Here is a 72,089-nt window from a genome sequence, read left to right as displayed (position 1 = left end):
TTTAATGCGATTATGCATCGAATGCGCTTATCGGAAAGGGAGAGGATTTGCCCGAGAAACCGTCCCTCGGTCCAAAGGGAAGGCGCAACCGAATTTTACATTCCGTTTTGTTTAAGTTAATGGAACGCCTGCGGGATAATCTTCCTTTAGAAATCGCGTTCCGAAGTGGTTCTCGAGAGTGAAGCTAGCCCGGCGCGGGAGAAAGGAAGCATGGAATCAAATTTGAACGCAAGATTTACAACCGCAGTTTGCAGTGGTCCTTTGAACAGTTCCTAAAAATTTGTGGTTGAAACACGACGAAATCACAAACAAACACAAAGCATTTTCAATAAAAAAGTAGGAAAATACACTACAGGTCTCTTTGGACACGAGCCAGAGCTTGCTCCGTGATTCGCGCGAAAACGAAGTACAAACACAATTTCAAGGCATGCTGAAATGGGCCAAACATGGGAAAAAATCCTTCAAGTAACACATAAAGAGAACAACGTTTTTTGTTTTGAAAATGCACTGTCGTAACCTTGCCGTTCCAGATCTCATTTCAATTACTTTATGTCCTAAACATGACATTTTTTAAATGCTGCAACAAAGACTTCAGTGAGAAAAAGTTTTTATTAATCAGGAGTTTGTTAGGAACCTAAAACCGGTTTACAAATTGATCATTTATGTATGAAATTTCATAAATTTTAAATCAGGTTGTTACTTAACCTCATAGCTTGGACTTTAAAACTGTATAGTGTAATTGGACAAATAAGTTAATGATATGAATCTTTCATTCCTGAACTCCTAGCTACATTTAGCTGCCTAGTTGCGAATGTTAAAACTAAGTGACACATTTTAGCATAAATTTTACATTTTTGAGGAGGAAAGACATGTTGCGCCTTCCTTTGGTCCACTTTCGCCACGCTGTCTGAAAGCTTTCTCATTATCGCCTCGAGGGCATAAACTTGCGACAGTTTCACAAAGTGCTGACAACACACGACACGAAGCTTCTGCCGTTCCCATTATCCAGACTGGGATCGTTCCAGTCGTTCGGTCACTGGCGCAAATCAATTAAGCTCGAATCGACATCTCGCCGGTGGCGATTTTCCTTCCCTGCCGTCCGAAGAGGGTGTGAGCGGGAAGCGGGTGCAACGGAAGGAAACTGGCCGAACGCCGGAAGCGTCAGTCAGGCCAAATGCTGTGCCCTTGAAAATTTAAATCCATTAACATCCATTCATCTTGCAGCATCGGGGATGGGAATGGAAGCATCTTGGAAAAGCATCGTCGTCTTCGGTATTTATCATTCCCTGCTCGAAGTCTCGCCTTCCTTCCTTCCAGCCCAGCGCTGACAGGCGATATTTAATGCAAGCTTTCCGTGGAACACACCGTGGGAGTAAAATCGGTCCCTTCTTCCACCGGTTGGCAAGGACGCGTGATACATCACCGTGGGTTTTCCCGGAAAATCACATCAACGATGAATCGCGCGCTTCGGTGGCGACGCTTTTAAACCGGTGTCAATCGCAGCGCGCTCGTCAATATCGTCCTCGTCGGGGCAGAATTTATGAGCCTCGCGTAGCGGTGGAATCATTTATCTTGTTTATGCGATGATTCGCCGATCGATTATATTGGATCTTCCTCTTAATTGCGATAAATCTTCCGCTTCCAGCGGAAGGCACGTTTCGCACGTCGCCTGTTGCTGTTTGTGGCATTCCTGAAGGTGCCGCCAACGCCGGGACCAAGGTTCGGCATCTGTGTGTGTGTGTGTGTGTTGTTGGAAAATGTGAAATTAATTTCTCTCCATAGAAGATGCCTTGGAAGAAAGAAGTTGATCGTTGTAATGTAGGTTATTTATTTAATCTTATTCAACAAGCGCTCGTATTGATCGAGGTTCATTTTATTTTGCTAAAAGTTTCAGTGACTTGCTTGAAACCGCGTTTAAAACGATACTGTTTATAACACTCATTCTGGAAAGAAGGATGATTTAACTGTTCCGCTAAAAGTTTTTGGCAATACTAATTGTTTGAGTTTCTTCCGTTTTTTAAAGACATTTTTTCTTTTACCAACCGATTTATTCATAAACGCCATTGAAAGGCACCGTAATGTTTGCGGAAATATGCTGGTGTCAAGTAGTTGTACACTTCCGGTCAATGGTTTTTCACCTGCTTTCCCTTTTTCGTGGCAACACCTTCACGTGGGAAACTGCTAACTGATGTAAAGTTTTTCCCCTTTGAACTACAAGGGGCAGCGAGAAACCGAGGCGCGGGCCGGAGTGGAATAAAAAAGTGGAAATGAGCCGGGTAAAGTTCGAAAACTTCACAAGCAGCCCGGAAGGGCGCTTAACTGATGACTTGTCATATTTCGGAAACAAGCAACAACTCTGTGGTCGGTTTTTGATCGCAAAATGCACCCCACTTTTCTCTCAACTCTTCGCGTGAAATTTGGACGGAGATGGAAATCTGGTTGAGAAAGTGGAACAAATTTGCTACCCGGGAACTTTTCCCCATGCGAACCGGATGAGGTACTACCGAGTGCAGCGAAGAAAGCAAAACCGAAAACGTTAGCATTTATATAATTCTACGGCAACACTTCATGCAAGTGTGTGTGTGTGCACGTGTGTGTATGTATGTGTGCAGATTTTGCAACGAGTCACGATTTCCACCGGTTGAAAAGTAATAACGTTGGGAAAGTTTTAATTAAACTTTTCTCCAAAATTTCCCTAACTAACGGTTGCGTTCGGTTATTGATCACGTTCTCGTTTGAGAACGTTCTGCACGTTGTTAAAATGCTCGAACCTTGAGATTGGCTTGAAGAAAAACATAATACAAGTTTTCGAACTCTTGTGTACTTTAGCAAGTTGCTAACACATGTCTGAATAGTGGATGTTGATTTTCACAAACGAAAATGTGCCATTTGCAGATAGTTAAAGCAATAATAATAGGCTTAACTGTCGGTGCTTCCACTAACAAACGCTTCAACGTTTGTGCGCTATTAAAAATTTATCCATTTTCGTTCGTTTGTTCGTCTACTAATCCACCGTGCGGTTGGAAGTGAAGAATTTATTATTTATTTGATGAGCCATTTAACGCACGAGAAACGTAACGCTAATAAACGGTGCGTGCCTGTCACTCAGCGGCGAATGTCTTGTCGTGTGCGTGTCCGACCGTTGGCATTCCGCGGGTGACATCACAGTCGAAAAACCGAACGCAACCTCCACCGTCGGTGCTATTGTGTTCCAGTTTGCCGCTTTTATTTCCATCTGTTTGTTTGCCTGCCTCGCGACTAGTTTTTCTTCTCGCCAGTCGTCGTCGGTGGGAAAGCGTTTCCGGGTGGCGCACATTCCGTAAACAGTAGTAAAAGGCTGCCATTAAGCGAATCAACTTGCGCGCGCCCTCACACACACACACGCATACACACACAGACACAGAGTTTCGGGCGCACGCATACCGTGAGAGCGTCCGCGAACAGATGCACACACCGCGGAAAACCTCCGACGCTCGGGCAGTGGATTCAAAGGTGTATGAAATTATAATTTATGACTTCATCTATAATTCAGCCCCGCCGCACTTTACTGCAACTGCTGCGAGGAGGGCAGCGAATGGATGGAAAATGGGGAAATTCCTACCACGACTCACACACCCCCCCCCCCCCCCACATCCGCCTGCCAGACGCTCGACGCACGAACGGCGCACCAGGCGCCTCCATGGGCAAGGTGAACAAAATGGCGAACAAAGTGAAGGTTACGAGCGGGTCCTTGCGTGGGGGAGGGTGGGGGGGTTAGTTGGTGATCGTGGAGAGCGATAATATCAGTAGCCACTGTGTGTGTGTTCGTCGGCGAGCGGGGGGCTCGTCGTGTCGATATGCAAATGATACAGAAACATAAATAAAGTTACCCCTTGACGTAGTGCCTCGTGCTTGTGGGGAGCCCTGGAAAGGACGTGACGCAGGGGGGGTAGTGTAGTTTGCAATAAAGTATCGTTTGCCGGGGCGATGGTGCAGTTTCTCAGGAAGTCCAGCACCCTGCCCGGGACGTCGGTCGACAACACCGTCGTCGTTGTCGTCGTCGAATGTTGTGAACGGGAACGGAGCTTGGTTGGCACGCAGCCCGTCGCCGCTTCTGACATGCAAACATACATTCATAACAACATACCTCCCACTCCACGAAGAATGCAATGCCCCACGTGCCTTTTCCCCTCCCCCTCGCCACCCTTCGGAAGGCAACATTTGTCGTGGTTTAGTGCCTTTATTGACATAAGTTTTGCGACATATAAGCTTCGCCCGTGCGTTTGCCGCTCGTTCTCGGAGTCGGACGCGGGGCTGCATTTTCTTTGGCTGGATGTGCCATTTGTATCCCGGTGCACGATGATCCCGGGCACCGTGGACGCATCCTTGCACACCGAAGGTACCGATTCGGAGCCCGAAATGGTAAATTGATAAATGTTCAACAGCGGCCGGAACAGAGAGCGGGAGCCGGAACAGCGCGAACATCACTCCGACATCCGGCGACGTTGAGGAGGGAGGTGGGCGAGGACGATCTTACTTCCATTAGACGATTGCCGCTGGAATCGAGTCGGTTTCCGTGCCCGGTTTTCCGAAACGGTGCACTCACCGAAATGGCGCACACAAGTGGCTCGGCTCGGCTCGCGCTGAATGATGCAGTGCCGTGCAAATTTGTCTTTCGTAGCATAATAGCGGACCATGGAGAGAGGAATGGGATCATCGCCGATATGCGCAAAAACCGATTACCGCTACATGGCCGTTTACTTAGCGGTCATGCATGAAAACGTGTGGAGGGAAAGACGGGCGGGGTTTACGAGCACGGAACTTTTCACACCCCGCGGATATCGTGTCCGAACGCTCTTATCTTATCATCTGCGGGGCTTGGGGTGGCTTGTTTCTGTTAAATCAATCTTGTACTCGGACTTCACTTGTTCCCATTCTCCTCTCGACAAACTTAGGCCGGAGAAACTCATTAAGAAGTCTGTACATAAGGCAATGGATGTTTATTCGGGCATGGCATTCAATGCCTTACACGTTTGGAACATTTCCTCTGGGCTAACGCTTTTAATTTACTTCATCATCATCAAGTCAATTGAAATTATCAACAGACTATCGTATGCTACTTAGTAGCTCCAGTTTTTAAGCGGAATTTTCACATCTTCATTTTTAAGACAACTTATTAGAGACATTTTTCAAGTTTTGGTTATGATTTCTCTGCTGTTTGTGATCGTGTCTTCGGTTTCACAAAATTAAACAAACTTGAAAAAATTATGATAGTTTTCGGTAGTTTCTTTCTTAGCATCTTCGAGCTAGAAAAGTCACAGAAACATCTCTGTTTTAAAAGTTAAACAAACAAAGTGATCTATACTCCAAGTTGAACTGTCTTTCGGTCGATCATGTTAGTTTATTTTTTGCTTGGTTTCGTGATATAGTTTTAACATTTTAACGGAATTTTTATTGTGTTTCGTTTAAGCCAAAGTACTTTCCCATGCTGATTCGATTGTCGTGGCTAGGTTGATCTGTGACGATTAAATGTTTATTTTAATTAAGTTCTGCTTTCTAGAATGAGTACTACTGCAACGTTTGGTTAGAACACCTGTCCCTGCATGTTTCTTAAATACTATATTTTGACTCTTTGAGATATGACATTTATAACATTGTTTCTTGCCTCACATTCTGTGACAAATTTTGTATTCCAACATGGTTATATTACTATTACTATTAGCAGATTGTTACACTCTACTACAATAATTAGTTTGACTATTCTCAAACAGGCAAGTTTTCCTAAATTCTAGTGTTTTTTTTGTATTTTATCAAAAAAACCATTAACATTAGGTTCATTTATTTTCAGAAGCATGGAAGCCCACATTTAATATTTTATAACCAAATCGATTTCATTGTTGTCTCCATTTTGCGTGCAACGATGGAGGATGTCTGTCGCTCTACGGCAAGGATTAAATAATTTTGTTTGATCAATGTGTTCCACCCGAAAATAAAGTGAGCAAAAAAGGTTTTCCATTGCATTGCAACATTTTCGGGACATGCTTTCCTTTGTTCGACGCGCGCGCTGCGAAAACATCTTCACGGCATCGATGCAGATAACGACGATTCGTTCCACCGATTGAACTCCCGTATGCAGTGGGAAGATTATTTGCCCCGAGACTTAACGGCCCCACGGCACGCCACGGGAGTTCAGTTGCTTGAAGAAACCTGGCATGCCCGTGCGACAAAGAAACGAGCTTGTTCTCGAAAAAAAAACACCGTCACCGCGCCATGCAGTCATGCAGGCCTTCAGTGAGCACTTGTCGCAAATGTGACACCACGAACAAGTGGAGTCGAGTTGCAGCACCGTCTCACCGACCACACTGATACACATCGTGAGGGGTCGTTATTATACTTTAATGAGACTTATAAAAACCAAGCGGCCTTTTTTGCTACGACCGTTGCGCATGATACATGCATGATTTAATGAGATTAGAGTTGGTTGGAGTACGGTATAAGGAGAGGTTTCTAGGCTTCCAGGGTTATTCCGTGGAGAGCCTTCCCCAGCTGTGGCGAAAGCGTCACCTGGTTGGTTTTTCCGACCAAGTGTATGAAACAACCCTAGTCGGTGGAAAGCTTTCGTTACCTTCATTTTCCAGAGACATTTTTCTGTTTTTGCTCGCCCGCTTGCTAGCCCTGGGCGAGCGTTGTCCCATTCATTTCTTTTATTTAATTTCTTCCATGAAATATGCTGCTCAACCGGAACCCTGTCATATGCACACACAGCCACACACACACACACACACGCGCAAAGTGCAACGGGGGCAATAGGGGGAAACCCTCGGCATGGTGGGAAAATAATAGAGCACCAGTTTCGAATTAACGACCAACTCACCGAGCAACAACACCTGGCGTCCCACTCGAAATGGAGGCGCCCGGTAGCTTGTTGCACTCGCTGGTCCGGCGGATACTTTCGTTTCCTGCAGCTGTCGAGCTGAGCATCCCCTTTTGCCAACACTGTGCACGCAACTGGGACCCTGTTTTGTACCGAAGGGAGACGCTTTCCTTTTTTGTAATTTAAAAGTTTTCGTCACACTGTCACCCTGGAAAAGAGGAGTGGGGTGGAGGACTGGCCTACTGCGTTCCGAAAGTGTCCTTCACGGTGCTCCTAACGATGCGTTTCGTACAGGCAGGTTGCCTACATTCGTATGCAATGGACAAACTTTCACTTGGCCAGAGATTTTCCGGTGATCACAACCTTATTTTGGGAGAGGGCTTGTTTCCGCTTAATGAGGTTACGTTTAATGGAGCACAAATGTCGAGTTTTTGGGCTACTGCACAAAGTTTTCCATAGGACTTACTGAAGCCATATGGGAGAGTAAAAAGCTACTAACTTTACCTTTGTTGCATGCTGTTTTGAGTAATGTTTCGATTCCATAGTTCAAATATGTGTTTCTTTTTGTTTTTTTTATGAAAAACAACATTTCTTGTTACAAATAAAGCCGTGATAAATAAAGTCGTTGAAACAGCTATTTTCTTCCAACTTCTCTTACTCATCATCTTTTATTTGATGTTCACTTGGTTTTGTTTTAGGATTTAAATTTTATTGCTTTCTAAGAACATGATTATTTAGCATAAATGTAAGGATGAAGATTATTGTTTGTACTAAGAATTTAGTAATTAGAAGGCCAATGTAAAATTAGGCAAAATAACTAATGACTTACGCGTTTGGTGTTCACTAAAATTAAAATAAATTTGGGCAACGAGAGCAAAACAACCCGTAGAGACAACACCACCTACCTGTTTTTGAGACAAAGTTCACTAGAAAACGACTCTAAGTCAATTTGCTATATTGCTTGTGACTTTGGAAACATGGCTGTGAAAATTCCGCCATCGAAAGCCACACAAACTTACTCCAATTACAGCCAATGAAAAACTCCAAACAGCCCCCTTTTCATTGCCTTGTTTCGCCAACGATTTGGTGTGCAAGAAAATCTTTTTTTATCGCACTCCCCCAACATCTTCCTCTGCCCCGGCAAAACAACCCTTAACCCCGAACTAACTGGAGCGCGTTTTACTGTTATCGTCGACACTTGTTTCCACACTATTGAACTAACATAAGCTGAAGCATAAACCCCGCCGCGGAAAGGAAGGGGCTGGTGGAGGGAAGGGCAACAAGGTTGCATCAACGACCTGGTCCTGGTTGGTGCCAATGTGCTCTCATCGCGGCGCGCTAAAGTCACACCAAAGTGCGGTTCGTGGATAACCTTTTAATCCACAATTATGCGGTTTAATTTGACCGTTACTGAAATGTTCTGCAATTACCGTTAGCCCTTTGCTCGTTTCGAACACCGACATTGGGGGTCGTGTGAAAATCCCGCTGGGAGTGGAAGGAAACAAAACCACCGCGAAATACCTCGAGCCCACTTGGTGCACGGGGAGATACTCGAACCGGCTATCCTTCCGCCGTTAATTCGAGCCACTATAGGCAAATAGGCAAATAGTACAATGGGAGAGAGGAAGGAAACAGCGTACGAAACAAAAATAAAGAATACATCCAATTGAGCAGCAAGCCGCTTAAGAGAATAGCCCCACCCGTTCCGGGTGCGATGTACATTTGTATTCTTTCGAATTACTGATTAGAAGCATTTCGGTGTTCATTTCTAATGGCTTCTGATTAGCCACTTCATTACGATCCTCAAATAATCAGCCACGGCGTAGCAAACCCCGGAAGCGGCCCACATTTTTCCGGTTTTGCCTCTCGCGCCACCCGCCACGCTTCATCTCCACCCACCCGGAGCACCGGGCGGGAAGCTGTCGAGAGCTGCCGGTTGCCAAATCTCGACCGTTACGCGGTCGTTTTGTCGGTTTTCCTTCCCCCCACACTCCCGCAGCAACGTCCTTTCTGTGCGTTGACGTTATTCCGCGTGACTTCCTTCGCACAATTGGTTCCTTTCGTTCTGTTTCTTTGACTTCTTAATTAGAAAAAGGCGAGCTTTTGTGCGGCCCCTTCGTTCGGTCGTTCATCGTTAGGTTTTCCCATGGCTGTTCCGGGATACTTCTCTTCTTGACGCTTCTTTTCCGCGATGGCAAATAATTTTTTCCTTTGCCAACCGCTCCACACCGCCCGATGCCGGAACCCTCCCCTGGGACGGGAAACCGATAACGTCTCGGACGGAAGCAAGACTCCGCACGGATCGAAAACGAAAGTAAGCGCACGCCCGAGAGCGCGGAGTTTTGATTGCAGCCCGGGCGAGGATCTGATTACCATTCTCCGCTTTCCCGGCACATGATTTCCCGGGGCCCGTTCCACCACTGGGTTTTCCTTGATCGCGCCGGTGCCTTATGGGGAAGTGCGGCCGTCTGTGGCAGCTGGCGTCGTTCGTTAGAGTGCGACTTCAGATGAATGCTCGTGGAGAATAATTCAATATTTTGCTTTCGCAGCGCTGTCTCCTGTTGGAAAGCTTTTAATTAACCTGGAAATATGCGCACGGTTCCTTCGTCCATTTATGACAATGAGTGAAATATTGTTGCGAAATTCTTCATCTCCCGCAAACCGAAAAAGTGTTAGCTTTTTACCACAGCCACAGCCGAAGCTGAGTTGATGCCGGCTTTGCCTTTGTTTGGCCAACATTTTGGATAACTTTTCGTTTTTCTTTCCAGAAACAATTCGGTTGCGACGGGGACAAGAAAAACAATCATCTCTTTGTTTATGTGTGTGTGCGCCTACCAAAAGAAGGTGTGTCATACTTTCTTCAAAATTCAATTTCTTACGACCAATCACGATAACGTTTGGGGGGATGGTTTTTGACGAAAGCAATTCATCTGCCTTAAATTTTCCCACCCTCCACCTCGGTTGGAAAAACGAGAGCAAAATCGCTCTGGAAACCGACACCACCTGTCGAAGGGGCTCTGCACGGTAAAGTACGTTAGATAAATTGAACGATATGAAATGGGCGAACGCCGGGAGTGCACCAGTTTACAAACTGGCTGTAAACGTGCATTCGCTTTTACAAGCGCCACACTTTTACCTTCCCCCCACTCCAAACGCCAACGCCACCCGATCCGATTATTTGGTGTGGAAAGTTCCAGATCCTCAAATGAATCTTCTGCTAACGTAAACACATAACGCAAATAGTCTTTCGTCGTGCAATTCCAGCCGAGGGCCTTCGAAACGGTTTGACCGATAAGGCGAATTAAAGAGCGCAAAACCGTTTCCTCCTTTTACGTTCTAAATCGGGTGCAATTATTCACGAATAGCTCAAAGGGACCCCCTCGTAGGTGAAGGTGGTTGGGGGCAGGGGCTGAGCAGGGTGGCTCAATTTTCAGCTACTTAGCATTCCTGGGCATCGTTCGGGTTTTCCAGTGTTTTATTCTTTTGCTTTTCACACTCACTGGAAAAAAAACACGCAACATCGAAAGCACGCGGAAGGATATTCTATTAGGGGGCACTAAATTTACCCTCTAGTTATCGCAGATGAAGCACCGACAATTTATGGCCGACAATAAGCGACCGAGGTGCGCGCGAACATTCGTACATTTGCACCTTGCAGCCACGAATTCTAACCTCCTGTTTGAACCTTGGCTCGTTTCGCTACCGTTCGTACGATCGCCCGCAATTCGTACGGATCTTCTCTGCCTTTCGGGCGAACGAACGTGGCAGAGTGAAGCTGCTGTCTATTTGGGAGGGTAGCACGTGACTTCCGGTTCCACGGTGCGGGTCTATTACGGATGACGCGTACTAACCACTTGTTCTAAATGTTTCATCGTTGCCCAACGACTACCGATTGTTGGGTGAGAACACAAATGAACTATTTGGACTATGTCTTGGCACGAGGCGTAGGAATATATGAAAGAACTTTTCCAAAACCATACGATATCATACACTTTAAATTTAGATGTAAAAGCAAACTTATGAATAAATAAAATACAAGAGCCCTGGTAGGAGATCAACTCTATTCACAAATAATCGAGCTTTTCTGTAAATATTCCTCACAAAACGGACAGGCACGGCAGAAACTTTCTCCTCGCCTTAAGCCAAAAGTTCTCTCGCCATCAACATCCTCGGGTAACCTGTCCCTCAGCCTCGCCCCCGAATTCTTTGTGATCAGCCTTTTGCGCACCGGTTCTGCCGAAACCGAAAACTGTAAACAAACCACCGCCAAGATTATCAACACCTTCACATTTTCTGACAAATTTCGCCGGCGTTAGGAATTATGCAAATCGAGCTCAACGCCAAAACTTTTACCGTTACACTAGCGGGTTGTCGCCGCGATTTCCTTCCTTCCTTGTCTCGGAAAACTCCTCCCCCGTGCCGTATCGTTGACGAGACATGGGTGAAAGTTTTCGCCGGCAGAAGAAAACTAATCCGGCACACCCCGTGCCCGGTTTTGGGGGACGTGTTTGAGTGAACGAATTTGAGCAAGGGTTGTATAATGGGTGGAAGAGAGGATGGGGAGGAGGGGGGGGGGGGGGAGTGTAACTGGAAAGTGAAATAAAGATCTTAATACCTGCTTCGGAAAGATTTATTCATGACATGACAGGAGAAATTCTTTCGAGGAAATGGCGCTCCAAAACGGTCTCGGGTTGGGAAAAATAAAAGAAACAGTGTCGATTAAAGAGTTCGCTATCGTGGTGCGCGTTACGAAGTACACTAGATTATTTTATGAACTTTATTCCAACACAATGCGCCGGGCTTTGGGGGTGTCTACCGAAAAACCCGCACTTTTAATGCACTCGCGAAAACGCAACACCACTTGAACTCGGAGCGAACGTCAATCAAACTGTCACGTCGAGTCGCCGAGCATCGTGCCAGAATTTCGGCTGGAGGTCAAAGCTAATCCGAACGTTGCAGGGTCGAGCCCGCGGAACACCCCGGTTCCCTCATCCATCACGCGAGTTAATGCATCAAAGCCCGAAGCGCTAGCGAGAAGGCTGAAGTTCGCGAACAGGTCGAACTTTTCGATGGCGCAATGGCGCGATGAAACAACGATATAAAGTTGTTGATCTCCGACTCCGGAGCAGTCAATGGCAGCGTTCGAGCCCAGCGGTTTGTGATTTCCATTTCCAGCATGCCGGCTACTACAGCGCTTTTCCCACACCGATCCGCACAGTCATCTGTCAACGACAGTTGTACCCGGCACTGATTTGCCGATAACAGATAACAACGCCAATAACATGCCTAATAATGCATCCGGGGAGACCGCTGAGTGCTTGTTTCGAGAGCTGCGGGTACGGTGGCTCCCCCCCTGTTGGGACCTCCCAAACCCCCGGCCAAGGTTTTCACCCTCGAGACCAGACAGAAATCTCATGTGACGCTTGTCAGTCAAATCTCGTTGCGATGTACTAACTCGACGTTGATTAATGGGGTGTCACCTTGTAACGCCGCTCGTCGTCCGCCATGCTTCTTGGGGCGGTATTTTCTCCCTAGCGACACACGCTGCAAACGCCGTTCCGGATTCGTTCGATCGGCGCGTTACAAATGCGAGAACGTTGTCGGTTTTGACGCCATCAATCGTCACGTTTGGTGATGCTGAAGTGGGTTCGGGTTTTTGTTTTTTCTTCGTAGCTGTAGTTAGTTAGTCAAAATTAAGATACATTTCTTCGTAGGGCTCGAACTCAACCTCCAGAGCGTCCTGGAGAAAACGGTACAAACGAGAAAAAATCCCCTGTTTCCCACTCCAGTTCAACCGGAAGGCTAATGGACGAACTCCAGGCGGTTTATGGTCGTGTCTACAAGACAAGGCAACCACCACATCCTATCACACAAGGATACATGAGGAACGGCATCAAGATGCCGTAGGAAAACACAAATGCTGTGGATTCGTCCACACATCCCACATCTTCCACGCAGAGGCGTATCATCGGATGGATAATTGTTAAGCAAGCTTTCCGGTGGCGAAGGTGAGCATGAAATGGCGACAGTAATTAATGAAAATGTCTGTTTTCCGGTGGACACTGCACGATCCTACGCTTTCCCTTAGTCGCCTGCCCGGTAATGGAAGGACGGTGTGGGGGGAAACTGTTTGTCAATGATTAATGAAATTGCTGTAGGCCAGGCTTGCCTTGGAGGTGCCTTTTTGTTTAGGGAAATAATTACAAGTAATGCCATCTTTACGCGATGCTATGGGCGGAAGGAAGCCAAATTAATTAAACGCTACATAAAGGGAACATATAAAAAAGGTCTGTAAATACGTTTTTCTAGTTTGAAGACCGTCGAGCAGTCGTCGAGTCTCAGGTGCATAAGCGTAGTTTGGTGGGCTGAAAAGTTGTTCCAATTATTTATTGATCATTTCAAAATAAAAAGAACGATAGTAAAGAACCTTCCCTCAGGGCCTTTTACTCTTTAAAAATGCATGTTTGGAAAAGCGTCTCATATTAATGTATTATTTGGGAAAATGGAATTTTTCTTTTCGAAGATCATGCAAAGACATAATTTCGAAGAAAAACGACCGGCATAAGAAACCTTCCAACACCTTCAATTTCAAAGACACACCTTAAGGGTTGTAGAACTGGTGCTTTCTCCCTCATCATCCCATTCTGAACCATTGCTCTCCGGTGGGGGTTATAGTTTTCCAATATGCCGCACGTGTTCGCTACGTAAATGAAGGTAAATTTAACGGTACCTTTAACAAATCGAACGGAAAGCGGCATGTACGGAGGCATGAATACTGTTCGAGCAACAAGCGAGCAGCACCAAAAGGGCCCCAGTAAGCAAGCTATTAAAAATAAATACTCGCCAGAGACAGGCGTTGCTAGCGTTTGCCTTTTCGGTTACCTGTTTGTTTCCACTGCCCAGTTATCCTTTTCCGTTGGAGTCACGGCTGACAAAAACCTGGTACCGAGAAGGAAAAAATACCCTTCTAGTGCTCGCGTATACTTGAGCTCCGTTCCACGTGGTCTTTGCATTACTTTATTTTATTACACTACAAACAGTGAGCTCCGGGAGGGGGACTTTGGAAGGCGAACGAAGTAAAAAAAAAAAAATCAGCCTGAGAAAAGCGAAAAGTGAGCAAAGGGACATTTTATGTCACCAGAATTGGTAACGGGGAGGCAGGCTTTTCTCCCTGCATTGTGTAATAACCGATTCACAACCCTCCACCGAAAAAGGCACTCGAAGGCGGCTGAAACGTTGGTGGTGAAGTTGTAGGAAACCCATATTTATATACGAGCATCAGTCCATGCCTTATCCTCTCTCTCCCTTCACACTCCCCCTGCACGCTTCCTGGGCTCGGACTTTCAATATGTACGCCTTTTCCCCCCAGCCAGGCAAACCCATCGTTTCATGGCTTTTTATTGTCATTTTCCGTTTGCGTCTTTTCATTTATTTATATTGGCAGACTGCCAGCGAATTTCACTTCTTGTGGCGTGCTGAAAGGAATCGGCAGCTTTTCACCTTGGCCGAGGCCTGAAGAGGGGCCGGTTTCTATGGAGACTTCTACGGGCTTGGGAGAGTAGCAAAAGAAGGATGTGTGTGTTTTTCCAACTACTCCTTGGATGGAAAAGGATGAAAGTACGGACAGGAGGAAAGAAAAAGTGACCAACGTTACCACAAAACTACAGACAGGAACTGCCTCGTTCGGGAAAAAAACTCCCATTCCCACTGCTCGTCTTCGCAGGAATGTCCCTTTTTATTCGTTCTAGTGTTCCCAACAGGATTCCCTCCGGTGCCGGGCAGGCGTCGATTGTTGCATGGGTAAGCAACAAAACTGTCCACCTCATTTCGGTGTGTCACGTTGCCATATTGCTTCCGTGCTCATCGCAAGAAGGGAACCTTCGTTCCCAAAACCCCTTGCGCCTAGACGTGTTCAAAGTACTTACGTTAACGCACCGGCAAAACGGTGTTATGTTGGCGAAGCAACATAATAAATAAGTCGCTACTGACCGTAAATAACATTGATGGAAATCCGGCACTGACGCAGCGGGAAAGATAAAACATGGCGGAAGCTTTGCTCTGGAAAGCCCCCGATGATGTATGAAAAGGGATACGGTACACTACTTTCACGTACGTTCGGGCACTAACGCATTTCGAATTGATGTTAACTCGGTTCGAAAACCTGCCTACAAAACTACAAAATGCCTGGATGTTTTATTCTCTTTGGCGTGGCGATTGTACATGAGTCGTTACAAAAGAAAGGTAAAGCATGGAGTGAAGCAAAAAAGGAGGATGTTCGGGCTCGTGTTCTGCTTCGAGCTGGAAATTATTTCTCATTTTCCACTGCAACCATGCATCGATGGATCATCGAGCAGGGAGCAGAATGTGCAAATACCTTGCAAAAGAATTAAGTTCCCTAGACATTTCCAGTTTTACTGCTGCAGGCGTGTTGCAGTTTTCAATTTCACTCCGCTCGTCCGATGCATGAACCTGTGTGCAATAGATTATCCTTGGGAGGAAACCAATGAACTTCGGATGAAGTGTTGAAGTAGGAATGCCCCATGGGTCAACTTATTACTTTGTTATGCGAACATGAAATTTATTATCGGTGCAAATATAATCGATGTCAAAGCTCATATGTTCGTGTGGGAAAAATAATGTTTATTCAAGAAACAAACTGTGCACCTTCAAGGGTTCATCGAGAGAGATAGTGAGTGGGAACATGCAGAAGAAAGAGCTCGATCGGTGGATCGTGGGCGGAAGAAAAACTTTCAGCACACACAAACACACAGCCATAGGCACACGTTAGGCTCCGGTCCGTGGAGCCAAGAGTCCCGGCCCGCCGGGACGTGCCATTAATATTTTTCCGCCTTTGATACTCTCTTTCCCGTTGAGCTGGGAATACTTTTCATTGTTAGCGAGAAAGGCATTCCGCCTTCGCATCCGACGACTCGTGCCGGAGGGGACGCGGGCTGGAATCGCCCCGGATTTCACCCATCCTTTCCGTGCCGTGTTCGTTTTGGCCACGCTTCAGCGATTCGCACACATCCCCACGGCTCGTGATTTCGTTTTTACTGTGTGTTTTTTGTTCATCCGTTCACTCTTCCGCCCCTTGGGAGGCGGACCCAACGAGTCGGATTCTTTTATGGCATATGATGATCAACAATGGCAGGCAGGAGGTGAAAGTATAGGGAAAAAAAGCACCCAAATCCACCCGTTTACATCCCAGCTAAGGGATATCTTTGAGATTTGTTTTTCCTTTCTTTCTGCCACTCCCGCCATCAAGCGCGGGAGTGAACGCGAGTGATCCTTTTTGTTTTTTTTTTGTTGGCGTGCAACAATTTCCTTTTATTTAGCCATCACTCTTGGCAGCATGCCCGTCCCATCGGTGCGGCGTATCGTATGGCGTGGCGGCATCAAGATGGATGAATGATATGGTTTAAGTTTGATGTGCGTTGCTATCAGCCATTGGTCTCCAAGCTCGCGGCTCAATTTGTCGGCATCGGGTTATAGGTAGCCCTTTAAGCCGTAACGTGCGGAGCGTAGTCGAAAAATGTTGTCGCACAATGGAGCAAATTCGTGCAGATTGCTTTAACCCTTTTACAGATTGATTGTTTCGTGTTGTCCTTTCCATTTGCAGCTTGATGATGACGGCTACGTGAAGTAATGTTGTGAAATGGGATCCAGATAGGTTTCCGAGGCTCAAAATCTAGTCCGGTTGAGTCTGATTTGATCCTAAATCAGGGATCCTGAGGAACCAGATCGAGGATTGGGATTAACATTCAAGACTCACATTCAAATTCCTTGGGATTCTAAGGATCTCGGTCCAGGTTCGGAAATCCCGGAGAACTTTAGGATCCAGCCCCAAGATCGTTATTCAAATAAAAAATCCAACATTCTAGATTCAAATATTGCACATCAGGATCCCTAAAGGTCCTTACGATATAGATCTAGGATCGGGATATAAAATCAAACTCCTGTTCTATATACCTTGGGATCCGCCCCCAGAGACCGAATTCAGATCCATTGAGATCAAGATCCAGAATTGGGAATCAGATCTATTGGAATGTTGATTTCTTATGTTTGGAATCTTTTAGTGGGATTCTTTTTGGAATCTTTTAATGAGATTCATTCAGATAGGCCGGATTAAGTTCAAAAGGGATTAGGTTTGACGATCACTAATTTAAATACGATCAGTGATTGTAGTTTCCTTAACGATTGATTTAACTTTTTCAACTCCACCTGCAAGTGGATATTTGCAAAATATTTACACTACGGGACGATGTGGAAAAATCACTTAGACATGCACATGATAACGACTGAAAGAGCACCATACACCGCGGAAGTATGTGGTCAGAATTAATTATTTCAAGTTATTCGCACTTAATCTCTGCATTGCAGCGTGAAGTATGCAGCGTGCATTTGTGGCCATCGCGTGCATCACAATCCCTCCGGCGAATCCGGCAGAAAGCATCTTTCTCTCTCTTTCCCTCGGATGAAAATCTACGTCCGGCATCATCGCCGGGAAAGCTGGAAAACCCCAAAAAGCGTTACCCCCAAAAGTATACTCTTCACCATTGCCAGACGGCGCACCGATCCGAGGATCTTCTGGAAAAAAACATTTCCCCCCCCCCCTCCCCCCACCCGTTTTTCTCTTTTCCACTTTTCCAGTCCCTTTCCAAGAGTTGGTCGTGGCGGACGTGGCAGGAAGTTTTGCGTGCGGCCGCCTTGAGCCGAGTGCAATAATCATGAAACAATCATAAAATATTCGGATTCCTGCCGGTGGCATCGCTTTGCCACTTTTGGCCTCGGGAATTCTCACCCTCCGGATTCCCCGGGTCCCAAGTGCGATTGTTTGTGGCCCGCTAGCAGAAAGATCTCGTTCGTTCGTTCGTTCGTGCGTTCCGGTCGGTTGAAATGTTTGTACGGCGAGCGTTTCACCATTTCATCGGTATTTTATGCTACACCACACAAAAACCACCCACTCTCGCCCAAGCCCGGCATCAAGCGGGTTCCCCTCCAGTGGGTAACCATGTGTGCCTGTTTGTGGGTGTATGTGTGCCTGCGTGTACTTGTAAGCACTTTGTGATGTGATGTGATGTAATTTATGTTCATCAAAACCCGGACACTGTCTGCAGCGAGCTTTCGGTGCTGCTGATATAAAATAGCTCAAATAAAACGCTACGAAAGGAGGGTGTTAGAAATCTTCATGCTACTCTAAGCTCCACTCCCGTTGCTGGCCAACGATTTGCTCTCCCGCTTTTTATTCCAACGACGATCCTTTTCTACCTTTGCGTTGCCATGTCCACTCCACCCATGGCGGGCGAATGAAGAACCATCCGTCAATTATTCATCTCCCACACCGCAGCGGTTCGGGGCTGGATTTATGTGCACGGGCACGATTATCCATCCACTCAACCACCAACCGCCTGTCCGTCCGCTGGCGGGGCTACGTTTGCTTAAAGTATGACCAAAGCCGATTACAAACAATCCGGTTTATAATCACCGGTTCCTGTCGTCTCGCTTTTTCAACTACAGCATCGCTCGTGAGCGTACCGAGGCGGATACGGATGCCCGCTGGCCAGTCCAGGTGGTCGTTTACTTACCGTTTTCTTGCATCCACAGCATACCGTCCGGGGGGGGAAACAGCGGATGTGCTCGCGGTGAACCAAAAATCGGCAAGTAGGAATTTTGGCAAAAAAGTGCTTTACGCCTCAGCGAACGACAGGTTCTCTGCTCGTCAACCGGTCGTTGACGATGGAGGCAAGCCCTTGAGCACGGGTTTCTTTCTTTCTGTTCCTATTCCGTTATCCTACACCGCTACATCAAATATGCATACGGTTTCGAATGAGTCATAAACGGACGGACCACTGACCACTGGACCAAGTTAATCTGTTGAGAAAATTCCCCATCTTTTGCAACTCATTCTTTAATCATGTAAACGTTTAGCTTTTAGTGTCTGCGTTTTAGAGTTTATTCATTAAAAATAATATAACTGTCATTTCGTTCGAGAAATATTTCGCAGAACTATTGAAGAACGATTGTATTTCAATTGGCTGAATTCGAATTTCAAAAACTGTCCACAGCGTCTAACCGATTGCCTACCTTCAGGCGCAAATGGAAAAACCTTTGCGCTCCATAAATCAGCCGGGACCATTTAGGGAAATTAAGCGCGGTGTCAGCTTTTCGCGGAAACATTTTCCATTACCCCACGGTGGAGGGTGGGGCATTTCCACGGCATTTCCTCCGCTCCATGTGCTGCATTTGTTGGAACCGTTCTCTCCCGAACAGAGCAAAGGCTGGCGGGCTGATGGCGGTAGATAACGGGGCGACAAATTACTTTTCGGCCAGCCAAACTTTTCCCAGCAGCCAGTTGCCAGCGCCAGTTTGGAGGTTTAAATTAACCAGCGTTTTGTTTGAATGGTGGCGCACACAAAGTCCTTGTTTGTGAAATAGAACCGGCGATTGCTAGCTGGACCGAACCCGGAAGAAGCAATCAAGAGAAATTATCGTTTTTAATGTTTGAACGGAAATGTTAATTATAAAGCGTAGGATGTTCCGAATGAAGTACTATTTGGGCTTCTATTTTTGACTTTTCTCAATAACTAATGCTTACGGTGGGCGGTAACACTCATAAAACTCATTTGCGATTTATAGAACACTATAAAATTTGATATTTTCCTTAATTACTACATCTGTTTATTCTTCTATTTTGCCGTGTTTATTTACTTTCCTGTTCGATTCATAGAAGGGTTTGCCTTCTCATGAACGAGTTGATTATGCAATATGCAACCGATACCTTTAGCTTATTTAACTACGCTGTCAAGCCCTTTGACATGATTTATCATCCTTTAAGCCATTTTAACACCAATCGACTTAAAGGTCAAATCCAATAATTACTACCTGATGCCTCCGCTGCGGATGAATAACAACGGGCCGCATTACATTCCGCGGCTGCACTAAATATGCACTCCGTCAAAGGCCCACCCCCGGTTTGCGGTGATAATGATCGCTTATCGTACGTAAATCATCGAGGTTCCAATAATCGACTGCTTAATCGGATTGTGAGCGGATTTCAGCCGGTACCGAGCATCCTCGAGGTCGGCTTCGGCCATCGTGCTCATCCTAGTTTTCCTCGCAAATTTCACCACCTTCTGATGGAAGCTGTGTGCGATGCGATGCGGAGCGAGGAGAAAGATCGTTGGAAAAGTTTATGGTTTTCAGTCCCGCCAGCCCCAGGTCAACCCTTGGTCCCGGCATGCCTGTCCAGTCGACGACACCGAAGACGGTGGATGCAATGCAGCCATTTAAAGTGCTTCTCATCGCTTCCACACCGCGCCGGGCGGCTTCCGGAGCCATCGGGGCGGAAAACATGAGTAATGAGCAGGCAACCAGGGCCAGACGCTGCAAGGGAAAAACATTCTTACGCCCAAGGCAAGCACCACCGTCGGATCTGGGGTGGGATGAAGTCAGGAGGTCGCACCGGAGCGAGCCATCGGGTGGAAAACCGGCCTCAGTAAGCTGGAAAATCGACCCGTCCGCCGAGGCGTTGAACCGGGCGGCCGGGAGGAAATTAATGATCTTGGATGTTTTACTTGACGTCTCAAGTATGCTGCATATCGTCGTCTGTGGTAAGGCGTTCCCCGGCCCCACCACGTCCAAGCCTTCCCACCGTTTCGGGTCGTGCGGGAACAAAAAGTGACCCCAGAGTGTAGAGGTGCAGATTGGAATGGATAGATGGCGAGCGAACGAATGAAATCGTGCCATCTGTTCCACGAAGCCCGAGGAGGCTGGAAAACGACGGGCGTCCAGTATCCTTTCGAATTGTCACTTTCCTCCGGACGAACCGGACAGCTCGAGGAAACTACCCGAGGTGAAGCCCTGACAGCAAAGGGTGGTAGTTAAGTCAAATGCTTTAATTACGGTATGTCAAGGATGTTTCACATTCTATCTACCTTCCGCCAGCTGCAAACCCCGTTTGGTCCGGTGACATTCATTGCATGATTGGAAAACCCAACCACGAGAGGCCGGGCGGAAAAGCATTAGCTGACGGATCCGTTGTGCAAGAGGCTGATGATTAATGCTTCTTGCGATGGCGATTGTGTGGGTATCGAACTGGGGTTGGGTGGCCCTTTTTCGGCCCATGGCGGTGCTTTTCCCCGTAACCTATCATCCTCGGAGAGTGAAATGGGAAAAGAGAGAACTTACCTTTCTATTTCATGCTGATGGCAGGTTCGAGGACTTTATAACAATGTAATCCATTGACGGAAATTCGTTAATTAGAACCAAATCCTACCGAATCCCCAGAAAATCTCGTCCATTGTTTTCGTCAATGATACACGAGCAACAATAGCTTTGGCATTAAAATGTTCAGGTGTTTGAAGGTCTTTCGGTCGAGTTTGATTATTTCCTTTAGAATGATATTTCTGTTCAATGAGAAACATTGTTCGGAGTTCGGAGTTTTTCGTTACGATGAAATGATGATTGATTAGCTATTTTTGATTTGTGTCGGGTGGAATGGCTTATTTTGTATTATAGTTCAAGTTTCCATCATCACCTGTATTGATTTTTAAGCTAGCTAATCTAAAATTGCACGAAAATTAAGGCAATCTTAAGCTACATTCTAAGAAGCACTTTAACAATCGCACCACGTTACCATTTCACTACCCGGGAAAATCCTCGATTTAATTCCTCTCCGAAACACCGTTACGATGGGAAACGGGTCGCAATTTAAATTTCATTAAAGTAAATCTGATCCGTGTAGAATCACCGCTCGTGCATTACGGAGCCCGACGCGCCCGCTTTTTCCACCCAGGGAAACCAATTGGCCTAATTAATAATGGAAAGCACTGAGGCTTCTGCAAATCCAGCTGCATTAGGGTGTGATATTAAAAAAGAAAAAAAAAACCATCGAGAATCAACGAGTCAGTGGAAAAAAGGGAGAAAGTTAAATCGTGGAAAATGAGGAGAAAAAAAATTGATATGCCCGGTTGCAAAAGGGAACAAACGAAGGGAAATGATAGCGAGCAATGAGAAGAAGAAAAAAACATTCTAACACCAAACGGATGAGCAAAGGAAAAGTCCGAGAAGGATGGGAAGGGGATGAAAATCGTATGAATTTTTGATAGGTTTTAATGAAGCTCTGAAATCCAGTCCCCGGACCACTTGCATTCATCTGGGAGCGTATGAAAGTGGCTCGAAACGAAGGGATGAGAATGTGCAAGGCCATGCAAGAGTTTGGAAGGGTCCTTGCCATCATTGTTCGAGCTCAGATTATCTTGAACACATGAGGTAGAGTCGATGAGAAATGAGCAGAGAAAAGTTTGACAACAATGAGTAAAGGCAATGCAGAAGGGAAACACAAATGATATTACCATGAACCTTTTGTAATGAAATAAGGGGTAATTAATGACATTTTAGAAATCTTACTTATTTGTTTTCGGTAACAATGAAAGGGCACATTTCGTAGAACTTGAAGTGAACAACTATTGGATTAAACAACTCTTGAGTCTCTTCCTTCCTGACCAAATTTATACACGTATGTATCGTTCATGCCACAAAAAAAGGAGCGAAATGTCAGTCCAGCAGGATGGAGAACTCAATTGCAAAGCGAAAGGCTTTTCGAGAACGGTTCAGCCTATCGAGCGGGCCCGATCATGGCCGATGAAGAGAAACGGCTCGGAAATGAACCCTTTCCACACAAAGTGAAGCGGAAACCTTCCATTTCCTGTGACGTCGGGGGGATTGGTTCCTGCTGATTTGATTCCTCATTTTCCAGATAGAGACCAGACCAACTATCCAGACCAGAGTTACGAAGAACGTAAGAAATGGGGAAAAACGTGAACCGAAACGAGATCCTTGGTGCCAAATGTAGCAGCTTCGCTAATGATCTTCGATAAAACGTGGGGTGTTGCTGCCCCGGGGAGAAAGTTGGCATGTGTGTGTGTGTGTGTGTGAGTATGAGAATCGGCCAGCGGAGGGAAATCAATTTGACTTTCGCTTTCACTTTGCACCCGCGCTCCGAGCAGATCGGAAAGATACGTTGCTCGTAGTCTTTTCTTTTTTTTGTAACCATCCCCTTTGGCTCGTCAGTTTCGAAAAGGCTCACCCCGCTTAGAGACGACTTCCACTTTTTGCCGGTTTTTCCCATTGATTTGATCCATTTGGCCGATAAAGAACAGACCCCTATAAAGCGAGAGAAGGGTCACTGATGGAAGGATTCCGTTCCGATGTTGTGCCTACCGGTTTGAGTTTGGGATTGGAGCAACGTTTTTAAACCCAACCCAGCGGGAGAGACAGAGCGAAAGAGAGATACGGAAAGCAATCCATCGTCGCGCCGGTGGAAATCCCTCCCGAAATGTGCCCAACCGAAGGGGACACACTGACCATTGGGGTGATTTTGAAACATTCATCTGCACCGGGTGAGGAACGGAAAAAAGGATGACTTTTCTGTTTTGTCTCCCATCCCCACGGCCCGGTCAACGCGAACCGCTCCGTTGAGATTTACCATTTTTTCGTCCTTCGCATGTTGCGGGGATTTACGAAAAACACGCCGGACGAGATCGAAGGGTTTCGAGATGGAGCAGTCAGCAGTTTTCACACGGAATGAAGATTGGGTGCGAGTGTTTGTGTAATTGATGTGAACCGTTTCAGCGTGTTTCGAACGACGATTGCAGTGGCGTTGATAACGAGTGAAGAAATAAATCGATCCGGATAGTTTTTTGCTCACTCTATTTTTTTTTATTTACTTTCTAACAAGGTTCTTCATTCCACTTAAAGTATCTCGTGAAGTTTTTTGCTGGAAAGCAATGGAAAGTTTACAAAGACTCACGCTTCGATTTGCAATCAGGTTGGTCTTATTTACAAATCCAATTAGGATATCGCTGGACCGATTCAAATTAAAATGTATCTGATTCGAAAGCGAAAGACCCTATCAAGTAATTTATTGTGAACTGAAAGAAAACAATTCGTCTAAATTGTACAAGATTGGACAGAGACAGATTGGGTGAACTTTATTAAATCTGAAGATAAAAACCATTATTCCAATGATCATTCGATGGAGGTATCTTAAGAATCATTTTGTTGGGAGACAATTCTAACCCAATACTCACAGATTTATGCCGTCCACGACAAGTTTTGGAATGTTCAAACATCTGTGCTCACAAAGATTTCATTCCACATGAACTCTTTTAACAGTGTGTTTTATTTGAAACCTTTTTCCATACCTGCCAGCATTAATTTTGCAATAAGCCAATTTAAGCACTGAAGCCTATGATAAATGTGTTTGTGTTTCGCTTGCAAAGCAAAACAACGCGTCACGGCGACAAAACCAACAGCATGCAGCTGGAATAATAATGGCCACATTACGAACTTTCGACCGGAAATGGGTACAGCGACACCGATCCACATAAAATTAGTTCATGCAAGCAAAAACGAGTTGCCATTTTGAAATAAGCAGTTTTTTCCCCTCGAACCAGGGCGCCTTGGGTTTGCAACCCCCATTGCTAGCTAGTGAAAATGCGCTTCCTTCTCCCTCCCCCACTCTCATGTGGAAATAACCGTTGCATAGAATTATCATTTCCGTGCGAAACTTTCTCGCCATCGCAACGGGGCTGCAGCAGCAAGCCATGCCATGCTGTGCGCGACCAGCGGGAAAATGGAAAAATCAGCACAAAACTAACCCCCAGCCCCGCACGCATGTCCCGTGCGTCCTGTGTGTGTGTGTGTGTGTGTCGGCTCATCTTCGTCATTACCATTATCGATAAATTCTGATAAATTGCAGCAAACAACAGGAAGCAGGAATTCGTTTATGGCAAATCACAGCAAATTTCCAGACATCGACGGTGGAGTCGGTTCGTCGATAGCCGGGAGGTGGCGGAAAAGGACACGCAAGAGTCATAAATTTAGCCCTTTGTAAAAACGCGCAAAACATCCTGCCCCAGGAAGTCCTAAGACGGCGTCGGAGTCGGGCGCCACCGAAATGACTTTATTTATAGTGCTTCATTGTGTCCGGGGTGGTCGTTCGTTCGAGCTCGTTGCTTGTACTTTCGCAGCGTCTTCTCCTTCCTGCATGTTTTTTTTTTCGTTTGCTTTTTGTCGTGACCATCTTCCGGGAGAGAGCGGGTCATAATCGGGCGGGAATCGCCCTCGACCTCCGGACACCGTGACTTTTTCCCCCTTTTTGGCGCAGAAAACTCTTGTAAGGCGAGGGTGCGATTGTGCGTGTCCGCGTGCCCGGTGATCCACCCTTAGCGCCCGAGAGTGCTTACCGAGTGCGCCCTCAACACACGAGATCGTTGACCACATTCGATCTGAAGGATGGTTTTATTGGCATGTGAACGACAGGGTTTTTTTGTTCGACTTCTGCCACTTTTATTTGCTTGTTGTTCGGTTTCTCGCCCGGCTGAGTGCAGGGAGGGTGTGGGGTTTTTTATTACTACCACCATACAGCCCCTTTCAAGGTTTACCAACCCCCGGCCCACTCCCTCACGCACGCGAGCCTAACTGCGTCCTCCACCCCGGTGACCGCTCAAAACGGGGGAAGAAATCATAATCAATCGGATTGACAAACGTAGCGAAAGCGAAATGTCGTCGTTACGGCCCCCTATGGTACCATGGAGAGAACCCTGGCATGGAGGGGCACGGCAAAAAAGAAAAACAAGAAGGATACTCCCTGAACTCGCATGCGGGAAGGTGCACATCATCGTCTCCTGGGAACAATGTTGCATGTCCAGCAACGGAGAAAAGACATTTCACCCCCCGAGGGATGGTTTTTCCTCGCCCGACCGGTTGGTAGAGCTTCCCAATAGCTCCGTTTGCTGCTTGACATCGGAGGGAACCGACCTGGTCCCTTCGGTTTTTCTCAGCGCACGCTGGTTGACAAACCAATAAATGCGAAATAGTTGCGAAACATATCGAACGAGGAGAAAGAAATCCTTGGTCAGGGGCCGAGCGGGGAGGGGAAGGAAATAAAAGAACCACCCACCGCTTCCTTGCGGCCCACAAAACAAACAAACAAACGAGCGTATGAAAGGAACGCCAGAGAAAATCCATCCCCGATAAGGACGTGGCTGCCACCTTCGAAGGATGCCGCTTTTCACTCTCGAAGCAAGTGAAGACAAACCGAAGAGGACGGCCTACTGTTCTAGTTCCGATCACAGTGTTGGCCAATTGGTAGTAAGGACAGGGATGTATGCGTGTGTGTGTATTTTGTAGCTGCTAGCAGAGGGAGCCCTTTTGCGGTAGAATGGAAATGGACCGATTTTGTCGGTTTTCCAACATGTGCCGGAGGAGGGAAACGTGTGATGGAGTTTTCCCACTTTTGTTCAGACACCGTCGGAATCCTTGTCAAATGGACACTACACTTGCTTATCGAATAACAGTCTACAACAGTCCTCTCCGACACAATCCCGCCGGGGCAGCTGCAGATGGATATCGTTGATCTTTTGTTTAGCATTAAATTGGAGTTTACTTTACATTTAAACGTGTCGTTCACTACATTCGTTGAGAGTAGTTTATACGTTCAATTTTTGGGAATCATTCGTTTATTTAAAACAGTATAGCAAAATGTTTTACCCTTTGGTACTGTCAAAGGTTCTACGAGTTGTATCATGTAATTACTATTGCATACATCTAGGCGCCAAACATTTGCAGAGCGTTGGAGCTATTTTAAAATTTATCGTTACATCCAAACCATTGCAACGACGTTGTACTGCATATCCTTTTACACGCACCAACTTCCCCGGTGTTGACGATGTTTAGCGCGAGTTCTTGTTACGTAAATTAATTATTGTGAATAATTAAATTCACAACCCTCGTCAGCGAACAACGCGCGCACGCCAATGTTTCATACGTAACTGTAAAGAAGACGCACCGAACGATCCGTACAGTTCGCTCGAGGAGCGTCTTCAAGAAGCTTCGCTAGCCAACTTTGCGGTCCCGAGAGTCACCGAAAGTTCAGCGTTCAGAGAAGCACAAAAGATCCCCCGAAGAACGGAGGGCGCCGGTTCTTGCCTCGGCGGTTGTATGTGTCTGTGTCCCCTGTAATTGGATGTATATTTTCTCAATAAATAATAAGGTTTGTTATTTGTTTATCTCGTTACAGACGGTGACTCCGATGTCGAAATGCTGCTCGTCCTGGAAAACCTATCCGAGGGAAAACTATCCTGTGATCCCGCCACCACCACCACCTGCCCCTCGTTGGGGGTTGGTGGAAGAAGACCCTCGTTCGCTTTCACTCCAAAGGGTGCCGTTTCCTATTGATGAGGTTGTTTCCCATCTTCGACGGAGGATTGTTTCTCTGCCGAGCGGACACAACGGTTGATGGTTGCTTATTGTTGTTTCTACAGCTTGCCCATCCCTGGCCACCAACCTTCCGTAGATGTGTGTATGTGTGTTTGATTTCGAATCGCCATCATTATGTAACCGATCCCTCGAGGGACTCTCACTTTCTCTCTCTTTCTCTTTCTCTCATCCCTTTGAACAACCGACGTTCAACCGGTGCTTGCGATACTTGGGATTCCAAGCGCTCCGAGGTCTATCATTGCGTCGATCCAGTTTCAGTTCTTTAACGCAAATGAAACCAAACGAAGGCACTGTAAAAAGGTCCTTGATCGAACGGGCGGACTCGTCGGCAAGCCGGTGCAGCAGACGGTTCTCTACTCGAGCGAGCGCATGAGGGCGCATGAATTTTGCAACAGCGTTACCAATCGCCTCGACCAGCTGTTGCACGGACCATCTGACGACTTCCTTCTTTATTCTCCGCAAAGACCGCAGAAAAAAAATCAATAGTTGTTGGTCACGGATCTGCCAACATCCATTTACTTTCCTCCCGCGCCCACCCTGGCTGTCCTTGGACCGAACGGATTTTTCCCTCTTTCAAAAACCACTCGTAATCGCTACTCGGAATGCTATTCCTGTTCCATCACTCTCGTCATCCCCCGGCGCCTTTTGGCATGGTGTGTCATCGTTGTGGTGAAGGGAAAAAGTCACAACACTGCGAGTCACGGCACTAGTTTATCGATATAAATTTTCAATGAGGAATGTGTGTGTTGTGTGTGTGTATGAATCGGGGGTTTCAAGAGGGGGTTTAACAGCGTCGATGGAATCGATATTTCCCGAGGTACTAGCGTTCCTTTGTGATGCATTTTGTGATGTGATGAGCTATTGAATGTACATTCAGAGCTTACGTATTTACTCAAATAAGTTAAAATTTGAGTAAGGAACAGATAACATTTTAAATAAAATTGTCTCCTATGAAAATTTTGGACAAATTTATTCATTTGTATCTTTCACCCAAAATTTATTTTAATTAACTCTTGAAATTGGTTGTTTCAAATCTCATAACATTGATGAATCATTCGAAACTTGCTTGAATCTTGAATATATTTTTCATGATTCTTCATGATTCTTTGCCTTATATGGATCCAGAAACCAGAAAAAAAAATAGTCTTTTCTAGCATTTATTGTGTGTGTATTGTCAATCATTGGGGTTTATGAATCTGCTTTATTAAGATTCTATCATTTAAGAAAACTAGAGCAAAGAGTCATGGAAATATTTGCATCTGATTCCAAAATACCCAAGTCAAACTTATAATGTTTAATTTATTAGAAGTTAACAAAATTGAGTTAACTCAATCACAATTTTTGGGTAATCTTTTCAAATTTGTTTTGATTTCTCAGGATAGATGTTCAGCCATCATTTCGATGATGCCATAAATGGTTGTACAAAAAGAGTCCAAATTAATTGTGGGAAATATATTCAATTCCATCTCCACAGTCACTTCTAATAGATAACCTCACCCTCATCCCCGACCCCCTAAACCAGATATTAAAAGATACCGTAATGAATTTTGGGTCGAGCGACAAACGGCAAAAACGATTGCTATCGGGCTCAGCAGTGTTTACCTCAAAACCGACCGGTATGAGCCTTGCTGGTAGTTCACCCTGGTTCCCCTTCTCCCCATACCATCGCATCCTTGCGCTTTCGTAGGAAAAGTAGTGCTTTACATTATTCAACTCCGACCAAGATTTATGTCAAGTTCTAACCTAACCTTCGTTTGTGCAGGTGTTGTGAAGGCGAGTCTTTACTGCGGGTGGCTTTGGTCCTTCCTTCAACCCCTCATCTCCTCTCCTCTCTCTCTCTCTCTCACATACACACACACACACCCGAGCGAGCTCATTCGCTTTCGTTGCGTTTAACGTGGAGCTCACTTTCTCATTCCTGAACTTCCTTTTCTGACAAGCCTTTCCTGTTGTCGTCGTCGTCGTCGTCGCCGTTGTCCCCACCCTTCCGGCACTATTTACTGCCCCTTTGGTTGCGTCCTACCCCAGGGTCCGGCGAGTTTTATCTTCCAGCGTTTCTAGCAGGGGAAATTTCAAACCACGCGGAACCCAAGAAGGTGTCAAATGGAACACCGGGCAGCTCCGGGGTGGTTCGTTCCGCTTCAACCGGAAAAGGTCCTGAGGCTTACCATCACCACCCCCGGTTGTTTCCCGGCGTCCAGAGGCGTGTAGAAAATATGTTTCCTGTTGAAATGGATATTTCCACTCATAAACAAATCACTTTCCTCGAGCGCAGTTTCCATTTCCACACAAACACACGTACACACCGAGTAGGTCCACTTTGGAGCAGGTCCTTTAGTGGAAGGCAAATAGTGTTGTTGTTTCTCATCGTCCTCGTCTTCCTGCGCCCTTCTTCTAGCGCCGCGTTTTGTGTACACAACACGCACAATCGCCGTTTGGTAAAAGTGTTTATTTTTTATTTTCACTCTTTAGACGCTTCCGCCGTCCGTCGTGAAAGGATTCGTAACGGGAACGGTGTGGCGATGACGGCTGCCGGCGTCGTTGCGGATGACCAGGTCGTGACGAGAGAAAGAGGCATAAAAAAACGCATGTTTCCTGTCCAGTCCGAACCGAATCGCATGCTGGCCGACGATGATGACGGCGGCGCTGACGTTTCCCGCGAGCGAGCGGCTGGCGTCATAATTCTTTCCGTTTCCGGACCAAAACCACCACCGCCGGGTGGATGTGTTCGTGCGTGTATGTGTGTGTGTGTGTGTGTGTCCCTTTCCTCTTCGCTTTTCACCCGAAACCATGGATCTAAACACCGAAACACACCCTCCCGTTCTTCGGGTTCTAATCGAAACAGGAAACGGCAATTCCACTTCGCCCCATCGCCATCGGCTGTCGCGCGTGGATCGTGGTGGATTTTTTTTCTTCCAAGCCCTTCCCGTCCCGGGACATTTGCACCTGCGGCATGAAGGGAAAAGAAAAACACACACACCCAGCCCGGGACGAACAGAAACAAAACGACTGGCCAAAAAGTAGCCAAAATAGAATTTCAAACAGGCACGGTATGGCCTGCCAGGAATGCAAAAGGGGAAGGGAAGGGACATGAGAAAAAAATAGCGGGCAGGACTCGGAGGAAATGAAACTACGCCTTTGTTCGGCTTGGTGTAGTAGTATTTTTTAAAAGGTTTTCCCTGTTTTCGAAACTAATTTCCCGAGGCGGTCAAGCACGGCACGCGGCGGGAGTAAAGGTGAACCCATTACAGCGCGTCAGTCGTTGGGTGGACGAGCGGGAAAGATAAGGGCCGCGTGTGCAGCAGCACCAGCAGGCGGAAGGTCACGGGAGATATTTATGAAGCAACACTCAAACACAACACAAGCGTCGGTCAGTTCGGGCAGTACAACTGCAGCAAGCGAAACGAAAAGTAACGAAACGTTCCATTGTTTTCCCGGTTTTCCACTCTCCAAAACACAAAGAAAAATAAGGAAAACCGAGCTCATAGTAACAGCCACGGTGCAAATGGGTTCACTTGCTTTCACAAGGTACGAGTCGGAAACATTTGTAATGAAGCAACTTGTCGTGTTGACTAACTTTAAAATATGGATCCTGGCGGGTTTTCACCCGAGCATGGGACTGCGAGCTTTCTGGAGCCAACTATGGCGTATACCTGACCTCGTAGTACCAATTAAGATGGAGATCCAAACAGAAAAATGAAACAACACGAAATTATCCTCCCTTAAATAAAGTGCACGAAATTATGATCATGAAGACACATCGCCCCGAAACGTTTCCGCTTTGATTTACGATATAATTAAATAAAAACTCACACCTTTCATGTTGCATAATGAGATGTTAGCATTACTCTGTGCGGTTTATAGGAATGTAATGGGGTGTCATTTCATTTACAATCACCCTCATTCTGGGGAAGCAACATCCTAGAAACACATTGTTGTGATGCTAGGCAGCAACGCAAACGGTTGAGATTGAATTAGATGAAGTTCCGCGAATTTGGCCACAACGCCACCGTTTCCGCCTAATGGAGCCCAAAATGGGCCCTCGCCAACCCCAAAACACAGTGCACGCTCGGCTGGGCTCGAGTTAATTACGAATTTATTCCTCTTCATCGCACGCGCATCCGGGCGCGAACGGCTGCTGCTTGAGCGGATCCCAAATGGATCGAAAAATAGCCCACAAGCGGGGCGGCCCATTGAAGCCAATCGTCGTGTAGTTAATAAGTTTCGTCCCATCCTCCATCCCCGTGTGTGTCGCGGAGAAAGGTCCCTTGACACAACGGCAAGTGAATGGCAAGGAAGCCAAAATTCATCCATCGCTTCCGTGCGGAGCGGTTGCACGCTTCCGGGTGGAGCTCTATACCGATTTCCTGTGTGGAGTACGCCCGTTTGTGTGTGCGCGTGTGTATCGGGATACGTATATTTTCTAAAATACGATCACGTCCGTCCCGGCCACCCGCTGCCCTAAGGACCTTCGCCCGAAGTGTTTCCGAGCGCACAAACTACATCTGTGCGACTACCAGGAAGAGTTAAGGTAATTTAATCTGCATGACTGATGTGAGAGAATGTGTCACCTTGGTGCCTTTCCTTCCCCGGCGCTGCTGGAAGCAATTTCTACTCCTTTCCTCCACCTAAGCACCTTCTCTTCCCTCCTCCCTCTTGGTATGCCACTAAACAACAGGACATCTTTGTCGCTTCTTGAAGCGCACGCAAACCAAACCCGGCGTGCCTGGGAAGCACTTTGGAAGCGGAATTCAATTCAACTATAATAACTCATCCATAACTCAATCCGCCAAACCAACTCACACATGCTGTGTGACGTGATGTGCTGGTCTTTTGTTCATGTGTGTATGTGTGTGTAGATGAGAGATGGGGATGCAGTTTTGGCAATGCAAGAGGAAGCAATTACAGTCACCGTATGCAAATGCGGGGATCGCTGCCGGCGTATAGCCGCCAGCTGTTGGCCCGAGAAGTGTCGGATTGTTTCGATGGGGCTTCCAATTTATCCGTTGTGATGAGCCGGAAGTCGTTCGGGAGCAGCACTGGGGACATGCTGCTGTGGGAAGAAAATTGGACTTAAAATGATCGATAGTTTCTGCTGCCATGTGGTGGGGGTTTAGGTGATTGGAACCCAGCTAGAGTTTCGTCATTAGCAATGAAAGTTTGTTTTTAAGGCATTAATCCTTAAGTAACTACCACAAAAATCGTATCAAAATAGATTTATTGATTTTATGTCTAATCTAACCTCAATCTTTATATTTCTTACAGCTATTAATCTACTCAGTTTCAGTTTTTTGTATGCCGGATTTACAAAAAAAAACCCATGGATAAAATGAAACAATAAACTTGAATTCAAAAGGAGTCAATTGGTTAAACTATTAACTATTAAATTAATTTTATAGAACTCCAGGTATGATTGTTTGAAATTGACGGTGATATAAACAAACAGTAAAGGTGAAAATATATATAAATGGTATGACTTGCTTTTTGAATACAAATCTTATAAAGTCCACTTTTAATTTGAACAAATGTTTCAAAATCGCTTTCTATTTTTACATTTAATTTGTTAACGTTTGATATTCTGTAGTAGAGAATTTGTAGTAGAGAATAATGTACAATTGTTGAATTTAAATGTTATTTTTCGTTTCCATTTTCCGTTTTTCGATTCTCAAACATTGTTCAGGTAGTCTTTTAAAGGTTTTTTTTTCATCCTGTTTAACATTTTATCATTTGATCCACTCCACACTAGTTGTACGAGTACACAAACCGGTAAGACACAAATTACTCACCCTGCACCACAACTCCCTACCTCACGAATGAACACTACACTGGGGAAAATTATTTCCACGAACGGCAAAGCCCTATTTCGATGCAGAAAACCGACCCGATTGGCTTCGGATCCATCATTTATTCATTCATTAATGAAAGATAATTGAGCTATCCGCAACAGTCGGCACGATTTCTCGACACCAGTGTTGCATCATGGGCCCCGTATCGTGGCTTGAGGGAGTGATTCCGATGACGTGCATGCACTCCCGCACTCAAAACAATGGCCGATTGCGCCACATCATCATTGGTGGTTATCCTATCGGACACGATGAATCGGTTCAATAAAGTGCATGAAGTGTCCGGCCGGGGAAGGGGGATTTGGATGGGGTAGCCCAAGGGTTAGGTAAGTCGCGTGCACACACATGACAGATACGATCTGGAGCCGCCCATGTACATTGTAGTAGCCTTTGGAAAGTGACGTCCGAGTGCGATGGCTGCTACCGATAATCACCATGACAGCGTTCAAGTGCGACAACAATCAAGCAACAGGAGAGAGGAACATTCGAATATCCTTCATTACTAATTGGATGCACTTAAAATTTTCCTAAAAAGTGTCCGTCTTCATGATTTAATTATGAAGCCATTTGAGGCGATTTAAATCTTTACCGGAGGAAAAAGTTAGTTTCTTCAGGGTTTAAGATAAACGATACATTTAATTCGATAAATTTACCCTGTTATCAACTTGAGCAAGAGTCCATCATTAGCCAGGTACGGCACACTATCATCACCCCGGGCATGCTCTGAAGTAACCCAAGGGACGAATGCTCACCCGGGGCCGCAGCTGGCGGTCCATTAAAAACACCTAATTTAGGACAACCCATCCTTTTTGCCTCCACCTTCGCCGGGGACGGATAAAAACGGTTATCAAAAAGTCGTCTATCGCGCCATAAACGAAACGGACCAGTCGTCATTCGATGGCAAGTTCAATGGGTTGGAATTGCTAGGACGAGGGGTGAGAAGGGGGTGTCCCGTGGGGCGAAGGGAAAAAAGATGGAATGTCTGCTCGACGCTTGGCGCGGCCAATCCATTAAGATAACAGTCCAACGAACCGCTGCCCGACTCCCGATTCTTCTCATAAGTTCCCAGGTTTTCTTTTTAGTTTTCCCAACCGTGTGGAGTGGAAAAACAGTGCCCTGTCACGCACGTCACCCCCAGCTGGCGCACACTCGGGGGACCTACTTTTGAGATGTTCCACGTTGCCGTCGTCGTCGTCGTCACTGACCCGAGGTTCCAATACACTAATAATAATAATAATCTAAAACTATTACGACGGAATGTTTTCCACCTTTCCCCCACCCGGGCGTCCAAGTTTCGTCGTGCGGCCTTATGTTTTTCCGTTGTTTTGCTGGCCCCACACATTGCTTCGATTTTCCCTATCACTCCCGACACAGAAATGTGATTTCGGTGCTCTTTGCTTTCGCCCAGTTTGTCCCACAAATTGATAGCCCACTATTTTAAGGACAACCCCCCAACCTCCCTCCCTCCTACCTCCCGCATCGGACAATGCACGACCTCCGGAAGGTCCTTTTGGGGATAGGGGGAGTGAGGGGAAAAATGTACATAAACGCAATACACCAGCGCCCCCATAATGCGTACATATTAGAAACACTTCACTACCACCACCGATGACATAATCGCATAATCATTCGAAATAGGCTCCATCTATTCATCGCTTCGCTACACACAGGGGACGACACGGGGGGAAATCGCTGGAAGATGGGAGCGGTACCCGGGAGAGGGCGGGTGGGTTTGGTAAAAGTTTTACTTTGTTTTCGGCTGCGTAACTTCCGACCCCGTCGTTGCTGATGATCCAACTCCTTTTCCCGAATGCCTACGGAGTGTGCTTCCTTGTAGACTTCATCGGCATGACTCACTTTTGGGCCCCCCCTTGTCGAGGAAGTTCCGAAAACCCGGGAACCCCCGAGCCAGCGCGCCCCTTGCCACGCTAGGGAAAACCGACAAAACGAGCAAGGTTTGGTCGAAAATGAGGATTTTATGACGATTATTACCGTCAGGTTTTATGAGCTTTAATGGAGTTGTGTCAATGCTTCGGTGGACTCCGCGGGGAGGGGACACCGGGCGAGAAGGGGAAGTTCGGTGGAAGGTACCGGATGTCTAAATGCGCCCGTGTGTGTGTGTGTGTGTGTGTATTTTTATGGAAAAACAAAAATCGAAGGCTGGAGCCCGTCAGGAGTGGTTGGTTTTTGATCCCGACGGTTTTACCGTTTGGACGTGTTTTTCCGACTCCAGGATTTCCCGGCCCGGGCCTTGCCATCGGTACGTGATGATTCCCTCTTTTCTAGGGCACGCCCGGGGTAAGTCGGTCGATTCGGTGCGTAATGGTCCGCAGAATTATCCCTTTTTTCCCGGTTCAACGAGGGGTGGATTTAGCATGCTTCCTTCGATTTTCCAACAAATTGTTTATTCAACTCGAGGAACTATAATGTTCACGAAGATTAGGGATGGATAAAGATTAGGCAAAGTATGTCTGGGGTTAGGATTTGCCTATCGGTTCCGGTTCAACAGGTTGTGATTTCACTCCCAACTCATTGTTATTACATAAAACAGCATGGGTTGAACAAGTGGCTCAGTGGTTCGTTAAATGTGTTTTGAAAATTAATTTTCCATTCGCACATTAAGCTGTACCTTTCGATACTTTCAAATGAATAAAATATGAAATGGAAACATAAAGCGCGCCGCCTTTGATCATTAATAAAGCATCGGCACCTTCCGATCCCCCCCCACCAAGATAAATTTGCTCCGTGATGCTTTTGATCCTTTTGCCCGGAAATGGTACGCTATCGCTTTCAGGGGCGTCCGGGAAAAATGGAAAAATGGAAAAATTGATCAAAAGGATGCCCAAACAAAACCGAACGTAAAAGTACGGGAGCAAAATATCAATCGGTCCGTTTCTTCGCCAATCAAAACCGAAATTTCATCGCGAAAACTCCCACCGAACAAAGTGATTCCTTTCGAAAGGGAGTCGAACGGAGCCGAAGGAACCGAAAGGCGATTGAAAGATAGCAATCATAAACCATTTCTCTTCATTCGGTTGGGGATGGATTTCGGGCTGCGATCGTTCCTTATCCTGGCAAATGGTAAATGGCTGGCCACGAACCGGGAGGGAGGAACGAATGCCAAGATCCGACGGGCAACAAGAAAAGCAACAAGTACCGACAACATAAATCAGACAGTCGAACAATCCCTTCTCTTTCCGGGCGTCCCCTCCCCGGTTTCCACGGTTTCCATAAACAGTCAATCGGACTTACAAGATTGATTGCAACTCGGTCATGGCTGCCCGTTCGGCGTCATCCTTTTGGTAGATGGTTTGCCTTCGTTCGCCAAGACGGCCCACAAAAAAAAAAACCGGACTGCAAATCGTCCAAGGAAAAGCGTCCTCTGCGGAGGTTCCCTGAAGATTTTCCCAAGGAAGCGCCAGGAGCACGGACCGTGGACAGGAAACAGCTTTGGCAACTTTGTTCTCGCCCGCTCCGTCCATGCGTCCGTGTGTGTGTGTTTCCCATCGCTTCGTCCTGGCTTCGTTGGAGTTTATAAATAAAATTCGACATCCGACCGAAGAAAATCAAATTCAATGCTCGATGAGATGAAATCGATTTCCATACCTCAGCATTTAACGTGCCCGAATGGGGCCGAAACCTTCCGTTCGAATCGGTTTTCCGGTTGGAGATTTCGGAGAAATGAATGTCAGAAAGGATTCACCGAACTTATCCTCCATCAAGTGGCCGGTTTGATGATGGTTCAGTTGCAAGGCGAAGTTGTTTTTCCTTTCGGTTTCCCCCTGCTCCGACCCGGTGGACTAAAGTTTTCTAGCTTCGGTTTACATATAAATGTGGAATCTAAGTTTTTCGTCAAGTTTTTTTTTACTGGAAATCAATTTTCGGATCGATTTTCTTTTTTCCCCAATGATTTCGTTTTTCCCCTGTATGAAAGATAAATGATTGAAAGAAATTCTCCAAATTAGAAGTCCATTGGAATGGAAGCGGTTCGATATCGGGGCAGCGTGGGATGGGGAAATTATGTTTCGTTTTCTATTTTAAACCCAATAATCACCTGCCTTCAGCACAAAAGGCACTTAAGACGTAGCACAAGGTAAACAGTTTCGGAGGCTAAAAATAAACCAAAGGGTGGGTAGAGCGCACGTTCTGTTTCTTACTTTCAAATTTATTTCTATGTTTCACTTTCACTTTAGCTTATTCACATTGCGGTCACTTTCCGGTATCCGTTTTTTTGCTTCACTTTCGTTCGTGTGAAATTGTTTTTTTGGTACCCTTTTTCGGCAATCACTGCTTCTTAAATGCGGTTTTAAATGCTGTTCTCTATCGGGTTGTTTTTCTCTTCTCGCGTACAGTGAGCAACATTTTTGAGTTTACTGCTGCAGATTGTGTGAGTGTGTGTGTGGGCTGACTGTCTTTTAGTTTTGTTAGGTTTTTTCCTCCATCCATCGGTTCACCTTCTCAGTTCTATGCGGTTTTTCTTTTCTTTGTCCACTTCTATCCTTACTTAGTATCAGTTGCAAAGGGTACACCTTCAAGTATTTTCTCTCTAGCTTACAGACTATTTTTATACTCTTTGAATTTTTGTTTCTGTTATCAAAAAGAAAAAAAAATGAAGAAATTTCTCTCAAACGTCCCGTTCTGCACGCCACCTTCCCCGCACTGCATATGCCTGTTCACGGTCGCGTAACAGGTCGCGCTAAATTCACCTCCCCATTTCGGGACCCTCGACTCGGGACCGGATCAATTAGATTTCGTTTAAAGTCCACTAGCGAACGTGGACTTTGCGAAATTGTGGGCTCCGATTGTACCGCGTCGCTTTCTGATTCGCTGATAAAATCGATTTCATTAGCACATTTTTCATCCCTTCTTGCTTTCCTACCGAAATGGCGCCGCTAAGGCTATGGGTTTTGGGTGAAAATGATGATGTTTGTTCTCCGGTTCCCCCGGTTCCCAAAGCTACGGGTTGTGTCCTGTGTCGGGGTCAAGTTGTCCGAATAAAAAGGACCCCCTTGCCCACCGTCGGCACCACAACATGCTGACTCTGATGATGATGATGATGATCGATCACTAGTTTGATGTGATTGTGTGGTTCTGTGTGAAGGTGTGTTTATTTTTCTATCTTATCGTGTTCGCTAATCGCTACGAAATAGGTTGGCAAAATGTCCTCTCCACCTTTCTCTATATGATACATTCACGTACGTAAGGGTTGTGTGTGTTTGTGTGTGTGTGTGTCCTTGTCGGTGTATAGCGTAATGGTGGTTTCTGGTGCACGCTTTCGGAAAGGAGAAGGAGAGAGACGTACTAAAAACCGGCACGAAAAGAAGGTACGGCCACCCGTAAGAGCTTCTGAAGGGGAAACTGCGTGCCCGAAAATCGACTCACTACGGAAAGTAAAAATAATTTACCGCATCTAACTTAGCAGCTAAGTGACCGACAGAGTCCGGCGGTGGCCAGCAGGGTCGCTATCGCCAGCAGCACTCTTCCGCTGCTACTGCTGCCGTACCGGTCGCCGGCGGCCGAACTGTTCCAGGACAGGTTGAACAGGCCCTTCGATTCGCGCGGGTTCGGGTCACCGGTCGGGCCGGCCAACTCCTCCGGGCAGGGCAGCTCGTTGCGGCCCAACTTTAGCACGTTCATCGTCTGCGGTGCTTCCTTCGCCAGGGCGTCGTTCTCGCTGGCCGAATCTTCGATGTAGTCACCGTCCTCGTCCAGCTGATCGTACGAACCGAGCTGCGGCGACGGTGTCGTATCCTCCGACGGTTGGCCAAGGATGCACTCGATAGTTTTGAGGCTTTCCCGCAGTTCCTCGTTGCGCGTCCGATCGCTCACGTCGTACATCCACGCCAGGCGGCAATCACAGATGAAGCGGTTGTCTAGTGTTAAGAAGACGAAGGCAAACGAAAGAAAAGATGTTAAATCCAACGTGTGGAAAAAAACAGTGCGTCAATTTTCGAAAAAACAAATTCAAGATGATTTTCCTTTCCCACCTTTCCCCTTAATTTTATTCCAAAAATCATAAATCTTTAAACGGAAATCTCTCCTTGCTTTACGCAGAGTCGTAAACCTCATAAACTTTGGCAGATTTTGTCACTGTTTAAGAGAACCAAAGTCCAGCACAAAAACGCCATGCCCCACGTGCTGAAACGTTCAATTTCAATATGCAATTTACAGATTTTTCATTTTTCGATGGTTTGCGTCGGATAACTTTCAAAGCACCGTTGGCATTTTCGGCTACGACGAGCAAAGCCGGTGGGCGCCAGCACAAAAGAGAATGGAAAGCAAAATTCCATCCGTCTGCATCCGTTCGGCTTCATCCATTCCATCATCGTCATCATCATCTCCATCGTGATCCTCGTCCATCGTTTCGGATGGTCTTCCGAGCAAAAAAAAACAAAACCAAGAGCACATCTGCCCCAGACGAACCGGTCACCAGGCGTGGGCCACCTTCGGAAGATGTAAAACCTTTTCATGTGTCAGCTGTCAACAGCAGTATCGAATGGCTATCGTCGACTTTGCCGTACAATCTACTTTTCATCATTCTCATACTACAAACGCTAGCGGTGGGGAGACTCCGGAACGCAGGGGGAATGCTGCGCAAGGACCAAGTTCATCGAAATCGCCTTCTGTCACCACATCGGTGAAGGCCAAACTCACAGCACGGCAACACGGCAACAGTTTGTCGGGACTGATGAGCTTCGGTGGAACCGGATCGAAACCGAAGGGCTGATGTTGAGGGTCATTTTGGGGTGATTTCCATTTTCCACCCATTGGAAACGACAGCAACTCCCTCCCGATGGACATCTGATGGTGAAAGGACTCTGACGAGAGGTGGCGAGCGGGGTGGTGGAATAGAATAAAAAGGCGTCCACAGTAGACTGTACCGAATTCACATCGTTTGGCGTTCGGGCTCGCCTGCTATCTCGCCAAATCCCTTCGATGACTTCGTACCAGACGGATTAGCAGGCGTAGTGACATGCAGTGCCTGCCCGTGCCCTTGGACGCACCCATTACTCCGGTTGCTGGGAAGTGGAGCTTAGGGAAAATCCAATCATATTTCGGTTAGTCCAGCGTGAGGTTTTACGAGTCTGCTGTTTGAAGAATGGCCGATAAAATGTTTCGTTTAAAGTTTGAACCGACCCGTTTAGCCTTTGATGGGTTGTGCAGCGGGATGGTCGAGCTCCGGATGAAAAAAAAAATACACGATGGGCATGCCGTAGGAAGATACGTAATCGATTTGACGCCGGTGCATCAGTTTTCAGGGTTGGACCTTCCCGGAAAAAAAATGTGTGCGTGAAAGAATTCGCCCACCGAAACGGGTGGGAGACTCACCTCGTAGTGACAGCAGGGCACTGCTGTTGACCAGATTGTCCATCAGCGGGACGATGTGACCGTACGTCATGGTTGTCAGGCGGTTCGAGTCCAGGTTGAGCAGCAGAAGCGCCGACACGCTGGTGAAGGTGGCTACGTCGAACGTGGTGATGCGGTTGTTCTCCAGATGGAGATAGTTCAGGCTTGTCAGACCGTCGAAGGCACGCTCGTCGATTTTCTGCGTGGCAAAAAGACAAACAAAGGCATATCAATTAATCTTCTCCTCACATCACATCAATGATGAACCGATGAATCGTCCACTCGAGAAGATACTCACCTCAATTCGGTTACTATCGAGGAACAGCATCTGCAGACTCCACAGATCAGCAAACACGAACGCTCCGAGGTACTCGACGTCGTTGTGCGACAGCTTCAGGATCTTCAGGTTCTCCAGTCCCTTGAAGTACTCGCGCGCCAACACCGTAATCTGGTTCGACTCTAGCCGCAGCTCCTCCAGCTTGGTCAGCTCCTCGAACCCATTGTCGTGCAGGTTCACAATGCTATTGTTGGCCAGGTTCAGCTTGATCAACTTCGGCACGTCGACGAACGCGTCGCGGTCGATCTTCTTGATGTAGTTATTTTCCAGCATCAGCTCCTCGAGAGATCGATGGTGCGCGAAAGCGTTAGCGTGCAGCGTTACGATCTGATTGTTCGGCAAGTTGATAACGCGCAGCTCGGTCAGGTTGCCGAACGCGAACGGGTAGATGTCGGCGATGATGCCGTACTCGATCGTAAGTGTGCGCAGCTTCAGCAGCGTAGCGATCACGTCCGACGGGATGTAGGTGAGGTTACCGGATTTGCGCACGGTAAACTTTAGGTGCTCCAAATCCGTTTGCGTGTGGAACGCGAGCCAATTGTAGTCCTTCCGCGGCAACTCACCGTCGAATATTGAACAGGATGCCTTCTGCGCTTTGGCGTGACTTTCGGGCGAGCAGTGACACGCCAGCTTCATGTTGATGTCCTCGGAACAGAGATCCATCAGCGGGGTTGTGATCGTGGGGGCCGATGCCATGATCTGTGCGGATTTGCCCTTGCGGAGTGTCTGCTTTTCGAAGCTTCGGGCTACTGTCGTGTAGGGTAGCGTCACTAGCAACACCACCATTAGCCCCATCAGGGAGCGTCCTGTGTTTATCGTTTGCATTTTGTTGAACTGTGTGTTTTCGAACTGGAAAGGAGAAAAGGAAAATAATGATCGTTAGAATTTGACAGACCAATCAATAACCTCATCGATATGAAGATACAGAATTGAGTTTTTCAGCAAGTAAGATTGGAAGTGTTACCGTGTGTTGAAATACTGAGACGATGATAATGTTAAGCTGAGATTATTAGCCGATATTTGGCCCAGAATTGATGCAGCGGCATCACTGGTTGATCACTTCAACAAGGGTAGTTAGCAATCCGAACAATGCTAAAGTCCAATGCTTATCAGTGATGATTATTTGTAGTATGAGTGAAGATGTCCATCATATGACATGTATATTACATGGCCCAAGGCATCGACAATACTTATTCAAGAGTTGTTTTTATTCGGGATGAGTGAATATTAGTGATACCATTCTGTGAACGAAGCCAAATACTTGGAATAAGGCGACGATACCGGGGTTTGAGAGTGTTCAGAAACCATTTACCCTGCATAGGGCAATGGAATATTAAACTACAACGACATGAGAGTAAAGACACAAAAAGTAATTACTAGTTTCTCATGGAATTTAGATGCGCTGCTAGAATTTATATTGCTCTTTATTCTGACTCTAGTTGCTCTTAAAAACGATATTCAAATAATCATGGCCAAACATAAATTTACATCTTTCCAAATTCGCCCAACTATGTTAGTAAATTTTAAACAAATTTATGTATGAACCAGTCTTAAATATATGCTGCAAGGATATTTACAATCGGATTCCACAAGAATCGCACAAACCACCGAACGATTTCCCAGCCCCTGCATGAAAACTCATTGACCCTTCTTCTCCATGCGGTCCTCCCGGACTCATCAAAAGAAATCAAGCCAACTGTCTCGCATTATCCAATCCCATTTCTGTCGGTGACAATTCGGCGAACATATGCGAGTTCCGGCGCTCCATTTGCCGTCGCCCTGCTCTTCGCCCGTTTCCAGCGTCGGAACGTTGCGAGTCGACGGTTTGAAACCTTTTCAATTAAAATAAATAAGTCCCGTCACACGTTGTTTGTCTTTCGAACGGAGCGCTAAGTTGTATCGCTAATGCAAAAACCGAATCGTACATTCGCTCCCGGGTATGGCTGTCTCCGCTTTTTGTTCTGTGCTTTGGAGTTTAGAATGTTCCTCCCTATGGCGCTAAGCCGGTGTTTGGCGGTGGCTGAACGCTGACGGTGAGCGATGCGGAATGTAAATAGACAAACATGTTAATGCCCTTCAACAGTTGCACTCGACGGCTGCCATTCGCCCCCGAGGGGCGTCTTTTTACTTTCGAATCGTTATCTGTACGCCGGGGGTACCGGGCGCTCGCGGGCTAATGGGATTTCGTACCCGAAGCAGGCCAAAAATTAAGCACCAGCAAATTTCCACCCCACCAACCCGGGGAAAATCCGTTGTTTTTTAAGCCCCGGTGCGGTGCGATTCGATTCGATTACAGGCGCAGTTGTGTTGACAGTGAAAGTGAACGCCGAACGCCGGTTATCTCTGTTGACTCAGTCCGGGCGAGAAGACGCATCGCCCTGGCCCGCCTCCGGCATTATTAGGCGACAATTGAGGCGGAGGACGACGGATTCGTCTGAAAGCAGAAGGGGTTCGAACTGCGCTTCTGCGAAGGACATTTTCATTCCGGGGGCTTTGGCTTCCGTCTTCTCCACGCGCGTTCGATTCAATCCTATCAAATTAGCATCTGATTTACTTAAGCAATTCCCTAACTTTGCTGGTGCGTTGGTGGCAATCCGATTTCCGTGGGTAGGGATAATGAAAATTAGCCCGAGTTGTGTGGTACCGCTTCGGTCGATGTAGGGAAAAGTTTTTCCTCGAGTCGCCTGGAAAAGGGGTTGCTTGATGTAGAGCGAGTTTTTTTACATTCTTAAGGATACTTTTGTCGACAATTGAGCGAACAAGTTTTTGGTGTGACATGTGTTTTCTTTTTAAAATGATTCGATTCACTTCACAACACAAACACGCTTTCTCCCCCCGGGGAACGTTAACGAGTCGGGAATTTCTTTGCCAGCTGTCGTAATTCAATCGAAGGCAAACGTTTTCCCGTTTCGTTCCCGCTGGAAAGTGGTGTTCATTAATTGTGTGTCTAACTGGAAAAAGGTCGTCCCCATCCGCTTCGATCGATCGTTTCCCAGCCTCTTCGATTTCCATTCAATCACATTACGCGAATTGGCAACTCGCATTTTCCCAGCCCGTTTCAAATTAAGCAATGAGGAAGCAAACAAGCGACACGCTTTTCCCAAGTCTTCAATTGCAACGCAGCTGCGGCCCCGCTTTTACTGCCGAAATTATGATCTTTTCTGCCGAAAAACTGCATTCGCACTTCCGGTCGCGCACCGGGTAAGCAAACATGCCGGGTTCCGCCAAAGGTCGAGTTCGAGTCACACGCTATTGTTCTCGCTACCTTCGTGATGGGCTTTCCCCCTTGCCGGCGTCCAGCGGTGTGCGTCCCGCTGTGCGCATCATTTTTCATTCAATTAATGCGCTGCCAATTTTCCCATCTCCGGTTGCAGTTTCCGGCGGCATCGGCCCGGCCCGGCGGAAAGTCATATTTCACGACCCGCTGCCCGGCCCTGCTGCTGGTTGCGTTTTTCTATTAGGAAATTAAAAAGGTCGGCCAGACCGCCCGTCGGCCCGGTGGTGCAATGTTTGCGACTGGAAAACTGGTGTTTTGCGCTGGCCACGGGGCAGCGATTAATGGCTAGCGGAAAAGATATCGTACTGGTTATTTTTTTTGCGTTCCTGCGGCTTTCCGCTGCTTTTCCAACGGGCCACACCGAAGCCTCGCTGCGGAACTCCGGCGTGTGGCAATTAAAGAGCAACCCCGAGTGACTTATGGTGAGACAGAGGCAGAGAAAAACAGAAAGTGCGAATAAATGTTAAGGTTGAAAAATTTTATTGAACCTTATTTTTATCGACGCAAAAGTGATTGGACCAATTTTATTATTGCGTTCAGTACTCTTCTCATTTGCGTGCAATACATAAAATAACTCCATTTGTTTTATCGACTTGAGAGTTTAAATTTGCTTTTTTACTTCTTGCAACTGGAGATATTAATCAAACTATCGAACCCGGGTCCATGCAAACGGGAAAACCTCCATTTTAAAGAGGCTTTTTTTCCCGCTGGGTTGTTGCTAAAATGTTTTGACATACGTTTCGCCCGCTTTTTGGCCCACGGTGGGATGCATTTTCCCAAGCGGTATAACAGCATGCATAACCCGCAGTGGGACATCCGTTGGCTTCAAGTCGAGTTTTTGGTTAATGCATATACCCGCCGCAGGTTTTACCCTTTTCCCAGATTGCACAATGGCGACAGTCGCTGATCATACAAGCAAACCCATAATGCAATGCCGCGAACAAAGAGCACCGGCTCTTAGCGTGCCCGAGACATGCTGAAAAGCGAGCTGGGAAAAACACGCAACACATTGAAAGCGCTACGTCGTTGCAATTTACGTTCGTAGGGTTGGTTTTTCCTTCCATTATCCGTTCGTCATTCATTGCGCTTCTTCACCCGTTCGCCCTTTCAAATCCTGTTTATCCGCTAAGGCTAATGCTTTCATCGAAGTTTCATCGATCCAACAGAATGTGCATTAAGTCCTTAATGTCATGCCGTGTGTTCGATAAGCATGGTGGAATGTGTAGCTCGAACCCCTTTTCACGATGTCCGCGTGCTCGAGGCGAGGCTGTTTTTTATATTCCCCTTTCTAGCACAACACAAAATAGAAAAGTTAAAAAGTGAAGATAACAACCCTCGGTACAATGGTTGCCGCTCAATATGTCGAGATTGAAGAGGGTTTTAATTATATTTTGATACACACACACACACACACATGCACAAGCGTGTGCGATCCCGGAAGTTGCAGATGCAGCTGCTGGAGAGTGTAAAATAGAGTCGTTTCCAGTTGCATCAACAGCTCATTACTGCCAGTCGTCGAGGGGATGTGTTCAACACTCCGAGAGGCTTGTCTAAAGACAAAAAATACTTCGAACCCGTAATACGCAATACTCGGTCGAAGGGGAAAAAGCGAACTTTCGTAACAAAGCGGAACATCTTGAGAATGACTCTCTTGATTCATGGTTGAAGAAAAAGCTGAACACGACGGTACGGATGCATTTCCCAAGGACCCTTTTCGAGTCTGGCCTACAACGCCGGTCGGGCCACTTCCGTTTCGCTTCCTGCCTTTTTAATGAGCTCTGCGCTCACATTGGGGAGGGGAGGCAAGAGAACGAATCATCGGCACCAGGACGGCGAGAGGTAACTGGCCACTCGAATGTCCTCTCGACGGTGGCTTCATTCGCCTGATTGGAAAGCAATACACACCGGGATTGAGGAGGGAGGTCCTATCGTGGTAGTTAAAAAAAGGGAAAGACTTGCACGACGGGGTTTGCGCTTCGAAAGGCAACTGTTGCGAGCGATCTAAATAGCTTCGTTACGGGTTGAACGTTCCCCTGCCGCTCGTGGAATCGAACGCAAACGATAAATCCCATGGATAACGAGGGGTGTTTTCCAGCGCCGGGAAAGTGGAAGTCGAAGGGATCAAAGTCCTGCAGTGGTAGGTTCATTCATTCATCGTCAACGATCGCACGGTGAAGGAGCGAAGTGGGAACGAACATGGTGACACAAGGAGATAAAAATGTGACTTTCGAGGGTAGAAAATGGCACAATGATACCAACCGATGAGCTCACGTTCGCATCGCGGACGGTTGGCAAATTAACGATGGAACGGATCGCTTGATGTTTTCATTACCCAATAGAAAACCGTGGAATCTTTTGAAATGGGTGTCTGTTCAAAAGCGACTTTTTTTCGAGCAGTGTAACGGCTTTGAAATATAAATTAAATGTAGTTCTTTCGAATTCCCACTACCAGAAGTTGTTTAGTTGTTGTAAAAACTAAAATTCACCTCAACCGTGTGAAGTTGAATCTCAATTGAGTTTCAAAATGGCAAACCGCTCGCAGATTCTCGAAAAGGCACCTGTTTTTTCTAACTCACTAACGAACGACTTGGTCGCAACTGCTGTTTCGCAGTCAATCAACCAAATCGCGACAAGGTTTTTCCTTGCAATTTTCCGAACTTGTACATTTCCCTTCGACGTACATCATTCCCACCGAGCGAACGAATCAAGGTAGTAAAAACTTTACACAAACAGCCCGATCGAAGAGAGGATCAAAAAGCGGGCAAAGAAGTGGCCAGAGAAGCGGTGGATTTACTTCATTTGTTGCTTTCTAAGCAAGGACTCGTATCATCTCGGTCTTCGTTCACTTCAGTCGTTCTAACAGCACTTCCAATTAGGCACTTTTTACTGTGGACTTTGCATTTCAGCTTCTCCAACCCACGCCCGGTTTCGACGGTGATGGTTGCCAATTGGCACATTTCCACCCCCTCTCCCCCAGAAACCGGTTGTATTCGTCAACCTGCGGCTTTCGCGACTCCCGATCGCGATGGGAAAGAAAAGGGAATGAAAAATACATGTCGATTCAAAGGTATCTCCCATCGAAGGGGAGGAAAAACACCATTCACCGTCCTGCCGAAATGTGAAAGGTGTGTTGCTTTTTTGTCCCCTCCTTCCCACCTTCTCCACCACTCACCGCCGCCTTTTTTGCTTCCGCTCCGAGGAACTCTTTCAGCAACAATCAACACGGAAGTGTGTATTCAATTTGTAAAAGCAAATCCTCCCCCTCCGGGGAGCGATTTTACTTCTGTGCCGATTCTTTCCCTGTCCCCGTTCCTTCGCTCTACCCGTTCCCCTAAAGCCACGCACAGATTTACATCGGTAGAAAAAAAATAAAAACATCGAATGGGCGAAGCGGAAAGCGGTCCACATTGTGCAGCAACTAAAGAAGTTGCGCGAAACCAGATTGAGGTAATTTTTTGCGCTTTTCATTGGTGCCGAATTTTCCGCCCACCAGCTGGCACCGCCGTGCAGAGGCGAAACGAAGGCACAGGGTGTAAAATGGAAAAGCAGAAGAAAAGCCACCACGGGCGCGTAGGCCCGATTGCCGATTGTCGGGGGATCGTCCTTCGAAGCGTTCCAATCTCTTGATTTCCTAACGAAATTTCTAAATTCAATAATGTGCCGATGCCGAAAGGGAAAAAGTCTAGCGCGGACGGGATCGAAGTGGCACGGGTGGGAGTGGTGGGGGCATGAACAAAACATAGGCGAAAAAAACGACCAAATCGCGCTGGAGAAAACTCCAACCCTCCTCGCCAATTGGGTTGGGCTGAAGTTGATTACCGTCGAGTGCTCGGGCGATAAAGAGAAAAAGGAAAAACCACGCTGGAGAAAGCGTTGGGAAAGGACATAAAGTGGCCCAGAGGTGAAACCGAAGAACCTTCTGCCACCATTTGCACCCACTCCTACCACCCTACCACCCTCATGGTGGTGATGATTGAATTAAGCTTTCGAAATGATTGACTTTTGCCAGTCAATTGTTGACTTCGATTATGTAGATCAGACCGAAAGCTGCTTTGTGAGGTCTCCTTGGTGTGGGGTTCGGGTTTTTTTTCACCCGACCCTTTTATCCGCGATTCCTTAGCGGATCAGAAGTCTCGTATGCTACTTACGCGATAAGTCTGGTGGGATTCCACATTCGCTAATGCAGCCCGAACACACCTGCGTTCATTTTAATCAACCGGATTAGGAGCACTTGTCTGTTGTTTTCGATAAGATTGGGGCGCCCAAACTCTAACTTAGTTCTTCGTTTTCGATAAAATTAATCTTACAAGTAAGATTGAACCACGAACGAAGAAGGTATTAACTTGTATACCACAAGATTTTGGAGTACAGTATTTAATCCGTAAGTAAACACGGTGTACATCAGGCGATCAAAAAGACGAACACCGCAAGTGAAACCGTACAGTATTTCTTTGAAAAGCTCACTTGTTAACAAAGTCATCAACAGGATTAAACTGTTGTGCGGTAGGGCTCTTTAAGACGTCCATTGATGGTGTCTTTTCACCTTCGGTTTGATGGATCTCCTGGAGTTACTGGTCAATAGTCAATCGAGCGAGGAAAATAATACCAAATCAACGACAAACAACAGTCGTCTAACAACCCGCTCCGACCAGTACCGCCCATGTATGCTCCCTCTCCTTGATAGGAGGATGATACCTAATACCGGCGAAGAAACACGAAACCTTTCCAGCGGACGGGGGGAATAATCACGCAAGAATTATGCCCCGAAAGCGCGCTCGGGCAAACGGTTGGTCGCGGCCACAAAAGACCGAAATGCAACCGCAACGACATTCACCACAATCTCGTAGCCTTTCTTGGCACCGATTCGTGGTTTTCGTGAGCCGTGATTCAACCGACGGGCGGTGCACCACGATTCGATTCTGGGACTCACAGCTGTCCGCATAGGGGAAGGGACCTGCAGCTGGAGGGATAGGAGAAGGAGCACATACAACATAATGCGGTGCTCATGTTGTCCCGCGCTTGGCCACCGTCCCACCGGATCAATGCGGCCCGGGGTTTTTGACGGATGGATGGATTTGAAGAATTCAATAACGGGTCCGAAATTCGATACCCTCCATCCATCCGGTGCGTTTTCTTCGAAAAGAGCGGGAGGGATGCGGAGGTAAAGTGAATCTCTGTAAAGTGTTTCCCCCTCTCGCAAGAGCATCCCTTTGCGTGTCTTCGAGGGGAAACGGTTTTGAAGCTCGACGGTCCCAAAGGCGGCGTATCCCGTATCCTTCGTTCATCAAAGGAATGGAGCTAACCACCTCGAGCGTCGTTATTATTGCATTTGCCTTTAAGTTATGGCATTAATTTACGTTGGTCGGTTGGAATGAAATCATGTGCATCGCCAGCTCTTTGATTGCTCCCCTGCGGAAACGGTGTTGGTTCTATAAATTAAATAGTGACAGTAAATTCAATCAAATTATTTATTGGTTCAATGGAATTCCTTAATGGATCGTTGAATTATTTTGAGCGAATCAAAACAAATTTGTAACCAAATCAATAACAAGCTACACTGTTTTAAAGTTTCCGCGAATTAAATAGAAACTAAATTTTCCTCTTAAAGTCGGTTACAAAAATATATAAGCTTTAATTTTATTTTCCGCAACTATTTAAGGGCGTTTTTTAGATCATGAGTTTAATGTGCGGCAGCAAACTCTAAATTGAATTATCCAGATCAGCCAGCAAGAGTAGAGAAGGGAGTGCAAGAAAAACGTATTAGGCAATTGAAAAAAAAATTATAATCTGGGATGATATACAGACACAATTCAGGCGATTTTCCTCCCCAAGCGCAAGGCGATGTTTGATTCCTCGTGGTAACGCATCAGAGAGTCGCAAAGCCGTGACCGAGTCCGATTATCTCGATACACCCAGCATGGGCCAACGTTCGGCTTAAGGGCGTCGATGTATCGGTTCAGGCGCCACAACAGCTTCCTTCCTTCCCCTTCTACCTCCCCCAGCCGGCGGGGAGTTCTTCCGGTCAGCAAGGACATTCGATTCCATTCGGAGGAAAATCTTATTAAACGCTTGTTAAAGCCACCGTCGCTGGGATCTGCAATCTTCCACGCATTGATGCTGGTTTTACAGCTCGAAGATGCAGCCACCGTCCCTCGTTTTCCTTTCCCTCCGAAGCTCCGACGATCCCCAGGCTAGGTTTTGCTTGAGTAATTTTGAAGGGATGTTTGATTCATGTTTATGTTATTCAACTTTTTTGCTTCTTCCTCGACGGCTGGAAGGAAAACCGTAGAGGGTGAACCGGGGAAAGGCAGACAATCGGTTTCAGTATCTACCCAGGAGCAACGTCCGTCTGGCGGTGAACGATTTCATGTTTGGACAAGTAGAAATGGGGGATGGAAAATGCTCCCCCATCAATCCACCCGAAGGCGATTGTTTATTTATTTTTATTTCATTCGATTAAGCTTTCAGCAACACTAACATCGTTCGTGCAATTGCGGAGCAAATGATGATGTATGAAGAGATTATGGATTCGTCTGATAGGGAGGGGAACTACTCCTCTTCAGGGCACCATACCTCCCGAGTACCGAGGTAGACTACTCACTTCAGACAATTTGAAGAACCCAATCGTCGTGTGCATGTTCGTCTCGTGGGAGGGTAAAAGGCATTGGCACGCGGAATGAGATTGTTATAAATTTTGAGTGATGCTAGAGCCGGCGGACGGAAACGAATCAGGAATCTCTGGAATTGTCTGCCTACGATGTCTTGCTTTCCACGAACCGTCGTGTCCTGTGCTGCCGATTGTGAGACCTTTTGGCCCTTTCGCTTACCTTACTGTCAATCGGGAACGGGACGAAGATTTTCTCAGCATGTACATGTGAAAGATTCTGTCGCTTTCTGCGTAAGCAATGCCAATCCCATCCAGTCCAAGTGACATGTGCGTTCGGACGAAAGACATCCCGCACGGCAAAAACGACATTCATGTGGGTGATTGGGACAGTTTGCCCCACTTCACTCAATTAAATTGATAATGAACTGAAGTATACGGTATGGGGCCTGGAATTGAAATTTACATTTTAATTGAGCGATCATCAGTTCCTCCGATGGGAGGGGAGAAGGCCGTTGTAGCCTTTTCGAACGAGTGAATCATCCTGCACAGGACATCGTCGGATGTCTTTCGCTGGCAAGGCACGCACCGGTTCGGTCCGGGGCGTCCTTTGTGCCTGTGCGTTCCTGCGCCGCCCGACTGCAATGCTGCTCATCTATTCAGCAAATGTTGCCAATCGTTAATTGTACCGGTTGTAAGAAGGTCTAGCAAGGTTAGCTCTTTCATTTCCATTCCATAACCCGCACCGTTGCATTGTGTTTAATTGCGGACCCCGTCTTTGGCAGGCCTCTTCCCATGAGCCGGCTCAGTGGCTGTACCGACGGTTTCATCCAATTTATCCTTCACAGTATGGCAGGTCGGAATTAATTTGTTCCATTTTAATTTTTCCCATTGCGTTTTGCACGATCAACGATCTACAAGAGAGAGGGGCACAAGAGCGTGTGTAAACTTTGGCCGGGTTCTAGTAGGATAAATTGCCTTCATCATCCAGGCATCGAGGGAACTCATCAACGCACAGCCGGTAAATTTACTCCGCATATCCTCGAAAGATGTTAAAAGATTCGCGAAGCAAACGCATCTCGAAATCATGAACACGTGAAGACACACAGGTAAACAACAGTAAGTGCCCCAAAGTGACACAGCCTTACGGTAATGAAGCCGTATCCGTGGCACGGTATCAACACCACCCCGCCGGGAAAGTATCTCCATTCTGTTTGAATATCTTTCCCGTGTCAATAGAAATTACGACACCGAGCAATATTACGTTCACGTTCCCACGGCCTTAGCGAGTCGTTTAAAGAAAAATGTCTCGCCCCAAGCACGTGTCGAAGGCGTGAAATATGGCAACGAGCCGGGTAGGACCGGGAACGAAGGATCTTTTTATGGCACACGAGCCGCACGGCGGACGAAGAAAACGGTTCCAAACTTCAAACACCGGAAGCAGCTAAACAGGTGCAATAAATAAAACAACGCCTCGCACGCGCGCGCGCGGGAGAAAACCTGGAGCGCCATTTAATCAAGATGACGTAAAGTGTGTCTGCTCGTCGGGGATCTTTGCTCCACGGGGTGATAGGGTGACGGCGGTGGTACATGTTTAACGTCGGAAGTACTTACCTAACCGAATGTGAATGTCAAGCTGTACGCGATTCCGCTGCGAGGAAGCTGTTTCGTCTGAAATGAAAGAAAGATAAAATTCAATTAGATTGCGCCAGATTGATTCCTGCTGTTCATAGCGCTATTAAAAGTAAGCCATTCGGGAATTCATCCTCATTTCCCTCAAGCGTGATGTCGTTTGATCAAACGTTTATTCAAAATAACGTTCGTAGAATTTAAAATTTTTATTTTACGGCGATCCTTTTCACAAAGACGCCTGGAAATTTTTCTTGGAAGTAAATTGCAGCCGAAGCGAAAATTTTCTTCAGGGAACACGGAAGGAATTTAATTACACGGCTTGTACTTTTTCCTTCTGCCCAACAATCCACCGTTTAACCTTCAATGGCAATACAAACGCCGATGGAACGATTATGAAATGCATAACCATTTTGGATATTATGATCCAAAATTAACTTTGTCGAGCAATTAGCCGTCGCTAGCGTGTCCGCGAGTTCGGGTAGTTAAGCACCCAGCACAATCGATAGATTACACATCAAACACGCCGCCCTAATTACCGGCCCATAGATCGGTTCAATTATTCAGAAGCGTCGCATGGCGGGCCAGGAATTGAAGGTTGCAGCAGCAACAGTCGTGGAAACAGTAATTAAATTCATCCTGCAGCTAAGCAAACACACACACACACACACCTGGCTGGTGATCGATGATGGCCCGCAGGATCGGTTTCGCTTCGGTGGACTTCAGTGCGATTGGATTCAGGTTCGACTTGCCTCAAACGATCCATCGCTTGCGCGAATGGTATAATTATGTTTGATTAGTGTCTTTGCACGTTTCCTCGCGGAACTACTTCTGGTGGGTGGGGGGGGAATTCGTAAGGCATTCACGCGAAAACGGAGATTGCAGGTGCCTTAAGCGTAGGTAATTATTCTTAAGCCATGCAGCGCATTTCGGATCCTGAGAAACTGCTGTCTCCAATTTCACCCAAGCGATGCGACTCAAGTCGAGTTCCTTCCGAGTCGGCTTTCATTGCTTCAGCGTCGCCGATCGAATTGCGCTTCTTGCCGCATACGCGCGGCTCCCTAAATTTCCATTCGAAAACCGTTCCCAAGCTGTCAAAGAGGGGCCCGTATTGCATCGCCCAAGACGAGGGGCCCTCGGGCGACAACTTCCAAAAAAGGGGGAACGCGTTTTTAATCCGATCCGACAGCGACAAGTGGTGCCCACGGGCGTTCCGTTAGATCGTGGCGAAGCGTAGGGAACCCGACCTCCGGGTCGCATTACGGTGATGTCACAACAACGTCTTTGACGCTTTCCCTTTTCCGTTCTGATCCGTGTTCTGTTCGCCTCGGGGTTTTCCGGGACCCGCGCGGCACGCCATTAGCATCACATCAAAACATATGTACGCCGAAATGATTGTTGCCCGAAGGCCCGAACCAAAATCCCGGCGTTTCCTCTGGCACGCTCTGGTATACAGAACAAGAGAATTCTTCTTTTTTTTTTCGTTCGGCAGGGGGCGATTGTCTACGAGTGTAGGTTTTTTTTTCTCCCCACTCCATTCGAAACCGTGATGATTAGGTTGGTTTTCGAGGAAACAGAAATCTTATTGGATGATTTTTCTTTCATGGCGCACTTCTAACAAACCGTATTTGGGGCATCGAGTGCCATTGAGTTGCTCGATTTAACTGCTTTCATTACTCGCTTTGCAACCCCGGAACAGTGGTGTGTGTTTACGAGCCTTTGATCACGTTTAATCTTACACAAACTTTACCTTTCTGCGGCCCTTTCAGGGAAGGAAAGCAACACGTCTGAATTTCCTTTTAGCGAATCGCATTTTCGGGATGGTACCAGAAAGCGGTACATTTTCCTACCCTTGAACGCGGGAAAATGAACAGTTGGAAAGTACCATCTCCATCTCTCGCCCGGGTTCGGGTACATAAGCAATTTTTAATTAACGTACCGAAAATCTCAGTTCGGTCGAGCGGACAAAGTTGACGCTAGTCAGGATTTTCCGGGGGTTCGAGTGGATCGGGTTGAAGGGAAAAGGCCCCTCGGGACATCCTTTTCCCCTTGGCTACCTTCTAATTATGTCCGACGTTTCGTTTGAACGAAATGTTTCGGCCACGGCGGAGTAGATAGAAGTACACGCTCTTAGTCGGGATGGTCAGGAAAATTTGACCTACGAGGAAGCGAAACGACGAAGGGGATATGCAGTCCATGTTGCTTTCATTTTTTATTTCGTTCATGTCCTTCCGTGGTGACAGCGTTGTCTTTTTGAGCGAAGAGAGGGCACATTCGGCGAAAGTGGTGAAAGTCGTTCAACACAACCGTCATCACGCTGGAGAGCTTTACGTCGAAATAATTGCAAAAAGCTATTTCAAAACTGTGCTGGTACCTTTTCCGGGTGAGCAGCTATTCGGCGGTCGCGTTGGAGTTAAAGCCACTTTCGTGGAACTCAAAGTTTACTCATTCCGCAATAGAAGTTGGAAAAAATAGCCACATTTCCGAATCTAATAGATAAGTGTACAGCTTTATCGAAAACATTCCTGCTCCCTGCAGGCTAGCGACCTTGCGGAATTCATCCGACATAGATCTCAACTGTTCCACCAACCGTTCCTTATCAACTGACTCACGAAAAGAAATCCCAGCTTTAATCGGGACAAGCACAATCGAGGGCGATCCCTCCGGGGAAGGTTCAAATCTAATTGACACCACCCAGGAGACCTTCCCGGACGCCGGTCGTGCCGGTGAAAAATAGTGTGATCTCCATCACGTATGTTTGTAAAATATTTCACAGCCTGAGCCTCGACAGCCCGGGTCAGGCAGGCCCCGGTCCGGATGCGACCGATGCGGAGCGTGAGAACTTGCTGTGAATTTTCTGGCCCTTTTTTCACCTCGTCACCATCAACTGTCGGGAGTGAAAAAAAGGTGGAAACGAAAGGAAACGACAATCCTTGCCGGTTAATGTTTAATGCAACCAACAGCTGGCAACGTCCACCGGGGTTGACGTCCCCAAAAAGGTGGACTCAGCTGACCAAATGAGCGAGAAATATGAGAACCAGGTGCTTGTTGGTGTGGACTTTTTCTTCTCTCCTCTCCTTTTCCCAATCCCTCCCCTTCTGCTGGAAAAGCTTTCGGTAAAATTCGATCCCACCACCATTGGCCACTGGGAACTGGTGCTCGCGCGGGATTCAATTGTCCGGGTAGAAAATCGATCGAACGGTAAGCTTCGGAGCGCAAGGCGATTTTAAAACCCGAAACCCGGCCGGATGCGACTCTCTACGTCGGAGGCACATCCCATTCGAAGGCACCCTGAAATAAAACCCTCCGCTCGGTACAAGATTATCGATTCTCGTTAGGCCATATGGCGGTCGGCTCGTAACGGTTCAATTAACGTTTAACGTTTCCCGGCCCCGAAATTGTGTTACCGGAGCAACGGCATGGGCATTTGCTTGCCCCGGGTCGCTTGTCCCTTGATCTTCGGAAGCTTACGGTGGGGACAAATCGGAAATAGAAGACACGGCTTTGTTTACACGGCGGCTTTAGTGCCGGGGAAGCTTTAGAAGGCACCTCTTCGGGTGAGTGACTGTTTATGGACTGTACCTCTAAATCCCGTTCCGTCGGGCGGTGGAGGAGCCAACGGGGGTGAACTATCTTTCCGCTTTCGGCGATCGGCCGTTCGAACGAAAAGGGGAGTAGATGGTCGCCGTTGCGCTGGCAATCTAATTTATCGGATTAGTTGCGCGCCCAAGCCCCGAACGAATCGATTCGGAGCCCGGAAAAACGAACCGAATGATCCGAGATTCCCGCGCGCGGTGACGTCGCTGTGTTGGCTCCATCCGCCCATCCGCTGCACCTTATGCTGCTTCAAGGCTTTGGATGGAGGCGATTTCCTATGGTTTCCCCCTTCGGAGCCCCAAACGAGGGGTAAGTAGAAATAAAAGGTGAACCAATGGGAGTTAAGCGGCGTCGGCTTTTGGGATCGGGAAGTCCCGGCCATCCGTGGCCCAAAAGGTGGAATGTAATAAAAAATGAATTGAATTTTAATGAAACTTTCCCACCGCTCCGGTGCTTTATGGGCGGAAAGTTTCACCTTGTACAGAAGGAAAATTCGTTCCTTAGGCTTAGACAAATGTAGGTCGAGCGTAAAAATCTGGCAAATACATAAATCCAACGAGTAGAAATTAAATCACGTGCTAACGAGAATCCGTGATTTACCGGCCTGCATGCAAGCCAACGCCACTCTAAGTGCTCTAATAAACCATATTATTTACATCACACAACACAATACCTTCCGAAGGCTTTCAGAAAAACCATGTCGACAGGACATTAACCGTCTATCAGGCGGATGAAATCTTATCAGTGAATAGAATCTCGATTCCACCTAAGTTTGAGCACCTGCGCCTCCCTCTAAAACCACAACAAACTAGCGAAACTACATCGATTGTTTGTGCGCGCAATTCCACCCCTCTCCCGCCGCCATCCATCGACGAATTGTGTCACGGAAACTGTAACACCCCCACATCGGACGAGCCACAAGTGAGCCGAGGGAAAAGAAAACTCGTGTAGTACTACGAGGATAACCAAAATAAACCAACCGTCCGTACTCGTCCGTGGTTCGGCGCGCGGGCACAATTGGATAATGCCACAAGCTGTCATCATTAGCGTCACGTCGGCGAGTTTGAAAACCACTGTCTCTCGTGTACGTTGTCGTTTTGCCTTTCTCCATCAAAGCTCCCCCCGGTTGTGCGCTTCGTTCGCGTTCGCCAATGTACCGATCGCGCGGTGGCGCTTCATTAGAACGAGAACCTCACGCGCAAATGTCAAACACGATGACACGCGCCACGGTGCCATGTCGCGTAATGTCGGTGCCCTTTTGCCACTGGTAGCTTGGGTTGATTGTTGGTAGAAGCGTCGGTGGGTCGGTTCACGCGCATTTCACTGTCATTAGCGCGAGGGCAAAAGGTTGGCCGCTCACGCAAACGTTCTCCCGCAGGAATGGAACGAGGTGCCTCCCGAGATATGATGAGCGTTCGAGTGCCCCACGGATGGGAGGGAATTTGGTTACAGTCGGTGTAAGATGATCGGCAATACTATTCTTTAGGATGTTGTTACATCTGTTTTGGCAAAGTCATAGACTCTGTCTCTTTTCCTGGATAACAATTTCGTTCTGTTCCCCAAGATTTTCTAAATAATCCGAAATAAGGTCTGAATAATTTTCACCCTTTTTTAATATTTGAATCTGACCTATGCAATCGGTAATAAATGAATCTGAACCATTTGGAGGACGTCAGAAGACAGGATGGACAGCAAGAGCCAATGAGTTTAGTCGAAGAAATAAATTTGAAACTGCATCAGGCTGCATTTGGTCTAGTGGAAAAGCAAGCAAGTTCGTTGTGTTCATCCTGTCCTGAATAATCATAATGTAGAATAGAGTTCCATCATGTCAACATCCTCAGTTTGACACGACTAAATTTTACAAAATTTTATTGTAAAGCGTTGATAGAGAACCATCGCTGTATTTTATTTATGGCACGCACTGTACCCAACGTCAACCGGGCTCGCGCATTGGCGCCTGGGATTCGATACTGTGTCTTCTGTTTGTCCTTTTCTCAGCAAATGATGAACACTCGAGATCCCATCCCTCCCCCCAATTCCCACCTCCGGGTCGCTGCTTCCGCCCGGAGTATAATTAAAAAAACAGTCACGTTCGCGTTGGAGCTCTTCCACTTCGGGGCGATGGTTTAAATGGCACCGTAGGATGCATTTGACATTTCACACACACACACACACCTCTTGCGCCCCGCTATTACCACCTCCTCCAAGGTTTTTAATGGCACATTTTGTTTGTTGTCACTTAATAATGGCGAACGTTTATTTGTCCGCAATCGCGAGGATCCCGTCCTGTTTGCGCCCGTAATAAAAGCGCCCAACGACACGTCGGCAAACAGTGGAGTGATTTTCGGAAAAATAAGAACTGTAACGCATCGCATCGGGAGCGTTTAATGCACCTCGACGATGATGGAGTGATGGATAGCCACTGATAGCCGCTCACGCAACAAATAACTCCGGGATACACACTGTGCACACATTCGGAACGTGTTGATTACCATCCGGGCCCGAGGACGAAGCCAGCATATCGAGAGCCATTGGCCTTCGGTGATCGGCCACTCTCCCGGTGGCGCTAATGAGCCCTGGCAGCGAACATGACATGACGACCACATGCATGCAGCACGCAATGTTCCGCTGCCCCTCGGCCTCCGCCCACAAGGACAACCAATGTCCGCGACGCCGAGATGCATAAATTAACTGGAATAGTGGAGAGTTTTCATTTAGTAAGGGGAGTAAGTCCCGGGGAAAACTGTAAGCCACTCACCACCTTGGCACGCACCCGGTTGCGGTGTGGAAATGTTGGTTTTTCCAGTTTTTCCACAACTGCCTCACAAATGCGCAGGAGAAGTAGATGTCACTTCATCTTTCACCAACTGTCAAAGTACATATTTCGCGAATATTGAGACCAAAAACATGCTCTTGGAGGGAACAGTTTTCCTCTACCATGAATCTTTTTCGGAGCATCATCGATCAGCGTACCAGAGTTCTGACAGTTTCTGATTTGTTTCGCTTACGAATACCGAAAGGAAAGTACCTTCAAGCGTTGCCGTATATTAATCACGGTAAAATGTGGAGGCCTTCAAGCGCCAGACTCTCCCCCCTTTTTTCCCTGCACGAATTTGTCAGTTGGGCCGGGAGCAAGGTGGAAAATGTCGTTACACCGAAAGCGTGGGATGGAAAACCTCGGGCTGCATAAACATGGCACTGTGAGCTGTCACCAGCTGGAACGGCGTGGAAAAAAGGGCAGAGGACACACATATGTTGTGCCCCGGTGTGCGAGTGTGTCTGTGAATTGGTCCCACCGTTGTTTGGTTTTCATTATTTATAATTATTAATAGTTAACCGGGTTTAATTGTTTACCGATTCGGTCGAGCGTAACGTGCGCAAGCGATGGAAAAATCGGGGAAAACGGGTTGCCACGGCTGCCACGACGACGTTAATGTTCTGCCCTTTCCAATCGTTCGAGGTTGATTGCACACGCAGTGCCGGTAGGAAAATGCGTTACACAAACACGCCGTCCAAAAGCGTCCCGCACCCGCGTTCCTCGAGTCCTCTCTTTCCCATTCAAAGTAAATGGACAGGGTGCGGGAAACCCCCGAACGTCGGGGTGACGCAACGGGTGGGTCAGATTTGAGCCGAACTGGGTGAGCCGGGCGAAAGTTAATGCTGAATCATTAAATTAAATAGCTAGCCCGGTGCCGGGGCCAGCATCGATTTGATGCTGGTCCGTCCGTTTTCCCTTTACCGAGGATTGCCTTCCCGGATTCAAGAAACAATCTCTCCCGGAGCCCAAACGTAAACCAATGACAAGATATGTGTGTGCCGTACCCGGTTTGCGGCATCCTCCCGGATTCATTCGAACAACACTCCATTGTTTCTACCGACCGAAGCCACGGCTCTGCTCAAGCATCGATTCGCTCCCAATTTGATGCCTATGCTGCCCGCTCTAGAACTCCTACCCTAACCTCAACGGCTATCGATCGGTCCCGGTTGGTTTGGCCCTTCCGGTGGAGTTTGCAGGATGCGCACAATTATATGGAGGCATAAATTTTCAACTACAGCAAACAGCCCGAGCTGGATTTTAAGCTCCACTCTGGCCGGGAAGTCCACTTCTGGGCAAATGTCAGAGCTGCTTATTTTATTCATGTCAAGAAAAACACAATTTTGTTCATGAAAATTATTTGATAATAAAAATAGGCGACTTCATAAAAAATTAAAACAATCGAAACATAAGCGAAAGCCGATTTGCCTCAGGCATACATTGCCACAATTAAAATCACTGCCCAACAAATAGCGCGCATCGCTGTTTTTCCACGCCCGTGCGTTTTGTTTTGTCCGAAATAAAGGAAAGTAAAACAATCGACCGAGCGCGGGACATAAATGGATGCGTTTATGCTGCTGCATAACCGTTGTTTTAACTGCCATCGGGCCCATAAACATTTGTAATTGAAACAATTGAACCGACATGGCTGGCCGCGTGTTCTACCCACCACCTACCTCACCCACACACACAAAAATGCATCGGCGAGGGAGAGATGGAAAAAAGGAGGGAAAATAAACTAGCCCCTCGACGACGGCCCACGCTGCAAAGCCCCGAAGCGGTACGCCGCCGTCGATCGAGCGCAACAAAAACCCCAAACCCAAACCAAAACAATCGGTCGGCCGAAAAGAAACATTAAACATTAAACACAAAAACGCAACGCACCCCGGCACCAACAAGCACACACACATGCTCACCGCTCGACGACGCGTAAAATATGCGCTCGATTAATCGGTAGATTTATTGTTCGCTTCCGGTTGCCCAGCGGCACCGGGTTCCGCTCCTGTTCCGGCCATTGTCGTCTGCCGTTGAGGTTTCGATTTAATGTTTCATTTTTTGAGAGCCGTTTTTTGCGTTCCTTTTTTTTTCCTTTGCTGTTGGAAATCCCACCCCCACACATCTGTGGTGGTTAACTTTAAATGGGCCAGCACGCCTGCTCGTTAAATGGCGTATCCTTCTTCCGGGAGCTGACAGCCATTGGGTCGCCGGAAGTGGGTCGGGGTGGCGTTAAATCTAGCGCCAAATCACGCCACCGGCGCAGGATAAAGCTGTCCATTGTCCGCGGGCTTGCGCGGGCCCCCCCAGCGGGAGGGCCGTTAACAACGTCCAACGATTTCGAATGCCAACGCGCGCGCTGAAAAAGTGCTCGAAATGTGCTCGAAAATGTCGACTGAATGATATTTTTTTCCTAATCGTATATGGACGAAGGATAGTTTTGTGCCAGCGGCTGCCGCAGTAGACTTTTCCGAGCTGGTTGTTTGTGTGTACGTGTTTTTTTTCCTTCATTTGACATTTATCACCCGTCCCAAACCAACACATTCCTGTCAAAACAACCGAACCACAAGGTATTGTGATCGTCAAATGTCAAAAATCAAACACAACAGCTAGGAAAAACAAACAGCGCACCCGGTAATGGTGGCGCTACCCCGTTTTTCTAAAAAAAAAGGGTTGCCCGAGAAGGGTGCGTGCGTGTGGTGGAGGGAAACCACCGGAAAAATCCTCTCGCGCTTCCGGCGACTGCTTCAGCGGATGTTTGCCGGATGAGGTCTTGCACGAAGAAGGGCGCAGTTATTCAACAATTTGGTCCATTTACCGTTGACTTTGGCACCTCATTTCGAGCGGGGAAAACGCAGCTTTTCGCATTCGGCACGCACAACAACACATAAACACACACACACACACACACTGGACTAAACATTGAAAAGCGTTGCTTAGTGACCGGAAAAGTGTAGCGCGTTCGAGGAGGACTCTTTAGCTTCCCTGCGTCCAGCGGCAATGAAAAGTTGTTTTAGTTCGGCTGAACGCGCTTGGTCGCCTCTCCACAGCTCCATTTGTGGATGAATTTATTTGTGTTTGTTTGCGGCCTTCCATGCCCGCCCCCCGAGGCCCCGATGCCCTCCGGTAGTGCCCGGCGGAAAATGTTGTATAGAAAATGTTGCTTTTTATAATCTTTCTACCCCCCCCGGGGACGGTCGTACGTGAATGGTCTCCGCTGGCTGTGCGTTTTCCACAAACTCCCCACACACATGTTGCAGACCGAAGGGAGAACCGTGCGTGCGTGCGTGCGTACGTGCGTGACTCGGTGCGTGTCTGCGTATGTTTATTATTATTATTATTTTCACTATTTATGTTGGTGGAAAAACATAGCCATTTATAAACGCGTTTCCACGCGCGGCCCCGGCAATCCAGCGGCCCCGGCAACTCGTTTGGAAATGGAATGCTATCCCCTTCCTCCCCTTCCACGAGCTCCCTTCTCCTGCATCAAACCGGGGCCCACATAATCTCTTTTTAACGGTACGCTCGCATGCCCAAGAACTCGGTCGCATTTTCACCGGGGGGGAAAAACCAAACCAAACCGTCGACGCGCTATCGAGTGCTGTGCAACTAAAGGCCGAATTTCGGGCCACCTACGCACGCGGTGAAAATTGAAATTGTGCGTGAAATGGCGTTTGGTTCTGCGGTTTTTCACAGCCTTCGTGGCTACCAGCTTTTTGGCGAACCAACTCGGACTCTTTGTGCAAAATCGTCTGCTGACTTTGATAATTAAAAGATTAAACAAATGATAGTGAAACATGCGCCTATGCTGAACGACTTTTATGAAAATTCCCTTCATCTGAAATCAATCAATCTTTAGCATCAAATCAACCAAATTGTTGATCGGTTGTCTCTTGTTTATTCAACCGAATTTCATCCGCAATAAAACAAAATTTTCATAAGTGCGCCCATTTCACGTAATGGAATTTTCCACACACGTGCGCCGGGAGTCTCGCGGGAAATTTGGGAAAGTGCGTCTCACTCGTGGGGAACAATTATCGACCTCCGGCTCGGGGATCCATCCGTTCGCGTATTCCCTCGTCGCATCAGCACTGACTTATTTATTGATATGCAAGCGAGAAACTCGCGAGATGGATTATGCTTCACTCAACTCAACGTAAGGCTGGGGAGGTGAATTTTCTTCGCTAGGGAAATTTTCCCCACTGCAGAAAGGAGCAAAGAAGGCTGCTTTGTTGCAGCTATATTCTTTTGCCAAACGGCACCGAAGCATCTGCTTCCTTGGCGTGTGCTTAAAAATAGCGCCAAACACACATCGCTTCAGGAGATGCTTATCAGGTTACGAACCCTCGGTTCTGGTGTTGCCGCTGGTGTTGCAAATGGCGTCGGCCGGCGATGCACCAGCGATAATTACCCCCATCTTTGGATGCACAATCGACTAAATTATTCATTACTACTGCATCATCCCTTCCATTCCCTCCGGTCCGTGGCTCCAGGCCATTCTCTCGCGCTTCCGTGCAACGCAGAAACAGCTGCAGCGAGGTCGGAAAATGGGAATGAGCAGAACATAATTTTATTGCAATGACCTCCGCGCGTCCCTCCGGCTCGTTTGGGATGGTGCGGCAAAGAAAGTGCAATATTCGTGCCCCGCTGCATGTGCAAGTGCACGTACTTTGGTGTGTGTGTGTGTGAGTATGCTGGCATGCGCGGGGATCGGGGATGTATTTATGGCCCACGGTTTGATCTGGGAATACGGCGCGGCGGATAAACCGGTGGAGGATGCAGTTTGCGCTCGAAGCGGAGAGCGATCTCTTACTGCGATACGCGAGAAAGCCACTAACTTTTATCGCGCCAAAGGGGCCAAAAGTTTTGAAATTTATGGCTTATGATTACTTTAATGAACGACGCAACCGAGGAGGGCGTCCGGGATATTAACTGGGGGCAATAAAAATAGTAACGATCGCTTCAGCTGCAATCCATGCCATTGGGGGGGAAAGTGAAAATTAAATCTACTTTTCTGCTAGTTAGCATATTCCAAATCAACCACATCAAAGCGTTGCTCTTCGTCCAGTTGGGCTTGATTGAAGTGAATTAGGCTTCTAATTAACCCCCCGAATGACAAGGTCAAGGTACGTAATTGAACCAAATGCGTAACAATTATACGGGTTCGGGCTTTTAACGCCGCTGCGAAACGAGGTTGTGCTTGCGGACGGGATGGGATGACGTCCTTTTTTCTAAGCTAAGGTTGGCATATTTCACGGGCGACATCCAATTAGCACCTCGAAAGGTCTCGTAACACCCGCCGCAGGGGGTCTACTTTAAGTAATCCACCAGCTTTTCTTCCCCACGAAAAGCCACTCATTCTGCATACATTGACTGAATGAAAAAGGTTACGAGAAAACTATTAACAAAGCAAGCTTAGAGCATTTTGAAGTTTTATAAGGCTTCTTGTTTTTTATCTCTAAATGACACTTTAAATCTCAGTTTTACTCGTGAAAATTCAACTGAAATGTCAATCTCAGCCCGCATAATTTACCTTTTGATGTGAAAATTTCGCTGAACCGTTGGCCACCCGGTTTCGATGTATCCTTTCTTTATCCTTCGCTAGTTTTTACGTGAGTAACACTTTCGTTTGTCACTTTATTCACTCGAATTGACGTTAATTGGAGCAGGTTCGTGTGCGGCACTTACACACCGATCGTATTCACCAATATTAAAATGAACTAACACCTTGTTTTGGGTATCCGTTTTTCCTTCCCTTCTTGGGCTCAGCAGTCGAACCAACGCTTGTCGATCGATTCTACCGGAAAAAGCATCATCACGCACGTTTCCACGGAGCAAAGAGTAATTGGCATTCACTGGTCGAGCTCTCGACCTTTGACCCGTTTTGAACTTCCAGCCCCAAAACGCCGTGCAGGGGTTTCGGAAAAGTGTGGCCACAATAATCACACCCGAAGCGGCGAGTCGATTTAAAGTTTTTCCTTTTTTTCCCCCTTTCGCCGATCCACCGTGTTTTCTAATGCACCTTCCGAAAAAAAAGGAACTAGAACGCAACGAAAAAAGAAAATCAGGTCGATGTGCACCCAGCAACACACATTTCACCTCCACACCTGCCACACGGGACCACAAACCGTCCCCCGGGGGGAAGAAATTTCCACCGGAACGATCGATCTCGGGCAGGCCGCTTCCTGCTCGGACCTCGGAGTTTATAAATCGGTTCACAAAACTTTACCAGCACGGTGGAACAACTGTCGAACGGCGAGGAAAAATCGCCCGCGTAAAAGCACACGCGCTGCTTGCTCGGAACTAGGAGCCACGGTCGGAAAAATCGTCTAGCGCCAACGTTTTCCCGAAGCGATGAATGACACTCTCCAGACAGGTCGCTTATTCGAGGCAGACTGCTTTCGCGCCCGACGATGCGAACGGTTCGAGACCAGAAACCACCATTCGAAACCGGCCCGTCGATGTGTGAGTACGTTGTTCTTCCAACTCTCTCCCAAACAGGCTTCTTTTTCTCTCTCTAACATACATCTTTTCTTGTATAACCATTTCTTCCCTTTTAAACTGAGTCCTTCAATCTGTCTCTCTCTCTTTCGGATTCTATGCTGGCGTGTTTTGCTCCGACATAGATTTTCCACTTCGTTCTCTCAGCCGAAGCTTACGTTCTATCGCTTTCCCTCACACCCACTGCGGCTGACAGCTGGCATCCTTGCGTTCGCCTGCTTTATGCTCCAGCATAACTCTCTTCAATTCTCCTTCAAACATCGGACGGTACTGGATCAGCAGTTTGGAAAACTTTTTCTCCGTAGCGCGTTACGCTCCCGGTCCTGCAACCGTTCTCTTGTTTACGTTTCTTGCCTTTTCTTTCCGCCCCGAAAGCCTACCCTCTTCCCCTCCGCACCCTACCGGATCCACACGCGGCAGGAACACGCAGCAATTTTTAAACGCAACCGTTTCTTTGCTTTCCTTGTCCCTGTTTCCATCGACCTTTTTTTTCTCTTCTTAAATACCATTTTCACGCGTCTTACAAGTTCGGACAAACGATTTCCACCTCCATTTCAACCTGGCATCCCGGGGTGTCCTACGGATCGGAGTTCATTGCTTGGGGTGATTTTTTATTTCCGCCTTTCGTACGGCCCTCGGTTGAATTACTTTTGTTGTAATGATGTTTTCTTTGCTGCGAGAATGTTCGCTTTCAAATGCACCTTCTCAAATTGCAGCCCCGGAGGGGGCAACAGGAAATGCGCCCGAGAGAGCAATCTAGGTAGGATTCGAAAATGAGGAGTACCTGGAGATGGAGGAATGATTTAGAAAACATGCTTTAAAAATGGCTTAGGCGAGCAAAAGTAGGGAACAAATATAGGGTTTTTCGATTGCTAGCACCTCAAAAAAAAAAACGTATCAGCATGAAACATGACAGCATTTAATGAAAGGTTGTGAAAGGGTTATTGCTTTCGAGAACAACCTTAGATGAAATGGAAAGCTGACGAAAGGCAACACGGTTAACTCCCTTTTTATGATTTGCAACTCAAACGAATACTATTTTTAGCTACGTCCCATCTCGATGCAGAAGAAATGCAATATGTCTCTGCGCAATAAGCCGAAACCGTTGGCAGCAATTCAAAAGAATGCTCATTTCGCACATTTAAAGTTTCCACCGAAAGCAGGCCATCCACCGTGGAAGACCCAAGTCATTAGCTACGCCGGCGGACAAGGTGCTTCTTCAACATCCCTTTCGTAGTCCAGCGCTGCAAGTTCGAGGATGCGCTTCCAAGTTCATGATGGCCTTTCAACCGTTCGGTTCCACTCCTACCTGTTCCCCTCCCAGCTCTGCGTCAGAATTAGTTCAGCGAGCATGGCCCTTCTGATCCCGGGCATGCTGGCATCGGGTTTCTACCTGCGCACACAGACACATACACACACATGAACATCCTCACATAGCCTTGAGACGACCCGTGAACACCTGAACCTGTGCACGGCACCGGCCTTCCGTTGCGTGGAACGAGGGAGGACGGGCCGGGGGCTTCCCGTAAGCCGTAAGGATCAGAGACTAAACATGGAATCATGGAATCGACACAGAAAAAGGCATCATCCCGGGCCCGGCGGGTGGTTCTGGACGCCCGCAGTGTTGGTTGTTTGAGTTGAGGAGCAAAGTGTAAAGCAGAAAAAAGAAAACACAATGTTCCAACAAACAATGACCGGCGAGGGAGGGGGGAAGGGGACGGGAGGTCGAGAGGAGGTGGATCGAGAGCAAACTAACGCCTAACGTCTGTAGAGGCATTTGGCAAACGGCAAAGGAATAGAAAACCACCAGCGTTACTACCCTGGGACGCGGAGGGAAAGGATAGAATGGAAGGGGTAGGGTGAGGAGGGAGGGGGCGAAAAAAGTTAACCTCCAAAGACGCCCACACTGTCCGGAGTCCATTTGGAAGTTCACTTACACTTGTAAGAGGAGTGGGGTTCTGCAACGATTCTGCGGTTGTGTTCGGAATGTCCTGTTTTTTCTTCAGCCTTTTCTTCACCTTTCCCACCGTCGGCGTGGGCGTTTAACCGGAGTCCGAGAGTGGCCGCACACGTGAAAAGTTTGCAAAGATGGTTGATGAATTTTTCATCCCTTTCGATAAGGGACCCGAGTTTTTCGCAGAGTTTGAGCCGCTTTTCTCGGCTTCTCTTTTGGAGAATGAAACATTTAACACTGCATGGTTAATGTTCGGCGAGCCACCAGGATTATGGAAGGGAATATATTTAAGGCTCTGGTATGCTGATGTCTGTTTGAACCTGCTTGAGACATAGCTGAGCTCACCCAATGAAATTTGGGAAAAGAAACATGCTTTCAAGTTGCTCGACACACTTCTAATCTGATGTTGATGAATAATGTTCCGAAGTGCATCGCTTTGTTTAATCGATGGAACGCAAAGACACTTAAGATCCTCGATCGGCGAAGGGAAAGATAATCTCAACTCCATAAAATAAGGCCACCGCAGTCGCACGGCTCGAAGCCGACTCCTCTGCCCACAAAATCAAGCAGCTCCTATGGTCATGAAATTGTTTCAATTTAAAATCTGCCATCTCCACAGCCCCGTATATCTTGTGCCTTCCCAAGAGGCATACCCAACCAGTGGCACATACACACACACACACACACTTAGTGCACTCGGGTGCAGTTCAATTTTCTCCACCCGGTCCGGTGGAATCGTTTTTCCCCCAAAATCGCACTAGGTCGGCAAGTGCAGCCACATTCTTGCACTCCTCTCATTCGGAGATGCTGCAGTGGAAATTTAATTCTTTCCCGAATTGCACCAACGTTGAGTGTGGGAAAAGGGAGGAGGGGGGATAGAGTGGGGGGTTGTCGTTGGAAACGGTTCCACTTTCGAACTGTCGGCGAACTCCAGGGCCAAGGGAGGACTTTAAGCGGTTAAACGTGCAGCCGAAAATCGACCACGAGGCACCAGCGAACCGTACAATGAGTGTCTTTTGTCGTCTCGGGAACGCGTTCTGGCGGGAGACTGGGTACGGGGGTGGACGGGAAAACTAATAATTCCTTTTCAATAATTCAAGACCGTTTTCCCTTTTCCCTCTCCCGTTTCCCGCTTGCCGGAGCCTAGTGACGTGCTCACGACGACTGTCGGTACTTAGATTGTGGTTTTATTGTGATTCTTTTTACTTTTGCTTTTGCTCGTGGAAAAGCACGTGGCAGCGGGACGAGAAGCGATGAAAAGAAAATTCTGAACGAGAATAAAAAAGAAATCCACTGTCAAGGAAACCGAAACCGCTGGCGCAAGTGGAAGCAATCGGTTCTTGTGGGAGTGCAAGTTTATGGTTTCGTTGACCCATGCAACCCCGGATCCTTGAGAGCGCGTCTTCGAGGCCGGTCGTTCGAGTCCCGTTCTTGACAAATTATCAATTATTGCTTTTTGGCGAACGCGTAGAACCGGGGTGGACGTAAAAATTGTCTCACTCATTCCGGTTCGGGTTCACGGGACGCTGAAAGGCGGCGCGCGTTGGGTTTTAGAATTTATTACCCAAACATGGCGGGACCGCGAGACCGCGTGAACAAAGTCGTTTAACTTTAACTTGAACAATCATTAGCATTGTCGGGCGACGGGCTGTGCATATCGGCGAATGTGATAATTCCACCAGATCACCACCAGCCCTCCATTGCCGCCTTCACGCGCACAAATGTCGACGCCTTCGTTCGGTGGGTTTTTTTTCTAATCTTGAAATGAAGCGTGAAATTAGTCGATGGAGCTAATTATCGACAAGCGAAGGGACGTGTTCGGTCGGTGTGGCGAAGGGGAAGAATAAAAACGGGCGAAGGCGTTCCGCGATGGAGACCTCCGTTCCAGTTCATCTGCTGCGTCTGGCTTGTCACGGTGATGTTGGTGGTGGTGGTGGTGGGTTGATGACGGCCGGTTAGCTAACTGGTGGACTTTCGGGCGGGTTCTTCGGTTCCAATTGAATGGTTTATTGAGCGACTTTTCGAAGCCCTCGGTTTTCGGGAGCTGCGGGCAAGCGGACGTGCGCGCCATGACGGGCCGTGGACAGCGTGTTTTTGTGGACTAATTGAAACCAACTCTGATTTGTCCATCGGGTGGGGGAAGGAACGCGGTACGGCTCGGCGGGGAGGCGCGGTTTGCGTAACGGATGTGTGGTGTTGCACACGACTGCCCAGCATTGCGTTGCTGTCACATTTTCTCAGAATTTCCCTTCCAATCGAGAGAAAGCATGCTGGCACTGTGGTCAGTCACGCAAACCAAATAATATATTTAATGGATGCACTCTAAGCTCGATTGGAATACCGATGGAAAATGTGGTTGAAAGTAGATGGCAAAGGTTATAAAATTTATTTAAAAATAATCCGATGCTTCTGAACACGTTATTGAACGAGAACGAGATTTTTCCTGGAATTGGAAAATTTTTTAAAAATATCTGAATTGCACATCAGTATCTTAAATAAAAGAAAAAATGTTTGCGATGAACAGAAATCAGCAAACATTTAATAGTTGAAAAATGTTAAAAATGACTGACAAATTGAAAACATAGATCACAGAAAACAGAAACTTTTTTCGATAATTTTTAATCATTTCAAAGATTGGTTTACAAGCCAATAAAACGGCCAAGTCTATCAAATTTAAAGAAAATTAATATATAATTTAGGAATTATCAAAATGAAATTTTACTATACGCAATTGACCTTTCTATAGAAATTAAAAAAAAAACGTTTCATGTAAATGCCCACGGATTTTGACATTGTCCCTACGCTAGCGTTCAATCTCGAAGGAATCGGATACAGCATCCGTCACCGGGCCACACTGCAGTCTCGTTTTAATTCCCTCCCACAGCCACCCATACCCTTCCAACTCCACCCACGTCACCCTCACCCTCCACCTCTTCCATATTCGTCCCCAGCAGATGGCCGTTGCAGCATTTGAACATATGTAAATGATTTTCCGCGTTAATTGATAATGAATTATGAGTGCATTGTGCCCGTACTTTTACGATCCTGCGGGTGTTTGCCGTCACCGTGGGACAGAGTGGGTGGTGGGTGGTGGGGCGTTTATGATGCCGATGCCGGTTGCTCATCCTCAGCGTGTGCGTTCGACAGGCGATCGGTGGTGCTATCATGTTACAGCGTTATCCCTTTTCCCCCTGTCACGCACTTGACCTTCCGCCTGTATGATGGCTTCAGACACATAGACACACACGAGCACACAGATTTTCCCGAGGCGACAAGCGTAAGACTCGGTTCCGTGCGAGGAACAGTCCAGATGAGTCCCCTCGGGTGAAATTCGAAGAACGTTCTTGTGGCATTCTGGTGGCATGGGCTGAGAAATTTCCAACTCAATCGAATGTCGCTTTTCCCACCACCGCAAGCGTGGTTCCTCTCCTCACCCCTTCGGCCAATGGCCAATGACGTTCCGGAGAACCGCTGTCAAATGCCACTCATGGCCGAGTCTATCGAATTTGCCTGCTGCAAGTTTGGTGAATTTCGCATTTCGCTGCCAATTGCTTGATTGATTTGTACCCCGAGTGGCCCTTCCCGGCCGCCCGACCCTGGCGAGGGGGGTGGGAACTAGAAGAGGCGGGCCGGGAGTCGATCATCTGTCCGCTTGCCGGTCGCTGGGGAATGGCACCCGGCGGAATGCGGTAGCGATTGGATGCGAGCGATCTCGAGAACAATGCGGCATCATTAATCCAGCTGTCAATGTTAATTTGATAGCCATTTTAGATGGCGGGCAGCTAGCAATCAACTAGCGACGCGCCGAGTCGGGGATTTAATTAAACCGTCCCGTAATCGGTCTCCGGCCGGCAACCCCTTCCCGCTCTTCCAGCATCAAGGCCAAAAGTGTGAGGTTTTTTATTTGTCGCTCTTCGAGGGGAATCAATAAATAAAAATCAAGGATTGTCGGGGTTTTGTCATAAAAATATGTTCTCTTGAGGGATTTTTCAACTTGAAAAAAAAGTAACAAGGGTTACTCTCGCAATAAAATGGTCTCTGCGGTGTTCGAGGGTAGGAACCTACCCGACCGCATTACATTCCCTTCCCTGCCATCTCGGGCCACGAAGCTGTGACAAATCATTAGCTTCTCTAACTAGTGGGCGGTTTCGGGATTATTGGTCGCCTTTCGTCCTCGGAGAGTAAAGATGGACCGGCATATCGGACACGGCTGCTCTGTTATCCTCCCCACACCAGCTCTTTGTTGATTTTGGCACTGGCTTCCACTTTCACCTTCCACTACGGTAGGTGTTATTTGAAGATGGTTTGTGTTCAATATTTACCCGGAACGTCCAACGTGTAGGAAGGAAATACACCTGCCGAGCGGCCTGCTGACGATCCTTGCCGTCGTCCTTTGCCCGGGTAGCACTTCTTGACGCTCTTGACCTGAAAGATTTATCACTGCAGACATGCAAACTGGCTTCTACCGTTCAACATCCCTCGAAGGTCCCCGAAAGGTTGGTCGATTTATTTATTTATTCTCCTTTTTGCCCGCCCATAAACGTAAGGAACGTTGAAAGAGGAGTGTAAAATACTTGGAAGTTTGGAATGGGACAGGTTCACCAAAGATGAAAAAGTAACGGCAGAGGGAGAGAGTTTCAGTGAATTTACGTTACGTTCGACTTTGGTTCCGTCGTCAATAACGAAATCTGTTGTTGTCCTGGATGAAGAGGAAAATGCGAAAGCCCATTGTAGCCCTTGGCCCATGTTCTGCGTGGCCAGCAAGGTGAAACCGGTTCGTCCTGTCAAACTTGACCCAAGCACGGACACTGCTTTTCCTTCCCCTTGCCCGTGGAAATGCTGCGCCGGTGTCGCTGACACGTCAAGGATCGTCTGCCAAAAATTCGTCAAGCAGAACAAAGGACTCACCGGGCCCGCAAAGTGGGAAGGTAGGGTGAACATGGTAAGGCAGGGATCCAAGAAGAAGATTGCAGGAGCGGCAGAAAAAAAATTACACACATAATGGGACAATATGGAAACGACCGAAACTGTGAAACAACCCCGAAAGGATGTCAT

General features: G+C 47.2%; 1 protein-coding gene across 1 annotated transcript; it reads right to left on the bottom strand.

Annotated features, from left to right (window-relative positions):
* Positions 1–37,136: 37,136 nt before the first annotated feature.
* LOC131258667 (connectin-like) lies at positions 37,137–52,217 on the bottom strand. The gene is made up of 4 exons (XM_058260025.1): positions 52,159–52,217; positions 40,625–41,512; positions 40,309–40,525; positions 37,137–38,852 (listed from the first exon to the last, which is right to left on the bottom strand). The coding sequence occupies exons 2-4, from the start codon at positions 41,486–41,488 to the stop codon at positions 38,395–38,397; spliced, it is 1,539 nt and encodes a 512-aa protein (XP_058116008.1). The 5' UTR covers positions 41,489–41,512; positions 52,159–52,217; the 3' UTR covers positions 37,137–38,394.
* Between the last annotated feature and the right edge of the window lie 19,872 nt (positions 52,218–72,089).

The sequence above is a fragment of the Anopheles coustani genome, chromosome 3, assembly GCF_943734705.1.
Source record: "Anopheles coustani chromosome 3, idAnoCousDA_361_x.2, whole genome shotgun sequence".
Lineage (NCBI taxonomy): Eukaryota > Metazoa > Arthropoda > Insecta > Diptera > Culicidae > Anopheles > Anopheles coustani.
Note: the sequence above shows the minus strand (reverse complement) of the source record. Positions and strands in the feature narration are given on the sequence as shown.

What these genes read in the sequence shown, in the direction of transcription:
- LOC131258667 (XM_058260025.1), bottom strand. Translation starts at nt 41,488, where the DNA reads ATGCAAACGATAAACACAGGACGCTCCCTGATGGGGCTAATGGTGGTG. An exon ending in TCGATAGTAACCGAATTGAG is followed by an intron (nt 40,526 to 40,624) that starts GTGAGTATCTTC and finishes TTTGCCACGCAG; the next exon opens with AAAATCGACGAGCGTGCCTT. An exon ending in TGCCCTGCTGTCACTACGAG is followed by an intron (nt 38,853 to 40,308) that starts GTGAGTCTCCCA and finishes TCTTAACACTAG; the next exon opens with ACAACCGCTTCATCTGTGAT.